This window comes from Globicephala melas, chromosome 19 (genome assembly GCF_963455315.2).
Source record: "Globicephala melas chromosome 19, mGloMel1.2, whole genome shotgun sequence".
NCBI classification, from domain to species: Eukaryota; Metazoa; Chordata; class Mammalia; order Artiodactyla; family Delphinidae; genus Globicephala; species Globicephala melas.
Window position 1 is genome coordinate 4,269,674 of NC_083332.1, and position 71,777 is coordinate 4,341,450.

Genomic DNA, 71,777 nt, shown 5'->3' on the forward strand with positions numbered 1-71,777 from the left:
TGGGATCTTCCCGGACCGGGGCACGAACCCGTTCCCTGCATGGGCAGGCAGACTCTCAACCACTGCGCCACCAGGGAAGCCACCTGTTTTTTGTTTGTTTGTTTGTTTGTTTTGCGGTACGCGGGCCTCTCACTGCTGTGGCCTCTCCCGCTGCGGAGCACAGGCTCCGGACGCGCAGGCTCAGCGGCCATGGCTCACGGGCCCAGCCGCTCCGCGGCATATGGGATCTTCCCAGACCGGGGCACGAAACCGCGTCCCCTGCATCGGCAGGCGGACTCTCAACCACTGAGCCACCAGGGAAGCCCTGGTTTTTAGAGATGTATCAGCTCCAGCCCTACACAGCTTAAACTCAACGTCACTGGCTTTGATCCAGGGCTCCAGGCTCTACTCCAACGATCCAGTAAGTCTTGGGTAACCCCCTCTGCTGTAGGAAACCGGGCACTGAGTTCAGATCTTCCTAAAGAGACCTCAGCAATCCAAGTGTGCAATTGGGTCAGCCTGGCTTCTGACCCATTTTCTGCATGAAGACAGGAGCTGGGAGCTGTGGGTGTGTGTGAAAAGAGGTGTGTGTGAAAAGAGGTGTGTGTGCGCGTGTGTGTGTGTGTGATTGGATCAGTGTCCTGATGATCTACGACTATTTTTTGGCTCGTGTCCAACAATATTAATAATTACCCTTATACAGTGAATGTGACACGTGGACCACTGATTTCAGTCTTCTGTTTGCCCTCTGTGTCTGTGGGTTCCTCATCTGCAGATACAGGGGTGACTGTAAGGGACTTGAGCGTCCGTGGAGTTTGGTATTCATGAGGGGTGACTGTACAGTGATTTACATTAAAACACTTTTGGGTTTGCTCCACCCAGCAACTCTGAGAAGCTGGCTCTATTATTTATCATTGGTAGCAATTTTAAAAATGGTGGTAAAATACACATCACATAAAATTTACCATTTTAACCATTTTTAAGTGTACAGTTCAGTAATGTTAGGTATATCTACATTACTGTGCAACCAACCTCCAGAGCTCTTTTCATCTTATAAAACTGAAACCGTGTCCTCACCAAGAACTCCTCATTTCTCCCTCACCTCAGCCCCTGGCAAGCCACCATTCTCCTTTACGTTGCTATGAATTTGACTACTCTCAGTACTTCCTAGAAGTGGAATCATAACAATATTTGTCTTTCTGTGACTGGGTTATGTCACTTAGCATATCGTCCTCAAGTTGCGTCCGTGTTGTAGCATGCGTCAGAGTTTCCTGTCTTTTCGTGGCTGAATAATATTCTGCTGTATGTATAGACCACATTGTGTTTATCCATTTCTTCGTGGATGGCCATTTGGGTTGCCTTCATCTTTCAGCTGTCGTGAACAATGCTGCTGTGAACATGGGTGTATAAATATCTCCTTGAGACCTTATTTTCAGTTCTTTTGGATGTACACCCAGAAGTGGAATTGCTGGTGAAACTGTGCACCTCATATTGGGACTTGAACCCGGCCAAAACCCTGACAGGGACTTGAACCCACGGTCTTTTAATTAGAATCACTGGTCTAATTAGAATCACAAATTAGAATCACTGGTCTCTGGACTCACTGAGGCTCAGATTCTTTGTGTCTCAGCGCAGAAGGAATTCCACGAGAGGCAAAGGAGAGTGTCTGACCTTACGAGGTCTGACTAGGACTGTCATAGCACTTATTCAACTCAGTAGAAGGGTGGTAACATTTTCCTTCCACCTAATGACCTGGGGCATATCTTGTGCTTTTATTTATGGCTTCATAGTTAAACAAGGCTGCTTCACTCCACAGTGTTCTGATAGCTTTCTTGAGCTGATGATCTCAATTTAAAAATCAGCATTCGTATCCACTCAACTCATACCAATTAAGCAGGTAGTGTGTGCCCAGCACTTTGCTGGAAGCTTTTGCTTCTGTAGGGGTGGAAAACTCGGCTTTCCATGTTCTTTGGCTGGTCTAATAATTAAATTGACATAAGGCAGATTAACAAGTTTAATTTGGTATGTATGGGAGCCCCGTATAAACTCTGAAGCTCAAAGACATTCAGGCAACTGAGACTTAAATGCTCCCCTGACCTAGGGAGAACTGGGTAGGGATCTGGGGCTTCAAAGGGAAGGAAGACATCCCACAGGAAGATGGGACGGGCAAAGGCTTGGTAAGCAAATGTTTGCCACTCCTTGCAGGTGAGTCTTTTTTTTTTTTTAACATCTTTATTGGAATATACAGGTGAGTCTTTCTGAGATAAAACGTTCTCTCTGGTAATAGGTCTCTTCTTGCCATAGGCCTCCTAATGTAAATTATTTTGAGCAATTAAGTGAGAGGCAAAGAGCTTTCCCTGAGTCTGCAGGGTCTTGATTGCTTTCAGCTCAACACAATCCACGTGACAGAGTGGCAAATTGGGGGGAGACAGATTCCACTCCCCCTCACTTCTCTTCAAGCAATCCTTCCAATGACTTGGAAACATATTAGAAGTCTTGTTTATGTTTAAGAAACCAAAGCTGGGAGATGGAGAACTTGCCCAATGTGTCCTTTTACCAACTGGTCTCCATAACTCTTTTGCTCTATGGAATTGGACTCCCAGGGCCAAGGGTGGATGGACATTAAAAAAAAAAAATTAATTAACTAGGCTGTCCCAGGTCTTAGTTGCGGCATGTAGGATGTTCGTTGCTGCTTGCAGGATCTTCGTTGCAGCTTTATGGGATCTAGTTCCCTGACCAGGGATCGAACACAGGGCCCCTGCATTGGGAGCATGGAGTCTTAACCACTGGACTACCAGACAAGTCCCTCTCAGCAGCTCTTTTTAGCCTTCCCAACTGCGTCTAAGATGCTGTGTCAGAAAGTCTGCCCATCTGTTCCAAAGCTGGTCTGCAGATGACTGCTGGAGCCCAGGGAGTGTTCTGAGAGTTCCACGGCTCCCTGTCTGAACACCCTCGACCTGGTGGCCTTGGGTGTGAGCAATACCGTGGGAGCTGGCGTGCACATCATGGTTGGTGAAGTGGCCAAGTACGTAGCTGGACCTGCAATGGTCATCTGCTTCTTGGTGGCCACCCTGTCTTCTGTGTTGTCTGGGCTCTGCTATGCTGAGTTTTGGACCTGGGTACCAGGTCCGTGTATTGCTACAGCTATGTCACAATGGGACAACGGTATGCTTTCATCATTGGCTGGAACCTCATACTCTCTAATGTCATTGGTGAGATGGTAGGGGTGGGGGCAACAAAGGACTTATGGGAAACTAGGAGGGGGGTCTTCAGTCATTCCTGAGAATTTGTTATCCACCTTGTGTGATGTCATATGTAACAGTGGCAGGAAAACCACACAACTTCATTCTACTGAGCTCTATCCTGCTTTCCTTAAATGGTGGACCAAGAACCTAGAAGGAAAGGGAGCTGTAGGGAAGGGGTAAGAGGGAGGTATGTCCCACAGGCTCATCCCCTCACCATTTTGAAGTTCTGGCTCAGCTGTTGCCTTCTTGGAATTTTCCCTTACACCTCAGTTTAAAATTTCAACACTCGGGCTTCCCTGGTGGCGCAGTGGTTGAGATGCAGGGGACGCGGGTGCGTGCCCCGGTCCGGGAAGATCCCACATGCCGCGGAGCGGCTGGGCCCGTGAGCCATGGCCGCTGAGCCTGCGCGTCTGGAGCCTGTGCTCCGCAGTAGGAGAGGCCACAACAGTGAGAGGCCCGCGTACCAACAACAACAACAACAAAAAAATTTCAACCCTCATCTCCCAGACCGCCCACTCCCACTTAACCTGTTTTCTTTTCTTGAATAACATTGATCTCCTAACATATTAAATAAAATTAACCCATTTTTTTGGACCGCCTGGGTCTACTCTCACCACTCAATGAAAAGGAACTCTTTGGGATTAGGTATTTTGTCTGTTTTTGCTTTTTTGTTTTTTGGTTTCTTTGGCCGAGCCGTGCGGCTTGTGGGATATAGGATCTTAGTTCCTCGACCAGAGGTCAGGCCCGTGCCCCCTGCAGTGGAAGGGTGAAATCCTAACCACTGGACCACCAGGGAAAGTCCCATGCAGCGACTTACTTTTAATATTAAAATGTATTCACTCAATTAAATTCATTCTCAGCTTTGCCAGACCTGGTCATGAACAGAACTCTTTTCCCAGAGTTCCTTTTTCAGAAACTTTCTATAACTTCCTTCTCTACATTCAGATTTTATCCTGTGCTTCTCCCACCCTCCTCACTTTAACCTAGCTTTGGGACAAAATTAATTTCCTTTAACAAAAGGCATGTCCACTCCTTATAACTTTTTAGAAACTTCCTTGCACACAAAGATGTTTTCCTTCTTAATTACATATATTAACCAGAATCTTAACCCTTAGAAAAGTTCATTTCTAGTAGAAACTAAGAAATGAGCAATTGTGAACTATTTGTTATGCTAGCATTTTTTAAGTTGAAGTATAGTTTATTTACAATATTACATCAGTTTCAGATGTACGGCCTAGTGATGCAGTATTTTTACAGATTATATTCGATTAAAAGTTATTACAAGATAATGGTTATAATTCCTTGTGCTCTAAGAGATCTCCTTGTTGCTTATCGAATTTATATATAGTGCTTAGTGTCTGTTAATCCCAAACCCTTAACTTGCCACTCACCCTTCCCTCTCTCCACTGGTAGCCACCTGTTTGTTTTCTGAATCTGTGAGTCTGTTTTCGTTTTGCTATATACATTCATTTGTGATTTTTTTTTTTAGATTCCACATATAAGTGATATCATCTAGTATATGTAAAAATACTGAGTCACTATGCTGTACACCTGAAACTAATGTAATATTGTAAACCAACCAACTATATTTATAACTAACTAAATAAACAAACAAATCCATTCAGGAAGAAAAGCACCTTTGTGGGTGTTGTGGGATCTCGCACCATATGCCCAAAGAACCCTGGAGAAGTCCCGTCTATCTGTGGATCTGGGAAACACCAGAAAGATGTCTATGTGGGCTACGGAACCTGCAGAGCCAGGGAACCTGCGCGGACCCCTCCTCTGGTGGTGAGAAGGTGGGGGGAACCTGGAGAGTACTGACTTGGGCAGATTCCCAAGCAGGAGAGAGAATGTACAAAAGTCCAGTCTTCTCCAGTGGAGATTCCAACTGCCAAAAAAACCAGTCTGGTCAAAGCAAATGCGGCAGTAAGATGAACTTTCCCCTCCCCCCTCCAGGGAAACATCTCGTGGGGCTGATCTGTCCAGAGGGCACCTCTCCCACCACAGAGGAGGAAAGTGGTGAGTGAGTGCGCAGCTACCCTAGTTACCCAGGACATCGCTGGAGACCCAGAGTACTGAGGCTGGACATCCCTGACAAGGGAGAGGAAGCTTACTGGGAAAGAGGCAGATAAGCATTTAAAAGGGTACTAAAGCAATTGCTTTCAACAGGGGGTCCTCTTACAAGCCTCTGGGAGTACTACATCTGGGAATCTCCCTACTGGGTCCACCAGCACCCTCAAAAGCCCTGATTGCTAAACCCACACCTCCCGCCACTCTTCGGGGGCTCCTTGTTTGAGCTTCCACCTGCAGCACCGAAGGGAGCTCTGGTAGACAGGGCTCATGTTCAGAAAACTGGCCACCTGCCATGGGCAAGGGTGCCCACAAATTTGAGCTATAGCGCCACCTTCTGGAAGACCAAAAAGAGGCTTCCAGGAGGCTTGTCTGCCGAGTTGTAAGACCAGAAAAGACGTAGAAGCTTAAGAATGCTCCACAAGAGGGAGCAAGAAGAATGGAACAGGTGTACTGATACAAAGAGAAAGCCGCAGATAACGCAGGACACCACCATGGAACACAGTACGCCAGCTGTGAAAGCACTGATGCAAAACTCCAAGGAAAGTAGAAAATAAAAATGTCATTACAAAAATAAAATAATACTTTTCCAACAGTTGAGCTCAAAACCAGGACATTTTGTGATTTAGCAGTTAAAGAATTCAAAACTGCTGTTTTGAAGAAACTCAGTGAGCTACAAGAAAACTCAGAAAGAAAATTAAATGAAATCTTAAAAAACCCAAAAAACAAAACACACCCTATCAAAGTGGGATTTTTACCAATGAGATAGAAACCATAAAAAAGAACCAAACAACTTCTGGAGGTGAAGAACTCAGTGGATGAAATGAAAAATGCAGCAGAAAACATCTGTAGGAGAGTAGAGAAAGCAGAAAATAGAATAAGTGAGTTAGAGGATAGGAATTTTGAATAGAGGTTAACAAAGAAGAAAGAATGAAAAAGAGCAAAGAAAGCCTATGTGATCTATGGAGTTCCATCAAAAGTACTAATAGTAGAATAATTGGGAACCAGAAGGAGAAGGGAGGGAGAAGGGAGCAAATATTTATTTAAAGAAATTTTAGCTTGGTGTGATGAATTGGGAGATTGGGATTGACATATATACACTAATATGTGTAAAATGGATAACTAATAAGAAGCTGCTGTAGAAAAAAATAAATATTAGCTGAGAACTTCTCAAACCTGAAGAGAGAATTGGATACGCAAATACATGAAGCTCATAGGTCACCCTATTATCTCAATGTAAAAGACCTTCTCAGAGAAACAGTACAATGAAACTGTCAAAAATCAAGGACAAAGAAAGAATTCTCAAGGCAGCTAGGGAAAGGAAAATTGTAACCTACAAAGGAACCCCCATTAGGATATCAGTGGATTTCTCAGAAGAAGCCCAGGAGACTGGAATGACATATTCAAAGTGTTGAAAGGAAAAGATTCCTGGCCAAGAATATTCCATCTGGCAATGTAACCCTTCAGATATGAAGGAGAGAGGCTGGGAAATTAGGGTGTCATGAGGGGTGATGGTCATGACACTCTCACCTTGAAACACAGGGTAATGGTTGAATGAAAAAGGAAAAAAGAAAAACAATGTAAGCATATCTCTTACATTTACCAAAGTCACTGTGAGATGAACTAAATATAATTGGGGCTTCCCTGGTGGTGCAGTGGTTGAGAGTCCGCCTGCCAAGGCAGGGGACATGGGTTCATGCCCCGGTCCGGGAAGATCCCACATGCCGCGGAGCAGCTGGGCCCGTGAGCCATGGCCGCTGAGCCTGCGCGTCCGGAGCCTGTGCTCCGCAACGGGAGAGGCCACAATAGTGAGAGGCCTGTGTACCGCAAAAAAAAAAAAAAAAAAAAAAAGGTAAATTATATTGGACATATGAGAGGGTGAGGAGAAGGAAGCAGAGGTGGAAGTGAGTTACATTCTCATGGATCATAGCAGGAAGATAATGCCTGACAGTTGGGGTCTTTTAAATTCTATATAATGTGATATTGGAGATAAACATCCTCAAGGATTAAATCTCTGTCCTTATATTATTTTAAACTCTTTGCATGGTTTCTCCTATTATGTTATGGTTGTTTTGAAAAGTTAGACTCCTTTAAGTATATGAAGTTTATTTCAGTATAAGGTGTGTGGAATGGATTCCATATAAAGTGTCTCCAAAAGTCCCGCTGTTGTTAAAGAGGGGGGTGCCCTTTACTTCTAAGTCCCTGGTGTCTATTTTAGTGCCTGGCACACAGTGGGCCCTTTGGCAGTGTTAGATGAATGAACTCTATACTCTACTTCTTTTACTTGGCCACACATTTTTTTAAATAAATTTTATTTATTTATTTATTTATTTACAGCTGTGTTGGGTCTTCATTGTTGTGTGTGGGTTTTCTCTAGTTGTGGTGAGTGGGGGCTACTCTTTGTTGTGGAGCACAGGCTCTAGGCACGTGGGCTTCAGTAGTTGTGGCACATGGGCTCCATAGTTGCGGCTCACAGGCTCTAGAGCGCAGGCTCAGTAGTTGTGGTGCATGGGCTTAGTTGCTCTGCAGCATGTGAGATCTTCCCAGTTCAGGGATCGAACCCATGTCCCCTGCATTGGCAGGCGGATTCTTAACCACTGCGCCACTAGGGAAGCCCTTGGCCACACATCTTATTCAGTAGCAGTGTCATAGTGTTGAAGCATTTAAACTTTGCCGCTGTTGGAGCAGAAAAACTTTCCCCCTCTATCCTCTTAGAGTCTTTGACTGGAGCTTACAAAAAAGACAGGCCAAAGGCAAATTACCAGGAGAAAGGATTATATGAAGGACCTAACAAAAGTATAACTTGCTAAATGATTAAAGTTACAGGCTTATATACTCAACTTAGTAGGGGGTGGGGGTAGGGAGAAAAGGCTTCTATGCGAAGAACAAATGGCTTTCTTTGGGAAAGACAAATAAATTAAGAGAAGAAACTGGCGATGAGAAAGTTTGCAATAATGTTTGTGCAGATGTGAGTGGTCTTTCCACGTTCTTCAGGCTATAACACTGTGGGACAAGAGAATTACAGTAATAGGTTTACTCACCTTTGCCTCTTTGGGAGTAGCCTCTCCCCAAGTGGGAGTTTCCGGCAGCCTTACTTACCGGAATTTTCTGCTGTGAGACAAGGGAAGCTCTGAGAAGTCGTTCTGCATCTGTTGCATCTCAATGTCTTCCCTTTGAAATCATCTTTCTACCAACTCTTGGGTTTTGAGCGGGTCCCCAACACAACCAACTAAAACGCTCCACAACAGCTTAAGCCAGTTCATTCCATCTTGTGTGGTTGGCCCTTCAAAAGTTAATGTAGGGGCTTCCCTGGTGGCTCAGTGGTTAAGAGTCCACCTGCCAATGCAGGGGACACGGGTTCGAGCCCTGGTCCGGGAAGTTCCCACATGCCACGAAGCAATGAAGTCCATGTGCCACAACTATTGAGCCTGCGCTCTAGAGCCCGCGAGCCACAGCTACTGAGCCCACGTGCCTACAGCCCATGCTCCGCAACCAGAGAAGCCGCTACGATGAGAAGCCCGTGCACCTCAATGAAGAGTAGCCCCTGCTCGCCTCAACTAGAGAAAGCCTGCGTGGAGCAGGCTTTCCAACGCAGCCAAAAATTAAAAAAAATAAAAGTTAATGTAACAGTCAACCATGACAGTTAAATCCCAGGTTGGTGCCCGGTGTTTTAGCATGTGTGTTATTTGATGCATGTCATAATCCTGTCAGGCCTCCACCAGCAGCCACCCAGCTGCGACACTCCCCTCTCACTCCCAGGTTTTTCCTTCCTTACCTCTTACATCCTATTTCCCTTCCCTGCCTGGGTTCTCGGCTCTCCCAGCAGAAGGGGCCCTTGAAGAAGAGGACTAAGTCGCACTCCCCTTTATCTTCTTCCATCCCTTTGTGCAACGCTGGATGCAAGCACCATGCTTATTAAATGTTTTTGCTGCTTGAGTTAACATCAGAGATTTTAAGCTCCCCTCCTCCTGGTTGGGGCCCAGGTGGGCTTGGGGGTTCCCCACATTTGAGTGTCTCAGGCCATGGGCGGACTGTGCAAAGTCGAGTAGTGTAAGAAGACTGGAGAGAGCAGGGTTGGAAAAAACAGTTGAATATTTTTAATAGAGGGTTATTTGTTTCAACCCAGTACATTCTCAGTAAATGTCTAATGTGTGAGGCCACTCTTTCTTGTTTGGAATCTATTCTGTAGTAGGCTGATAATACCACTTCATTGGTTTTCCTTTTTTCCAGTTTACTGAAGTACGATTCACAAAACTGCATATATTTGGACTGTACAAAGTGAAGATCTCTTTAAGATGTCCAAAATGATGATTTAATACACATAGACACTGTGAATGATTACCACAATCAAGTTAATTAACCGTCATCTCCCATAGCTTCTACTTGTGTGTGTCTGTGTGTTGAGAACACAAGCAGTTCTCTCATACTAGACAGCAAAAATACAATACAGCAGTGTTAACTATGGTCAACGTGACATATATTAGGTACCTAGAACTTGTTTGTCTTTTAACTGAAAGTTTGTACCCTTTACTGATATCTCCCCACTTTCTCCACCACCTACTCCTTACAACTACAGTTCTAATTTATGGTGTTATGAGTTTGATCTACTTAGATTCCACATATAAGTGAAATCATACATTGTTTTTCATTGTCTGATGTATTCCAATAAGCATAATGTCCTCAGGTCCATTCACGTTTTCACAAACAGCAAGGTTTCCTTCTTTTAATGGCTGACTAATATTCCATTGTCTATATATACACACTACATTTCTTTTTTTGTTGTTTTGATTATAATGTAAACTTTATTTAACAGTTATTGGAAAATAGAAAATGTTATTTAAAAAAATTCCATTCACAATTACATTCAAATTTACATGGTACCCAAGGAAAAAAATTTAGAAAATAGTATTTAATACTTTTATAGAAGAAAATGATAAAATCAAACAAGACAAAAACATTTTGTTAATGCATATAGAAGCTCAATATCAGGGACATGTACTATAAATTATTACCAAAATTGACCTACAAAGTTAATATAATTCCAATAGAAAAAATCTCAATAGATTTTTTCATGAAACTTGGTGAACTCATTTTAAAATTCCTGTGTATGAGAAGATGTTCAGGAATAGGCAAGGCAGCTATGAGAAGAGCTAAGAGAATTTGCTCTTCTAGATATCAAGAATTATTTTAAAGCTATAGTAATTAAAACAGTATGGAATTTTGTAGGGTAAAAAGAGATTAATCAGACAAACTCGAGAGCTTAGAAATAGACTCTGGCTTATATATGTATATTTGGTTTATGAGAAAAGTGGCCTCAACAACGGAAATTTATTGGAATAATTGGCTATCTGTATGGCAAGAAAGAGAATTAGATCATTGCCTCTATATAAAAAAAATTCCAAAAAAAAAAAAAATTCCAGGTAGATTAAAGGCTTAAATTTGTTAAAAAATAGTTTTAAAATACAAGAGGACAATTTTATGATCCTGTGAAGAAAAATATGTTTAGATACGTGGAAAAAAAGCACAAATTGTAAAGAAAATTGATTCATTTACATTAAAATTTAAAATGCCTGCATGACAAAAGGTAACAAAGCCAAATGACAAAGATTTTTTGCAACATACATAACAGACAAAGATTCTCTCCAAAATATATAAAGAACACTTTACCACCAGTAGGATAATGAGAGTAGCTAACATTTACTAAGCAGTTACTATATGCCAGGATCTGTTCTAAGTGGTTAGTATGTATTAACTCCCTTAACCATCAGAGTAATCCTATGAGATACTATTTTTATCTTTATCTTACAGATTAAGAAACTGAGCCACAGAGAGGTTACATCCAAGTACAAACAACGGTTAATGACACATTTGGAATCGAAACTAATGCAGTTCAGCGTGTCTGCTGCTAACCACTATGTAGAATTGTGCCTTTCCCCCCCGCAAAAGAAAAGTAATTCAGCTGACCACCAAGCAAAGATGTGAACAGGTTATTCATAGAAGAGTTGCTGGAATTGCCAGTAAAGATGAAAATATGCCCAACTTCATTAATCAGAGAAATGCAGTTTATTTATTTTATTCTTATAAGTTTATTTCTTTATGTATTTATTTATGGCTGTGTTGGGTCTTCCTTGCTGCGCGTGGGCTTTCTCTAGTTGTGGTGAGCGGGGGCTACTCTTCGTTGTCGTGCGTGGGCTTCTCATTGCAGTGGCTTCTCTTGTTGCGGAGCACAGGCTCTAGGCACACGGGCTTCAGTAGTTATGGCACACGGGCTCAGTAGTTGTGGCTCGCGGGCTCTAGAGCACAGGCTCAGTAGTTGTGGCACACAGGCTTAGTTGCTCCGCGGCATGTGGGATCTTCCTGGACCAGGGCTCAAACCCGTGTCCCCTGCATTGGCAGGCGGATTCTTAACCACTGTGCCACCAGGGAAGCCCAGAGATGCAATTTAAAATTTTAATAATGTTTCTCACCCATCAGGTTGGCAAAATTTGTAGAAGTCTGAGAATACTAAATGGTGACCAGATTTGACAAGATAGGAATTCATATATCCTGCAGAATAGAGTGTAAACTGGCACACAAACGTTGGAGAGCAAGGTGGCAATATTTAGTAAAACAGACCTATAGGTACCTGATGACCCAGCAGTTTCACTTCCAGGTAAACGCACATATAAAGAAAAATGTGTGTTATTATGTTTAATGCGTTTTTTTTAACATTTTTATTGGAGTATAATTGCTTCACACTGCTGTGTTAGTTTCTGCTGTACAACAAAGTGAATCAGCTATATGTATACCTATATCCCCATATCCCCTCCCTCTTGCTTCTCCCTCCAACCCTCCCTATCCCAGCCCTCTAGGTGGTCACAAAGCACTGAGCTGATCTCCTTGGGCTATGCGGCTGCTTCCCACTAGCTATCGATTTTAAAATGAAGGGAATTCTAACACATGCTACAACATGGATGAACCTCATGGACGTTCTGCTAAGTGAAATAAGCATGACAGGAAAGGACAAATACTGTTTGATTCCACTTAAATGAAGTACCTAGAGTCATCAGATTCAGAGACAGAAAGTAGAATGGTGATGGCCAGGAACCGGTGGAGGAGAAAGAGGAAATTGTAGTTTAATGGGTACAGAGTTTCAGTGTTTTTTTTTTATTTATTTATTATCAGAGTTTCAGTTTTGCAAGATGAAAAACTTTGGTTGCACAAAATGTGAATGTACTTAACACTACTGAACTGCACGCTAAGAAATGGTTAAAATGGTAAATAAATTTTCTGTTGTGTGTATTTTACCACACACAGACTCCAAATCTCAGAACGGTCCCCTGAGGGTAACCACTCACGCTCAACTGGCTGATAGTATCACTGCAGACTTGCCCCGCCCATCCCCGAGCGTCCCCACCCATCCCCACCCAGGGATTGGGTTGTCTTTTATTGTGGCAGCGTTCCCAGATTTGGTTTTTAGAGATGTATCAGCTCCAGCCCTACACAGCTTAAACTCAACCTCCCTGACTCTGATCCAGGGCTCCAGTTTCTGCTCCAAGAATTTGGTAAGTCTTGGGCAACCCCTCTTCTGTAGGAGACTGGGCGCTGAGTTCAGATCCTCCTACAGAGACCTCTGCAATCCAAGTGTGCAGCTGGGTCAGCCTGGCTCCAGCCTGAGGGTGGCAAGACTAATTTTCCAGATGAAAGCAGAAGGAGCTGGGAGCTGTGTGTGTGGTTGTGTAAGAAGAGGTGGGGGAGAGGGAGGTTGCTTCAGTGTCTGGAGGCTCTAAGACTTTTTTTTTTTTTTGCGGTACGCGAGCCTCTCTCTGTTGTGGCCTCTCCCGTTGCGGAGCACAGGCTCCGGACGCGCAGGCTCAGCGGCCATGGCTCACTGGCTCAGCCGCTCCGCGGCATGTGGGGTCTTCCCGGACCGGGGCACGAACCCGCGTCCCCTGCATCAGCAGGCGGACTCTCAACCACTGCGCCACCAGGGAAGCCCCAAGAGTCGTTTTTTTGATTGGTGTTCAAACAATATTAAAGCTTACCCTTATATAGGGTTTATGACATGTGGACCACTGATTTCAGTCGCGTGTATACTGTTGACCCTCCGGATCTGTGGATTCCTCCTCTGGGGGTACAAGTGGAGACGGTAAGAAACTTGAGCATTGCGGATGTTGCGCCGAGGAGGAGGACTGTATGGTGATTTACGTTAAATCGCTTTTGGGTTCGTTAACACCCAGCAACTCTGTGAAGCTGGCTCTACTATTTATCATTGGCTGAACTTTTGTTTCTTTTTTTTTTCTTTTTTTAAAAAAATTAATTAATTTTACTTTTGGCTGCGCTGAGTCTTCGTTGCTGTGCGCGGGCTTTCTCTAGTTGCGGCGAGCGGGGTCTACTCTTTGTTGTGGTGCGCGGGCTTCTTATTGCTGCGGCTTCTCTTGTTGCAGAGCACGGGCTCTGGGCGCGTGGGCTTCGGTAGTTGTGGCACTCGGGCTCAGCAGTTGTGGCTCGCGGGCTCCAGAGCACAGGCTCAGTAGTTGTGGCGCACGGGGCTTAGTTGCTCTGTGGCATGTGGGATCTTCCTGGACCAGGGCTCAAACCCGTGTCTCCTGCACTGGCAGGCGGATTCCTAACCACCGCGCCACCAGGGAAGTCCTTGGCTGAACTTTAAAAAAAATGGTGGTAAAATACACATAACATAAAATTTGCCACCTTAACCAGTTTTAAGTGTACAGTTCAGTGATGTTAAGTATATTTACATTGTTGCACAACCAATCTCCACAGGCCTTGTCATCTTGTAAAACTGAAACTGTGTCCTCATTTCACAATGACTCCCCATTTCCCCCTCACCCCAGACCCTAGAAAACCACAATTCTACTTTCTGTCTCTAATCAAATGAGTTTGACTACTCTAGGTACTTCACAGAAGTGGAATCATACATATTTTGTCTTTTTGTGACTGGCCTATGTCACTTAGCATAATGTCCTCAAGGTTCTATCATGTTGTAGCATGCATCGGAATTTCCTGTCGTTTTTTTTTTTTTTGGCTGTGCCACGCGGCATGCGGGATGTTAATTCCCAGACCAGGGATCGAAATGTGCTCCCTGCAGTGATATCGTGGAGTCCTAACAACTGGACCACCAGAGAATTCCCTTTCCTGTCTTTTTGAAGCTGAATGACATTCCACTGTATGTATAGACCACATTGTATTTATCCATTCCTTTGTGGGTGGACGTTTGGGTTGCTTCCGTCTTTCAGCTACTGTGAATAATGTTGCTATAAACATGGGTGTACAAATATCTCTCTGAGACCCTATTTGCAGTTCTTTTGGGTATATACCCATAGGGGGAATTGCTGGATCATATGGTAAATCCCTTGTTTAGTTTTCGGAGGAACCACCATACTTTATCTACAGCAGCTACTCCATTTTACTTTCCTACTAACAGTGCCCAAGGGTTCGTCAGCAGCATTTGAAAAAGAAGAAAACAGAGGTCCAGAGCAGTAAATGACTTGTTCAAAGGCACAGGGGTGTTGGTAGAGTCAAGATTCTAATCGTAGTTTCTTGGCTTTTTGAATGCTTGCTCTTAACCAAAATGCAAAACTTGGAGTATCAGGTATGGAAGCGCCCTGATGATCACTTTTGTTCACTGGGTCAGCCTAGCCCTATAGCCTTGTAGAGTGGAGACATTTCATGCCCCAAAGGAGCAGGACACAGAGTTCCATCATTTCTGATTCAGAATGAAGATTAGTCCTCCCTCCCTCCAGGCAGTTGGGAGCCACTCCGGTTTGATGTTTTCCCTGGGCTGGGCTACAGTCTGTCCCTCCCTGCAAATTCCATCTCATTCTGCCCCAACTCAGAGTTCCAGTTCAATTTCACTCTGCAAGCAATGAAAGAGAAAGCTTCAGGTTTCAGGATCCTTGGTGTAGAAATGCATGGAGTGTGAGCTTGTTGTGGAATCCAAGTTCCTGTGCCTGATGCACAGTGAGGCCAAACAAATGGAAACATTGGTGTTTGGAGCAGGGAAAGGTTTATTAATTGCGAGGGTGCCACCCTCTTGAGAAGGTGGGAGAAATAGGTTGATCTCAAATCCACCTTGCTGGCTGGCCGGGTTGCAGGGTTTCTAAAGAAAAGAAGAGGAAAGGGGAGGCGATCTTTGTGATTTTAGTTTCTGGATAAGATCTCAGTTGCAGACTTCCTGACGGCATTTTTGTGACTCAGTGGGTCATTGGTGATTGTGATTGATCTATGTGTTCCTGCAAAGCAAACTAGTACGTCAAGGTCCTGTGATCCCTTAACTTCTTTCTAGAAGAGAGCAAAAACAATGGTTGAGGCATTTTGTTATTTACTTAGAGCCTACGTGACAAGTTAAGAATTTCAGGCAGGTTGGTCCCTGCTGTTTTTTCCTTTAAGGCCACTGGTACTGGTTTCCCTTTGTTTCTGCATACCCTCACTTCCCTGACTAGTAAGTGCTGGAGTCTGCTCTTCGGAACTTGGGAAGACCTGGGAGACAGAATCCTTTCTTTACAAACCAATGAGGGGACACGAAGAAACTTTTGTATGAGGAGGGTCCTGCAGGGTCCTGCCTGAGTTCAATCCCCCTTTTCTTTGGTACTCCTCAATCCTGAGGGGAACAGGGTTGAGACAAGAAAGGGAATAAAGTTTTGGATGGAGAGGTGAATCATAAACTCAGCAGGGGAACTCGGTTTTACAGGGACTTGGTTTCATCGCGCTGGTCACCGAGCCCCTTAAACTGTCACTTCTCTCACATCAAGGAAGGGAGGGGATAAAGATGATAATAATAAATTTCCTTGTTTTATAGAAGAAAGGAGGACAAAGTGGTATATAGTTCATGCAAAATCAAACAAGCTACACATCACAGAGCTAGATTTGAACCAGCAGAGCTGGTTGATTTCTTTTCGTTTTTTAAATTTATTTTATTTATTTATTTTTCTTTTTTTAAAATTAATTTATTAAAAAAATTTTTGGCTGCGTTGGGTCTAAGTTACTGTGTGCAGCCTTTCTCTAGTTGCAGTGAGCGGGGGCTGCTCTTCGTTGTGGTGCGCGGGCTTCTCATTGCTGTGGCTTCTCTTGCTGCAGAGCACAGGCTCTAGGCGCGTGGGCTTCAGTAGTTGAGGCTCACCGGCTCTGGAGTGCAGGCTAAGTAGTTGTAGCCCATGGGCTTAGTTCCTCCGCGGCATGTGGGATCTTCCCGGATCAGGGCTCAAACCCATGTCCCCTGCATTGGCAGGTGGATTCTTAACCACTGCGCCAACAGGGAAGTCCAGTCTGCTGAGTCTTAATTGCCTTCAACTCAAAACAGTCCACATCCCCAAATGGCACATTTTGGGGATACATAATCTGTTCCCCCTGACTTCTCTTCGAGCAACTCTTCCAGTAACTTTGAAATACATTAAAAGTCTTCTTTATGTTTGAAGAAACCAAAGCTCAGAGACAGAGAACTTGCCCAATGTGTACTTGACCATCTGCTCCCCATAACTCCATTGTTCTGTGGAATTGAACTCCCAGGGCCAGGGCTGGATGGACATTCTTGATGGCTTTGTGTCTTGCTTTCTCAGCAGATTGTAGCCTCCTCAACTATGTCTAAGATGCTGTGTCAGGATGTTTACCAATTTGGTCAGAAGCTGATCCGCAGGCGGCCTCTGGAGCCCAGGGAAGAGTCTGAGAGCCGCATGGCTCGTTGTCTGAACACCTTAGACCTGGTGGCCCTGGGCGTGGGCAGCACCTTGGGAGCTGGTGTGTACATCCTGGCTGGTGAAGTGGCCAAGGACAAAGCTGGGCCAGCGATTGTCATCTGCTTCCTGGTGGCCGCCCTGTCTTCTGTGTTGTCTGGGCTCTGCTATGCAGAGTTTGGGGCCCGGGTACCATGCTCCGGTTCTGCATATCTCTACAGCTATGTCACAGTGGGACAACTGTGTGCCTTCATTACCGGCTGGAACCTCATACTGTCCTATGTCATCGGTGAGATGATGGGAGTGGGAGGAAGGTGTGGGGCTTAATTAAGATCAGGAAATTAGGAGGTGGGATTTAGGTCTTGACTCATTCGTGAGAAATTTGTTATCCACCTTGTGGGGTGAAGTGGGTAATGGTGTCAGGAAACCCCCACAACTTCATTCTACTCTGCTCTATCCTATTTTCCTTAAATTACGGGGCCTAGAACAAAGAAGGAAAGCAAAGTGTAGGGAGTGGGTGAGAGGGAGGCATGTCCCACAGGCTCATCCCCTCACCATGTGGAAGTCTCTCCTCAGTTGTTGCCTTCATGGGAGTTTCCTTTGCTACTTGATTTAAAATTTCAAACCTCATCTCCCAGACTTTTCACTCCCACTTAACCTGTTTTCTTTTTCTTTTTTGCATAACATTGATCTCCTAACATTAAACAGTTGACCTATTTAGTGGATCATCTGGGTCTACTGTCCCCAGCCCATGAAAAGAAACTCTTAGAGATTAGGTATTTTGTGTGCGTCCCCCCACCTCTCCCAAATCCATCCCATGACGCGTGGTAGGGGTTCAGTTAATGTGTGTTAATAAATATTCCTTCTGCTGCTGCTGCAGGCACTGCCAGCGTGGCCCGGGCCTGGAGCTCCGCTTTTGACAGCCTGACTGGGAACCACATCTCTCACGTGTTACAGGGAGCTTTCTCTCTGCACGTGCCCTACTCCCTGGCCAAGTACCCAGACTTTTTTGCGCTGGGCTTGGTACTGCTGCTTACGGGTGAGACAGGGTTCAGTGATAGGATGGGAAGAGTGGGGTGTGGGGGGAGAGCTGGGGTGGGAAAGGCTTGGGATGGAAGAATGGTGGGGGGATTATGACTGGGAAGAGGGGTCTGTGGTATGAGAGACAGGAAGGCAAGACGTAGACCATTGTTTCCCACTGTTGGCACCACTGACAATTGGGGCTGGATCATTCTTTGGTGTGTGGGGCTGTCCTGTGGAGTTTTTTTTTTTGGCCGCACCGCGTGGCATTGCGGGATCTTAGTTCCCCAACCAGGAGTCAGACTTGTGCCCCCTGCAGTGGAAGCGTAGAGTCCTAACCACTGGACCTCCAGGGAAGTCCGAGGTTTTTTTTGGTGGTGGTTTTTTTTTTTTTAAAATCATTGTCGGATGTTGAGTAACATCCCTGGCCTTTATGTACTAAATACCAGGGTCGCCCACCCTCCAAATTGTGTCAATCACAGTGTCTCCAGACATTGCTAAAAGTCCCCTGGGGGCCAAAATCACCCCAGGGGGGAATCATTTATTTAGAGCAGTGAGTTTCTTCCTTTGTACTGAGCTCAAAGATTTTTTTTTTTTTAATTGACAGGAAATTCGTATAGCATAAAATTAACCATTTTGTTATTTCCCCAGCTTTACTGACATATAATTGATACACATTGTATAAGTTTAAGGTGTACAGTGTGATGATTTGATAGACCTGTCTACTGTGCGATGACTGTCACAATAAGAAATTAACCATCTGAAAGTGTACGATTACGTGGCACTTAGTACGTTCACAATGTTGTGTCACCATCACCTCCCTCTAGTTCCAAACATTTCCATCACCCCAAAAGGAAATCCCATCCCCGCTGAGCACCCGCTGCCCAATACCCCAGCCCCTGGCAACCACGAGTCTGCCTTCTGTGTCTATGAATTTGGTTATCTTGCACGTTTCCTATTCCACCTTTCCCACAGGAGTGCTGGCTCTGGGAGCTCGCGAGTCGGCCCTGGTTAACAAAGTGTTCACAGGCTTGAACCTTTCGGTTCTCAGCTTCATGGTCATCTCTGGCTTCGTCAAGGGAGATCTGCACAACTGGCAACTCACAGAACAGGACTACAAATTGAACACATCTGGATCCAATGACACCTCTAGGTTAGGAGGGTGTCCTGGACCATAGTAACGCTGGTGGGGGCACGTGTGCAGAGCTGGGAATACGGTGGGGACTAAAGAGATCTGGGCTGAAGGATCCAGGCGATGGGGTCCTCCTGGAGCCCAGAACTTGCGGTATTAACCAAAAAGTCCAGTACAGATGGCTGAACACAGCTCCCCCACATTCTTTCTTGCTCCTTCTCTCACCATAGATTGGGCCCTCTGGGTTCTGGAGGGTTTGTGCCTTTTGGCTTCGACGGGATTTTCCAAGGAGCAGCTACCTGTTTCTATGCATTTGTTGGTTTTGATGCCATTGCCACTACAGGTAACGTGATCATTGTGTGTCCCATCAGGGGTTTGGGCACAGATAAGGCTGCCCTTGGGCATAGGGGTTTCTTTTGGAGGTTCAAGAGGAAAGTGAATTTTTAAAAAAATAATTAATTAATTAATTAATGGCTGCGTTGGGTCTTCGTTGCTGAGTGCAGGCTTTCTCTAGCTGCGGTGAGCCGGGGCTACTCCTCTTTGCGGTGCGCGGGCTTCTCATTGCGGTGGCTTCTCTTACTGGGAGTACAGGCTCTAGGCGTGTGGGCTCAGTAGTTGTGGCTCGCGGGCTTAGTTGCTCCGTGGCATGTGGGATCTTCCCGGACCAGGGCTTGAACCCGTGTTCCCTGCACTGGCAGGTGGATTCTTAACCACTGCGTCACCAGGGAAGTCCGGAAAGGGGATTTTGTATTTCATCACAGTGTGTTTTCCTGGCCCAATGCTTCCTCCCATCCTGCAGGGGAAGAAGCCCGAAATCCTCAGCGATCCATCCCCTCGGGCATTGTGATCTCACTCTGCATCTGCTTTTTGGCATATGCTGGTGTCTCGGCGGCACTCACCCTCATGGTGCCCTACTACCAGATTCATCCTGACAGCCCCTTGCCACACGCTTTCCTCCATGTCGGCTGGGCCCCTGCCAGATATGTCGTGGCTGTTGGCACCCTCTGTGCTCTTACATCCAGGTCAGTGTCAGAGCTTTCTCCCCATCTACTGTCAGATGCTCAGGTATGCCAGCCCTTGGGATTGAGAGACAAGAGGGAAAGACACCTTACCCCACGTGGACTAGGGAGCAGACACCCCAGTCTGTCCTGCTTATCCACGTCCTCACACATGTTCCCATTTTCTCTTCTAGCCTCCTGGGTGCCATGTTCCCTATGCCTCGTGTCATCTACTCAATGGCAGATGACGGGCTCCTGTTCCGGGGACTTGCCCAGATCCATGCCCGTACACGCACCCCCATCATGGCCACCTTGGCTTCTGGAACTCTTGCAGGTAAATAAACAGTGCCCATTCCTTCTTTGATCAGTTTTCTTAACTTGGATATTTCTACTGGATTTTCACTCCCTCTCCACCTTGTTTGTGCCCTCGTTCTAGGGGTCATGGCATTACTTTTCGAGCTCAGCGATCTCGTGGACCTCATGTCAATCGGAACCCTGCTGGCTTATTCCCTGGTGTCTTTTTCTGTTCTTGTCCTCAGGTGAGACTACGCTACACCTTGGCTGGGGGTCTTTGACTCGTGGGGATTGAAGGGGAGATCATCGTCGTTTGCCTTCATGCTGCCTTCTAAACGTCCCGCTAGGCTTAAGTTGGGCGAGAGGTGGATTAGACCGCTTGACGCTGGATGAGTAGGGGCTGCTGTTCATATTGACTTAATACCTCTAATTCAGGTACCAACCAGACCAGAATTTAAGCGAGATTGAGAAAACAGAGAAAGAAACTGAGATGAAGCCTGTAGTTGAAGAAAGCCCTTTGGAATCTGTACCTGAAGCAGGAACCTCAAAGATTCTCAAGAGTCTGTGTGACCCTCTCCACACCATCCCCACCCTGAAATCTGGCCAGATTATCTATGGAAGTGCTTCACTCCTTGGTGAGCAGGGGGATTGCTCTTTGGTGGTCTTCTGAAATGGACAGGATAGGACGGGAGTGTGTATATTGGCAGTTGAGGCATCTTGGAGATAGGATGGCCCTTCGTGAGGTGGGCAGTTCTGGGAAGGGGCGTGACCCAAGGTCTTGAGCTATTTGACTTCCGGAGTTGAACCTGTTCTCCTCCACCCTGACCCTTGCAGTTCTCCTGCTGACGACCCTGAGCCTGATACTGGCCCAGTGGCCCAGCCACGTGTTCTCTGGAGACCCCGTGTATACGACAGCAGCTGTGCTGCTGTTACTGCTCACCACCGGGCTCACTGTCATCATTTGGAGGCAGCCCCAGAGCCCCACTCCCCTTCACTTCAAGGTAGGTGACCTTACGTGCCCACCTGTCCACCTGAGTGAGTGAAGTCTGTCTGCATGCTTCGAGACCTAAACATCCTTTGCCGGAAGGAGGGGAGTTATTAAAACTCAGGGACCCCTCCCTGATGCACACTCAGTGCTTTCCATGCCCACCTGCAGTAGGCACTGAACACACAGCCTGAGTAGGACTGAAGTCTTCTCGGCCGTGTGGGGTAGAGGCCTGCCTTTCAGACGCCTGTGGTGTGTCCAGGGAATGACTGACTTTGCCCGCAGGTCCCTGCGTTGCCTCTTCTCCCGCTCATGAGCATCTTTGTGAACGTTTACTTGATGATGCAGATGACCTCTGGGACTTGGGCCCAGTTTGCTGTCTGGATGGTGATTGGTAAGTGGCTTTCTGGGATTAAAAGGCCTCTTGAGTGGCTGAACCCAATCCTCTTTCTACTACCTCTCCCCGCAGACTGTGTCAGACACCATAGTAGCAGGCCTGTTGGGCATTTGTAAGCGGGGAGAGCACCTACTTTTCCTTCTCATTGTCTTATTTCTCTACTAGGATTTGTCATCTACTTTGGATATGGCATCCGACACAGCTTGGAGAAGAATAATCAACAGCCACCAGCCTCCAACTCCCAGACTTTTGACAAAAACATCCCTGGGGCTGAATCACCTTAACCACAGCAATAGACGCTGTGTGGAATCCCACCGTGCACTGGAGGTATCTTCTGGTTCAAGGGGCACTTTGAGGCTCTATGGAGTGTGAAGGTGGGATGAATTTACAGCCCTATATTTAATGCCAGTGGACAAAATGACTTCTATGTTGTATAATTTTTAAGTAACCGTTTCAAAGCATTATATATACATATACATATATACACACACACACACACACACTCAGAAAAGTGCATGCTTCATACCTGTGCAGCAAGATGAATTTTCACAAAGAAAGTACACGGTACCCAGAAACCAGAGAAAAAATAAAATATTAACCTGCACCTAAGAAGTATCTTCTTGTGCCTTTTTCCAGCAAAAACACATAGATTTGCCACACGGGAAGAAAACATAGGTAACTATATATTGTGTCAAGAGTTGCACTGTATTTATTTACTTTTTTTGTGGTATGATTCTCCATTTTATTAATCTTCTTTAATGATATTCAATAACTTTTTTTTTTTTTTTTTTTTTGCGGTACGTGGGCCTTTCGCTGTTGTGGCCTCTCCCGTTGCGGAGCACAGGCGCTGGACGCGCAGGCCCAGCGACCATGGCTCATGGGCCCAGCCGCTCCGCGGCATGTGGGATCTTCCCGGACCGGGGCACGAACCCGTGTACCCTGCATCGGCAGGCGGACTCCCAACCACTGCGCCACCAGGGAAGCCCCAATAACTCTTTGTTATTATTTCCAAAGAGCTGAGTGGAAATTATTCCTAAATATTTTAAAATTTTGATGCCGTTGTATTATTATTTCTTTGGTTGCACCACACAGCTTGCGGGATCTCAGTTCCCAGAACAGGGATGGAACCTGGGTCACAGGTTCCCGAAATCCTAACCATTAGGCCACCAGGGAACTCCCAATGCTGTTATAATTTTTTCTCTCCTTTTTGTTACTGGTGAAATGAAAAACAATTTTGTGTGTTTATTTAAAACTTTCTTTAAAAAACTAAATATATACAATTTTTAATTTACAGTCATACCTCAGTAAAGCTGGAATACAAATAGGGAAATTGGATGACTTTATCACATTCATCATTTATTTTTAAGATAACATCATACAGTGATTCTTAAACTTATTGGATTTTTGATACCTCCATATTTCCACTGGGATATTTTAATACACATCTGCTGTCTTCACACATTACTCGTTTTTTAAAAAATGAGCTATAGTTGATTTACAATATTAGTTTCAGGTGTACCACACAGTGATGTAATATTTTATAGATTATATTCCATTTAAAGTAATTATATATAATGGCTTTATTTTTCTGTGCTGTACAATATATCCTGTAGCTTATTTTATACATAGTAGTTTGTATCTCTTAATCCCTCACCCCTATTTGCCCTAACCCTTCTCTCTCCCCACTGGTAACCACTAGTTTGTTCTCTTTATCTGTGAATCTGTTTCTCTTTCGCACACATTCGTTTATTTTTTAGATTCCACACGTGATATTACGCAGTATTTGTTTTTCTCTGACTTATTTCACGAAGTATAATAACCTCCAGGTCCATCCTGTTGCAAATGGAGAACTTTTTTTTTTTTTATGGCTGAGTAGTATTCTATTGTATTTATACACCACACCTTTTTTATCCATTCATCTGTTGACAGACACTTGGGTTGCTTCTGTATCTTTTCTTTTGTAAATAGACATGCTGCGAACATTAATGCTGTGAACATTGGGGTGAATGTATCTTTTTGAGTTAGTGTTTTTTGCTTTTTTCAGATATATAACCAGGAGTGGAATTGCTGGGTCATATGGTAGTTCTCTTTTTACTTTTTGGGAAACCTCCATACTGTTTTCCATAGCAGCTGCACCAACTTCAGTAGACATTCGCTTCCCATCTTCGGTGCCTCATCTCTTCTGTTTACCTGCAGGCTTGAAGCACAACTGTACTCTCTTTGTCTTCCATGTCCACAGAGGTCCTGCCTGTGGGCCAGTCTGGTTAATTCCAGCTAAGACTTCTGTCAAAGTATTTAAATACTCTTAATTTTTTCCATTATTTGAAATTTCACAGTTGGCTAGGTCACTCATTACATAATAATTTAAAAAAATTTTAAAAAATATTTATTTGGCTGCATCGGGTTTTAGTTGTGGCATGTGGGATCTTTTGTTGTGGTGGGTGGGCTCTTTGTTGCAGCGCGTGGGCTCTCTAGTTGTGGTGCAAGGGCTCTAGAGTGCACAGGCTCAGTAGTTGCAGCACGCAGGCTAAGTCGCCTTGTGGCATGTGGGATCTTAGTTCCCCGACCAGGGACCAAACCCGAGGCCCCTGATTGGAAGGTGGATTCTTGACCACTAGACCACCAGGGAATTCCCTACCCAATAATTTAAAGAATATGAATTCTGTCTAGCAAAAGATGGCCTGTTCCTCCCGGATAACCACGTATAACCTAGATGTGGAAGTTTTCAATGGATTTGTGCATGAGTTTTGCTTCATACGGATACTGGAATAATCCCCACACCCTGCCAAAAGAAAAACGAAAAACAAAATAACACAGCCAGTCAACAATGTAATTTTCGCTAAGGAGCTCCTGAGAATAAGAGGAGGTTCTTTGGGAAAGGTGATATGTGTCTATGGAAAACTTTCTTTTAAGTGATTAAAAAAAAAAATTTTTTTTTTTTTTTTTGGGCCGTGCTGCAGGGCTTGTGGGATCATGGTTTCCCGACTAGGGATTGAACCTGGGCCCTTGGTAGTGAAAGTGCAGAGTCCTAACCACTGGACTGCCAGGGAATTCCAATTTTTTTTTTTTTTTTTTTTTTAGGTAAGAAGTGGATTTATTTAGAGAGAAACACACTTCCCAGACAGACTGTGGGTCATCTTGGAAGGTGAGAGAGGCGTCAGGGGTACGGGGTTGTCGGTTTTTATAGGGGTGGGTAATTTCATAGGCTGAGTGGGAGGAGTATTCCAGCTATTTTGGGGAAGGGGTGGGGATTTCCAGGAATTGGGCCACTGCCCACTTTTTGATCCTTGTCAGTGTTGGAGCTGTCACGGTGCCTGTGGTTACATCATTTAGCTTGCTGATGTGTTACAGTGAGGGTATACTGTATACTGAGGCTCAAGGTCTAGTGGAAGTTGATTTGTCTACTATCTTGGAGCGATTTGGTTCTAGTCAGTTTATGTCATGTCCTCGGGCTATGTCATTCTTTCAAAGGTTATGCCCTGCCCCTTCCCCTCCTATTTCATTCCCCTCTCAGATTTTACTCCCTATTCTTATGGGAAGCAGAGGGTTGATGGTCATCTGTAACTGCTTCAAGGCTGAGTAGGGACAATGACCCTTCCTGTCAGGGAGTAAAAATCTCTGGATGCCTGATCTAGGGGCCCAGGGGCAGGACAGCTCCTTGTTTTAAGTCAGTATGGGCTGGAATCCTCACATAGGCATACATCTTGATGTGGAACTGCTGTAACTGCTTCCATAGCCTTTCTATGATCTCCTTGATGATGAAGCACTTTTTCTAACAGCATTAGAGCACAAAAATATCTATCTATAAATGACGAGAGATTTTAGATGCTATCCCTTCCCAGGCAGTCTCCCAACCAGGTGTTAGAGTGCCCAAAAAGTTGTCTCAAAGAAACGGCACAGAATGTGTCCCCAGTGGTGTTGACGATGAGAGGGAGCTGGTCTAGCTTATCACTGTCCCTTCGTGGCTTGCCAGCTGAAACCGTGGAACTCAGATTTGGGACTTGAACCCACGCACTGGGAATTGAACCCAGCCAAAACCCAGACTGGGACTTGAACCCAAGGTCTTTATATATTTATTTTTTTTGCGGTACGCGGGCCTCTCACTGTTGTGGCCTCTCCCGTTGCGGAGCACAGGCTCCGGACGCGCAGTCTCAGCGGCTATGGCTCACGGGCCCAGCCGCTCCGCGGCATGTGGGATCTTCCCGGACCAGGGCACGAACCCGCGTCCCCTGCATCGGCAGGCGGACTCTCAACCACTGCGCCACCAGGGGAGCCCCCAAGGTCTGTAAATTGAGATCACACACCTGGTCTCAGGACTTAATGAAGTTCAGGTTCTTGATGTCTCATCACAGAAAGAATTCAGTGAGAGACAAAGTGATAGGTAAGAAGTGGATTTATTTAGAGAGAAACACACTCCACAGACAGAGTGTGGGCCGTCTCAGAAGGCGAGAGAGGCCCTGAAAAATTTTAATTAATGCTGTAAAATAGTATATTCTTTTAAGTGGGAATGTTGAGTCAAAGACATGCACGTTTAAAATGTTGCCAAATTTCAGAAGAAACAAATACGACATCCACACAGGTAATTAAAGTATTCCTGGTATCACATTAAACAAGGAAAAAGAAACAGACAGTGTTACTTTATTCAGTTCAGGATATCCAAAATGTTATCATTTAAACGTATCATGTAAAACTCACTAATGAGATATCTGACCTTTTTTACTTCTGAACAGTCTTCAAATCTCAGTGTGTATTTTACACTTACTTTACCACCTGGCCACGCTTCAAGTGCTCAAGATTGTATGTGGCTGTTGGTTACCAAACTGGATAATGCTGACCTAGAATCTTTTCCCAAGCTTACCTATTGGTTCAGTGCAGCAGTCAGGTAAACTCTGGTCCGTAGCTCAAATCTTTTGACTGTGGCCCTGATTCTGTTTGGTTTAGAGGCTGAGTGGTTTTTATTCTTAAAAGGTTGTAAAAAAAAAAATAAGAATAAAAATAAAGAGGAACATGTGGTCCAGAGCATATGTGGCCTGCAAAACCTAAAATGTTTATTATTTGGCCCTCAACAGAAAAACTCTGGCGAACCCTGGTCTGGGGTAACCGAATGCACACGTTTATTCTATTTATTTGCAATGTCAATGCGTTCAAGTTGCTTTGCTTTTGTGATGTGTCACTTTAGCCACACATACCTAGAAGAGACTGGAAGCATCTCTAGTGACCTTTGACTTCTCTTTGCATAGCTTTTTCCCCCCTTGGTCAATCTAGCTAAAGCTTTGCTCATTTTGTTCATCTTCTCAAAGAACCAACTTCTGGTTCTGCTGATTCTTCGTATCATTAAAAAAAATTCTCTATTTCACTTTTCTGTACTCTAATCCCTGTTATTTTCTGCCTTCTGTTGCTTTTGGTTTTGTTTGTTCTTTTTTTTAGCTTCTTACCATGTAGAGTTAGTTTATTGATTTGAGGTCTTTCTTCTTTTTCAATGTAGGCATTTCCTGCCATAAACTGTCTTCTGAGCGTGCCTTTCACTGCATCCTGTAAGTTGTGGTTTGTTTTGATTTTCACTCCTATGTATTCTCTAATTTCCCTTATGATTTCTTCTTTCACCCATCTGTTGCTTAAGAGTGTGTGGTTTAATTTCCATATAGTATTCTTGTTTTCCTTCTGTTGATTTCTAGTTTCATTACATTGTGGTCAGGTTTCAATCTGTGCTTTTAATCTTTTCAATTTGTTGAGATTATTTTGTGGCCTAACATAGGGTCTATCCTGGAGGATGTTCTATATGTGTTCTGTTGTTGGTGGAATGGTCTGTATATGTCTGGCATCCCTCTCCCCAAATATGTTCCACGCTCCCTCATTCCCTCCCTGCCGAGAATCCAAATCCTTAACCTAACCCTAACACTAAGGTATACGTAACCCAAGGACAGAGTAACTTGAACTGAAATGTAACCCCAACCCTGAGATAAAGCAAACATAAGGCCTACGTCAACCTGATTCTGAACCCTCTGTCGGCCTTCATAAGGCACTCCTCTGGGCTCTAACCACACTGGCATCCCCCGTGCCACAGTTCTCCCACTGGCTGTAGCACCCACCCTAGATCTCCCAGGCCACATTCATGGATAGCATTCAAGTTCTCCAGCTCTCAGAGGCTCCCCTCCTGGACTCTCTCCTTTTCTGCAGTCTCCCAGGACCTGTCTGAGATCAAGCCCCTCCCTCCTAATGCACCAGGCCCTCCCATGGCCATCAGCCCCACCCCTAGCTTTTCAAACTCACTCCCATGGGCTCTAGTCCTTTCCCACCCATACTCTTAGATTCCCCACCATGGGCTCAAGTCCTTTCTCCAAGACAACCCACTTTCTTCACTCTAGGACTGACCCTCTTAAGACAGCTCAGGTCCCTCCAGAGTCTGCTCCCTGAGCTCTCTCAAGGACTTGATCCTGGGCCCTGGCCCCTTCCCCAGGGCAAATCCACCTGCCTCCCTTGAGTATCACCTTCCCATCCCTGTTGCGGAACTCCAGGATTTGGAGAGGTCCAGTGCTGATTCTGTTCCTTCTTTTTTATAAATTTATTTATTATTTATTTATGTTTGGCTGCATTGGGTCTTCGTTGCTGTGCGCAGGCTTTCTCTAGTTGCGACAAGCGGGGGCTACTCTTCATTGTGATGCGTGGGCTTCTCATTGCGGTGGCTTCTCGTTGCAGAACATGGGCTCTAGGCACATGGACTTCAGTAGTTGTGGCACGCGGGCTTCAGTAGTTGTCACTCACAGGCTTAGTTGCTCCGCTGCATGTGGGATCTTCCCGGACCAGGGCTCGAACCCATGTCCCCCGCATTGGCAGGAGGATTCTTAACCACTGTGCCACCAGGGAAGCCGCTGTTCCTTCTTGAACAGGCCATGTTTGAACAAAGACACTGGCTTATAGGCAATTTTAACGTCAGCCATGCTGGTGCGTGTCTAGTGACATCACGTGATTATCTTACTTTGCATATCCTTGAGTGATGACATTTAACACATCTGCACTTACTTATTTGCCATTTGGTGATCTTAAGTGCTTATGTAAGTCTCCCTCCACCTTTTAATTGATTTGTTGTTTTATTGTTGACTTGAAGGATTCTTTTTATCCTTTGTGAATCCTTTGTCAGGTTTATGTAAATATCTTCTCCCAGTCTTCTTGCTTTTTCACCACCTTCATCGTGTCGTTTGATGATAAGAACTTTGTACTTTTGATGAAGTCCAACTTAATAACTTTTTATTTTTTGTTTAATGTCTTCTGTACACTAAGAAATGCTGCCTACCCCAATGCTGTGACAATAATCTCCTAAATTTTCTATTTATTTTTTTTGGCCGCGCCGCACGGCTTGTGGGATCTCAGTTCCCCAACCAGCGGTCAAACCTGTGCCCCCTGCAGTGGAAGCACGGAGTCTTAACCACTGGACCACCAGGGAATTCCCCATATTTTCTTCTAGAAGTTTGATAGTCTTTTCTCAGCTCACTGCACCCGCAGGGTGTCTTCTTGTAAAAATTCACTAATAGCAATGTTAATGGTAATGAGAACAACAAAAACAGCTAATATTTATTGAGCTTACACAACATTTCAGATACACGTTCAAGGAGCTTACATGTACCAAACTCATTTTATCACCACAACAGCAGTATTCGGTAGGTGTGATTATCGCCATTTCACAGATAATGCACAGAGAGTAATAGCTAGTTTTCTCAGTGCCTCACAGGGAGTAAAGAGGTGGGATGGTGATGGAAACAGGTAGCGGTATGTACCACGAGAAAAGCTCTCCCACATATGCTCCATTAGCAGAGTTTTACCTTAGAACAAATCTGAAATACGACAGAGATGAAATGGTATTGGAAGGTTTCTATGCATTCAGGAAACTAACCTATCCAGTAGAAAATAGTCTACAACTGAGTATATTGTGATCGATAAGAAAGTGATTTCTCCAATACTCCAAATTCACCTCTCATATGACTTCTGATATTCTATAAGCAGAAGAGGGACCAGTGAAGGCTTTCTTGCGTTAAGTCTTATCATGGATTTTCCTCTTGTCGTGGAAGAAATGAATGTTGAATAGAGGCCTCTGTGTGCTCTTTGTACCCAAAAGGTTTCTCAACAGCATGAATTCTCTGATGTTCTGGAGGATGGTCTACACGTTTACATGCCTTTCCACATTCCTTACACTCAGAGGGTTTCTCACCAGTATGAATTTTCTGATGCTGTGTAAGTTGATGGCCGTGACTGAAGGCCTTCCCACATTCTTTACACTCGTAGGGTTTCTCCCCTGTATGAATTCGCTCATGTTTGACAAGGCTTGACCCATAAATAAAGGCCTTTCCACATTCCTTACATTTGTAAGGCGTTTCACCAGTGTGGATTCTCTCATGCTGAGTAAGGTGATAGCCACAGTTAAAGGCCTTCCCACATTCTGTACATTTATATGGCTTCTCACCCGTATGAATTCTCTCGTGTTTCACGAGACTCGAACCCCAGCGGAAGGCCTTCCCACATTCCTTACACTCATGAGGTTTCTCACCAGTGTGAATTTTCTGATGCTGAGTGAGATAATTGACGCGAGTAAAGGCCTTCCCACATTCTTGGCACTCATAGGGCTTCTCCCCGGTGTGAATTCTCTTATGTTGAACGAGGCTGGAACCACAAATGAAGGCTTTCCCACAGTCCTTACATTCGTAGGGTTTTTCACCACTGTGGATTCTCTTATGCTGAATTAGTTTATACACGCGGCTAAAGGTCTTCCCACAGTCTTTGCATTCATAGTCTTTCTCACCGGTGTGAAATCTCTGATGCTGAGTGAGCTCATCACCGCGTCTGAAGGCCTTCCCACAGTCTTTACATTCATAGGGCTTCTCACCCGTATGAATTCTCTTATGAATAACGAGGCTTGAACCCCACCGAAACGCCTTCCCGCAGTCCTTACATTCATAAGGTTTCTCACCAGTGTGAATTTTTTGATGTTGAGTAAGTTGATTACCCCAACGGAAGGCCTTTTTACATTCTTTACATTCGTAGGGTTTCTCACCAGTGTGAATTTTCTGATGTTGAGTAAGTTGATAGCCTCGGCTAAAGGCCTTCCCACATTCCTTACATTCATAGGAATTTTCCCTGTTATGAAGTCTCTGATGTGGTCGGACAGAGGTATTTTCTCTGCAAGTGGGCGTTTTCCCACAGTTGATTTGATTGATATATCCCTCTTGTGGGGCCTGTGGTCCTTCAAACTCACCTTCACATATCCAGTCAAGGCCAAGGGATTTACTTTTTCTATTTGAGTTCTGTTTGGAAAAATTTATCTCATAAGTGCCCTTCTGTGTAGGTAGACTCTTGGTCTCATATGGTGATTCCAAATCTGAAAAAAACAAAATGAACAAAAACCCCCCAAAACCCCAACATATTTTGTTTCTTTTTAAGAAAACAAAAACAAACCTAATCATAAACTAAAACCTTCTCTAACAGAAATAAAACTCCTCCAGTGGGAAAAATATGAATCACCTAGGGCTCTTATTAAGATCTAGATTCCACGTCTAGCATCACAATACTTAATGAGGAAACACTGGAGACATCCCTGCTAAAATCAAAAAAGGCACTTACTATCAGCGCTACTGTTTCCTACCAGCTGAAACAATTAAGCAAAAAAAAAAATTAAGAGGGACAAATCTCAAAAATGAAGATGAAAAAGTACAATTTATAGATGTGATGACAAACCTGGAAAACCAAGAAAATCAAATCTAGAACTATTGTAGGAAAATAAAAAGATACAGTTGGATAGTTGTGTATACACACAAAAACACAAGTAATATCATTAAAAGTAATTCTGGATACAAAGATCCAACATTCAAAAGATGTGTGTAGAATTAAATTTAATAATAAAAATTATGAAACAGGAGGAAATGTTTAGAAAAATCTGAGCATTAATAAGGATGCTAGGGGCTTCCCTGGTGGCGCAGTGGTTGAGAGTCCGCCTGCCGATGCAGGGGACACGGGTTCGTGCCCCAGTCCGGGAAGATCCCACATGCCGCGGAGCGGCTGGGCCTGTGAGCCATGGCTGCTGAGTCTGCGCGTCCGGAGCCTGCGCTCCGCAACAGGAGAGGCCACAGCAGTGAGAGGCCCGCGTACCGCCAAAAAAAAAGGATGCTAACTCAAGGGACTGTAAAACATGTTTAAATTCATGAGTTCGTTCAGATACTAAAACATGTTAAATGGCCAACTTTGGAGCATGCTAGGAAACCAGCCCTTTGTTATTAAAAACTGATAGTTTTTTTTCTTTAAAGAACAAAGTTTTCATCTTTCTTATCCAATATGAGCAGTTCCACTACACAACCAATTAGCAGGTGGGTCAGTTTCTCTTCAAAGAATTATTTATAGTGAATAAATGAAGAGGCAATGATAGAATACCACCATTTTGAACCCCCAATGAAATACTGAATCTAGGTACTGAGTGTCAGTGACTGCTAACACAGCATCAAAAGAGACATAAGCAGATATTGCTTCGTGATGGAAGAACAGAGAACCCAGGAAGCAGTATCACCAAAAAACAGATACAAAGGAAAAAAGCACATGAAGCTAGGATAACAACCAACTTTCAGAAACTGAATGGCACAGGGTCCTGTTTTCTACGCCCTTGCTACTCAGTAGGGGTGAAACATGAGAAGGAAAACAAATTGAGACGGGAATGGGGTGAAGATAAAGTTCAAGGGGGTGAAGATAAAGTTCAAGGTGGTGACTTCTTCCTCAGAGGCCTTGGGCCTGAGACCTTTGTAGGGAGCTCTGCAAACACCTCAGGGGTGCAGCTGCCCCCATGCCCAGCTGGGCCGCTTGTGGTAATGATGGCTTTCCCGAGCCGGGCTGGCTGTCGCTCTCCTCTGCACCACTTTAGTGTCTTTTCTCCTCAACTATCGAAGCTCTCTCCCTTGCTTCCATAAGACAATTGTGTCTGGTTTAGAAATGAGATGTCTTGCTTTCAAAAACAGAAATGCCACATGATGTGAACTTAGGAGAAAACTGTTGGCTTAAGGTTTTTTGATTGCACTTTAGTCAACTTTGTGTAACAACCTAAAACTGACTTCAGGAAAAGAGAAAGGCCTGGAGGACAAACAGGAAACCAGATGGGTAGGGAAAAGGGCTATTTTATTCTATTCTATTTTACATTTACTTCATTTTTTAAAACAGTTAAAAAAATTTATTTATTTTTATGTTTATTTTTTGGTCTTGTGTCGAGGCTTGCAGGATCTTAGGTCCCCGACCAGGAATTGAACCCAGGCCCACAGCAGTGACAGTGCCGAGTCCTAACCACTGGACCGCCAGGGAATTCCCGAAAAGGTCTTTATTTAAACTTCTGGAGGCAAGCAGAACCGGGCAGTTGAGAGTACGGATTCTGGGGCCAGAATTCTTAGGTTCCAGGTTTGCTTCTGCTTCCTTGATTAAGTCACTTTGTGCCCTAGTATACTCATCTACGAATTAGACGTAATAATTTCCTAGCTCATGAACTTGTGAGAACGGAATGAAACGTATTTGTACATATACATACACACTAGGCTCAGAATGTTTTCTGGTGCAGAGCAAGCACAGTATTTATTAGCCATTAATATTATGGCTGTTATTTTGCTAATAGAAAAACAAGAAATTTCCTTACATATTTATCATCCAATATTTAACTCAGAATTCATAGATTATAACTTTCGACCTCACTTCGGGTACAATGTGTAGGGAATGCAGTATGCTCAGTGTGGTTTTACAGATTCTGTTCATTCATCCCACCTCTACCTCAAACATAGAGTCTGGTTTGCCAGAGAAAATCAAGTCACTGTGTAGAGCCATTTCGCCTAAAGGTGGGTCCCCAAAGTACCATCGACAGCAATTTGGGTGTAAACATAGGCTCACAGCATGAAGCCTGGTTTCTTTGAAGATGGTCATGAAATAAAATAAATACGTTTATTCTAATAAATTAAATAACTCTAATCAGTCCTTTGGCCAGTAAGGAAGAGAGGTAATTACAGGAGGGGCCAGACAGAGATGGGAAGATCACTGATGGATGAGGAGGTGAAGGTGCATGCGTAACGCCCATTTCCAACTGCACAAAGCTCAAAACATCCCTTGGGTGCAGGAAGAAAGAAATTCAACTAGTATCTTAAAAGGTGGTCCTGAAAGGAGAGAGCTGACTGTGCAGGGAGCAGAGTCCAGATTATCTGAGGCAGGCAACTTACCCAGCGAGACCAAGTTACTGTAGTTCTCCAACATCACGTCCCAGTACAGGTCTCTCTGCGTAGAGTCCAGACATGCCCACTCCTCCTGAGAGAAGTCTATGGCTACATCGGAGAATGTCACCAAACCCTGGAAACGCAAACCCACACGTCTCTGATGAAACGAAAGCACAGTTTCCAGATGGAGGAGGGGGGAGGAAGGGCTCCGCTCTGTGCAGGGGTGGATACAGCGAGTAGATTAAAAGCCTGTGATATGGGGAGGGGTCAGTGAGGACACGACGGTGGCTGAAGCCCCTCCTGCTGCAGGGGAAACCACCTACACCCTGGGGAATTCTTTTTTTAAAAAATTTTTTATATATTTTATTATATTATTATTATTATTTTTTGCAGTACACCTGCCTCTCACTGTTGTGGCCTCTCCCGTTGCGGAGTACAGGCTCCGGACGCACAGGCTCAGCGGCCATGGCTCACGGGCCCAGCTGCTCCACAGCACGTGGGATCTTCTTGGACCGGGGCACGAACCCGTGTCCCCTGCATCGGCAGGCGGACTCTCAACCACTGCGCCACCAGGGAAGCCCTTTATTTATTTTATTCTTGGCTGTGTTGGGTCTTTGTTGCTGTGCGCAGGCTCTCCTCTGGTTGCGGCGAGCGGGGGCTACTCTTCGTTGCGGTGCGCGGGCTTCTCATTGCAGTGGCTTCTCGTTGCAGAGCACGGGCTCAGTAGTTGTGGCGCACGGGCTTCGTTGCTCCACAGCATGTGGGATCTTCCCGGACCAGGGCTCGAACCCGTGTCCCCTGCCTTGGCAGGCGGATTCTTAACCACTGCGCCACCAGGGAAGCCCCTGGGGAATTCTTAATCATGCCAACCTGTCAGGAAATGGACAAGCCAATTCCAGTTTTCCTCTGTTGCAATAAGCACACAGCTTGCTAACGGGCCTGTCTCACGAATTTTCAGCAAGCATGGATTCTTACAGCATCCTTTTCTCCTTAAGGAGAAAGAAAAAAAATGTCTGGGGTTTACTTCCCAAATGTAATATAAGACCTTTTATCTTAGAAAATCGGGTTTGCATGTTTGAATGTTTTCAAGTCTCAGGTTCATCATTTTGCCAGGTTATCTTTTAAGCAGTCCACCTTTGTAATGACAAAAGCATTTTTTTATTCCATCATAGAGAAGGATTAGATTTAATTATGATAGTTACACACTTAGGTTGAGCAAAATGTCTAAAGTTTCCCCAATTCCAGGAGTATATGATCATTACTCTTGTATGAAATGACCTTCTTACCTGTTACCATCCGCTAGCCTTGCCTTTTCTTTGTTCCTGATTTAGAGGAAACTGGTATCAAATGATTCAGGAGCATACAGACAGGTCTGTGCAAAACAAAATTTATCTCCCGGGTCCCCTGGCAGGAACATGATCTCTGAGTCCACAGCTCTACGCAATTCTAAAAGCTTCGTAAAGTGTGAGCTTTCACTACACACTAAGACTGAGACCAAAGAATATGAATGTTCCCTCTTATCTGCCTGGGAAAAAGATCAGTGGAGATGAGTGAGGAATTCTAGTTTTCTCGTGTGGTCAAATGGGACCAATGTCTCCAACTCATCAAATCGTAGACTGGACTCAACTATTTCTCCAAAGGTAGTTTCTGCTTCCACTGTTCCAATTACTCTTGACAAAAAAGTGAGTACATAAGAGATACTGAGTAACTAGCTCAAGGGTTAAGTGAGCATTAGTCACAGAGGCGGGCAACAGGCTATATGGCGTTATTATTCACTGGAACAGGGAGAGCTGGGAAGTAGGTACTTGGATGGGACTCACTTGGGCAGGAGCCTTCATGATATTTCAAAGAAGTATCCACAGGAACTAAATATCACAATTCAAGAAGGAAAGAGAAAAACATACTTACGTGGGCCATGGTTTTAGAATTCAAGACCTGATCGGTCCTCTTGGGGTCTCCTTTACTGAAGACACAAAATCCAGAGAAGCCAGATCTAGACAAGGAAAAAGAGGCATTAAAATAAGTGCACCTTGGTCCCCAAATGACTTAATACAACCTTTTCACTCCTCCATCTTTTCTTCCAAAGAATGCTCATCTTCTTCCCCCACAAGGCCCCCCACATAAACACAGCACATCTGAAGATTAAAAGGATTCTGGAAAAAAACAAAACAAGTTTTCCCTGAAACCCCAGGAAAGCCAGCTGCACGGACAGGACAGAGGAACTTTTATTTTTTGTCTTGAAGTCAGATCCAGAAATTTCAGTGGGAGGATTCCTGGCCGGCTCCCTGATGGGGGAATATGGATTAAGAATTTGGCTTTGGGGCTTCCCTGGTGGCGCAGTGGTTGAGAGTCCGCCTGCTGATGCAGGGGACGCGGGTTCGTGCCCCGGTCCGGGAAGATCCCACATGCCACAGAGTGGCTGGGCCCGTGAGCCATGGCCGCTGAGCCTGCGCGTCCGGAGCCTGTGCTCTGCAACGGGAGAGGCCACAACAGTGAGAGGCCCGTGTACCGCAAAAAAAAAAAAAAAGAAATATACCTTAAGATAGTCCCAAATTTTTTAAAAAAATTAACAAAGAAAAGGACTACAGTTATGAGGGGGCAGGTATGTTGCAGCCATTAAGTGAACTTTGAATAGACAGGTCTGTGGTAGGCAAAAGAACAGTCTCCCAAAGATGTCCACGTCCTAATCCTGGAACCTGTGAATATGTTACATTACACAGCAAAAGGGAGTTAGGTTGCAAAGCGACTTAAAGTCCTGAATCATCTGACCTTAAAATAGGGAGATTATCCTGAATTATGCCAGGTGGGCCCCGTGTAATCACGAGGGTCTTCAAAAGTGAGTAAGGGGGATGAAAGAGGAGAGAAAGATGTGAGGACAGAAGCAGAGTCAGAGTGACAAGGGTCTAGTACTTGGGGTTTTGAAATATGCAGTCGTCACTCAGGGGGACACAGTCTTTGAAAAAAAGGAATAACTTTACAGTGGAGGAAACTGACAAACACTACCTAAGCCAGATGATCAAGTTCAACCTCACCAATCACAAATCTTGTTGATAGTATGTCTTCTTGCTATGATGTGATGAAAGTGGTAATTTACTGCTGTGATCTTCCACCCCCAAACCCATAAACCCAGTCTAATCATGAGGAAAACATCGCATTCCAATAGAGGGTCATCCTACAAAATACCTGACCAGTACCACTTAAAAATGTCACAGTCGTCAGAAACAATGGAAGTCAGAAATGGGCACAGCCAAGAGGACCTTAACGAAACATGACAACGAAATGTAATGTGGTATCCTGGACGGGATCCTGGAACAGATGAAAACCATTATGTAAAAAGTAAGGAAATCTGAATAAAGCAAAGACATCAGTTAATGATAATGGTTCAGAACTGAGTTGTTAATAATAGAAGAAACTGGGTGCAGGGTACCTGGGAATTCTCTGTATTATCTTTGCAATTTTTCTTTAAATCTAAGACCATTCTAAAAAATAAAATCTATGAAAGAAGAACAATATGCAACCACACGTAGCCCACAAAGCATGAAATATTTAATATGTGACCCTTTAGAGAAAAAGTTTGCCAAACCCTGCTCTGGATCCAAAACTTGTAATCAGCATCAAACCATACTGCTTCTCACAGTTCATACAAAGATATAACCGAAACATATGGACACTGTCAGACCTCAAATAAGACCTGGCTAATACAACAAATTTCTATTTATTGATTACTGGAAAAAAAAAATCCTTGCCTTTGATGACAAAGACCTTTGCTCAAACCCCACCCTTAAAAGCCTCGCAGGGGGCTTCCCTGGTGGTGCAGTGGTTAGGAGTCTGCCTGCCGATGCAGGGGACGTGGGTTCGTGCCCCGGTCCGGGAGGATCCCGCGTGCCGCGGAGTGGCCGCTGGGCCTGCGCATCCGGAGCCTGTGCTCCGCAACGGGAGAGGCCACAACAGTGAGAGGCCCGCGTACTGCAAAAAAAAAAAAAAAGCGCCTCACAAAACTGGTAACTTTGTCATTAACTGACTAAAACAATCAAACCTTCTGTTTTCTTACTGTGCTCTGAAAGTCAGCCCTGTGGAAAAGACCAAGATATCTAGCCTTTGATTCCACCTAAAAATTTAATATCCTCCTTAGCAAATCACACACTAAAAGTGCTAACAGTAACCTCCCAGTAGTATTCCTCGATCCTAGCGGAGCCTTGGAAGACCACACAGGAGGATGTGAACAATTTGCTTATTGAATATGTGAGTACTCATTGAGACGGTTGGTCAGTGGGGAATGCACATTCACGACTCTTGTCACACCTCTTGGGAAGAAATTACTGGGTCAAGTCACTATTAAAAAGGACATTTCGGGGCAAGGAAAGCAAATATTCTTAAGGGCTATAGACACAAATCATTTACTGAACAAGAAGGTAACTCATCTGAACCTTGATTTCAAGATCTGTGATGATGATGATTCTTTCTCCTTGGGATGCTTTTTCTGGAGGACAGCTGGCCTGGAGGAAAGAGAGGTCAGAATGAGACATTAGGACTTTTCTGGAGCACAGACTACATCCGAAAATGCCCTCTGAGGCCACACCTGCTCCCATGTCTTATCTAAAACCAATCAGAAATAAGAGGGCACCCACATCTGAGTATTTCAGAGATTCGTGGAAACTAGACTCTAGGAATTGGGGTACCCCCACCTCCTAGGTCAGGGACCTCTCCTTTCCAAAAAAGAATCTTATTCCGGAGGCCCTTCCATTCCGTCATTCAGGTAGCCTGAATTTTAGATGGAGAGCACCTCTAGCTCCAAAGCTGCCATCTCATAACCATGTCTGTGCCATTCTTGTCATTTTCACTACAGCATTCAGGCTCTGATTTTCCTTTGGGGCCACTGTGCCCAAACAAGTACCCACATGGTTGGAACGTGAAGGGAGAGGAAGCAGCAGAGACATCAGAGCTACACACTCAATCCGGGGCCACACACCCAAGAACAGTCCTGCACCTGTCACAGCTGAACAATCACATACACCTAGGCTCTGTCACACTGGCTGACGCCCACGCCAGAGACATGGTACACGGCTGCGCCAACCCCACAGAAATGCAACGGCACATCTCATAGCCTCGGGGACACATCTGGGCCCCGCCACCCCCGCAGAGCCCACACGCATGTAACTCACACAGAGCACAGTGGAGGAGTCACAGCCCGGCCGCGTCACCGCTACAGATGCTCACACGCACAGGACGCACACAAACCGCGAGGAGCCGCGTCTCGTCCCCCCGCTACACACACTCACTCGCAAGTGCGTCACAAACACAGGGACCGGGCCTGTCTCCCTCACCGACGCCCACCCGCACATCTCAGTCTGCAGACATAGCCGAGCCCCTGATCACACACACAGACATACACACAGGCACACGCTCGCACTTCCTCCGCAGCGCTCCCGAAGCCAGAGGCCGAGGCTCCGTTTCGGGCCTCTTCTCCTTCTCCCTCATCGCCATCGCTCGCCGTATTCCGCTCTGTTTTCCTCATGGGATGCTAATTACTCACCGCTTGGGGCCCAACAACCGACGGCGTCGGGAGGGAGCGCCAGCGTTGAGGTTACCTCCGGACAGGGTCACCGGCAAACCAAAGCTTCAATAAAGATCGTTCTGGCAGAAAGCGCATCTCCCATCATGCAACTCCCCGAGCTGCTAATGGGGCTGTGCCCCAGAGCCCTCTGGGAAACGTAGTCCATAAACCCGGGAATCCGCGGAGCTGAAAACGCACGGCCTCTCTTTCCCAGCATGCAACTCCACAACGGCACTAATAGAGCTGTGCCGCAGAGACTTCTGGGAAATGTAGTTCGCACCTTGGGTAATACACAGGCCTTCGGAAGGCTTCTCGCCCTGCCTATAGAGGAGCTGTGACTTGGGAGGGAGCATATTTCAGAGTCGCAGAATTTGTAAATGCTGGGAGACCTACCAGCCGTTCAGATTTCTTTTCTTTTTAAAATTATTATTATTATTTTAACGGGAGAAAAGCATGCAAATTTTATTAAATTTTTACATGCACATGAGAGCTTTCAGAAGAGAATGAAGCCCTGAAGAAGTAACCAGAGCAGGAAGCTTTTATACCTTTTAGACAAAGAAAGGATAAATTTGTGAAGTACTGACAGTGCAATGGGCTAGTGATAGTCCAATTAGGGCCTGGTAATCCTTATCTTCATTTAATGAGGTTTGTTTGCAGATTCCTCTGGTGCCATCTGTGGACTGGTAAGAGTCTATCTCCATTAAAAGAAGAATTTAGTTCCTGCCTTTGGACAGAGAAGGGGGATCTTTCTGTATGTTTACCGCTTCTTAATTGCCTTCAGCTCAAAATAATTTTTATGTCAAAGAGGCATATTTTAGGCTGACATACCTGGTTTCCATCAATTATGATACAGGCATTGCTTGCAATAAGGAAGGCCATGAAATCTTTCAGTAAGTGTTCTCTTTTTGTATATCATGGTGTTTTATACTGTTTATGTATTAGTTTAATTTAGGTCTATTTGCTGTGAGTCAGTAATACTCATATTTACTTTCTAAGGTGCCTACGAATTTTGTGCTAAGATCTCATCCCATCTTACTAACACCTCTACTATGAAAGAGCTCAGTTTCTATGCTGGGGATTTGCCTGCCTCCCATAAATTGTTTTTGTTGTTGTTTTTCAAACAGGTTTTATTGCTCTTCTAATGGGACCAAGTGAAACACAGAGGCATTTAACATAAACCAATACTCTCAATTGTTTATGCATTTTTGTGTAGGGATGGCATTTCCCTAGATTATTCTAATCTTTTCTTTATTTTTTATTCTAGTTGATTTACATATTATATTAATTTCAGATGTACAACATAGTGATATAATATTTTTATAGATTATACTCCATTTAAAGTTATTAAAATATTGGCTATATTCCCTGTGCTGTACAATATATCTTTGTATCTTATTTGTTTTAAACATGGTAGTGTGTACCTCTTAATCCACAACCCTTATCTTGCCCCTCCCCCAGTACTCCTCCCACTGATAACTGCTAGTTTGTTCTTTCTATATGTGTCTATTTCCATTTTGTTATATTTATTCATTTGTTTTCTTATTTAGATTCCACATGTAAGTGACAGCGTACAGTGTTTGTCTTTCTCTGTTTGACTTATTTCACTAAGCATAATCCCTCCAGGTCTATCCATGTTGTTGCAAATAGCTAAAATTTCATCTTTTTTATGGCTGAGTAATATTCCATTGAATATGTAAACCACATCTTGTTTATCCATTTATCCATGGATAGACACATAGAGTTGCTTCCATATCTTGGCTGTTGTAAATCATGCTGCTATGAATATTGGGGTGCATGTATCTTTTTTAATTAGTGTTTTATTTTCTTTAGATATATACCCAGGAGTGGAATTGCTGGATCATAGGGTAGTTCTATTTTTAGTTTTCTGGGGAACCTCCATACTGTTTTCCATAATGGCTACATACACCAGTTTACATTCACATCAGCAGTGTACTAGAGTTCCCTGTTCTCCATACCTTGGCAACATTTGTTATTTGTGGTCTTTTTGACCATAGCCATTCTGACAGGTGTAAGGTGATATCTCACTGTAGTTTTGATTTGCATTTCCCTGATGATTGGCAATGTTGAGCGTCTTTTCATGTGCCTTTTGGCCATCTGTAGGTCTTCTTTGGAAAAATGTCTATTCAGGTCTTCTGCCCATTTTTTTAATTGAGTTCTTGTTGTTTTTGATATTGAGTTGTATGAGCTGTTAATATATTTTGGATATTAACCCCTTTTCAGACATATCATTTGCAAATATTTTGTCCCATTCAGTAGGTTGTCTTTTCATTCTGTTGATGTTTTCCTTTGCTATGCAAAGCTTGTAAGTTTAATTAGGTCTCGTTTGTTTGTATGGTAGGGAAGTCCCTACCATACTGTTTTGATTACTGCAGCTTTGTAGTATAGTCTGAAGTCAGGTAGTGTGATACCTCCAGCTTTGTTCGATTTTCTCAGAATTGCTTTGGCTGTTCAGGGTCTTTTGTGGTTCCACATAAATTTTAGTATTATTTGTTCTAGTTCTGTGAAAAATATAATGGGTATTTTGATAGAAATTACCTTAAGGACTTCTCTGGTGGCGCAGTGGTTAAGAATCTGCCTGCCAATGCAGGAGACACGGGTTCAAGCCCTGGTCCGGGAAGATCCCACATGCCGCGGAGCAACTAAGCCCATGTGCCACAACTACTGAGCCTGCGCTCTAGAGCCCACGAGCCACAACTACTGAGCCCATGTGCCACAACTCCTGAAGCCTGCAGGCCTAGAGCCTGTGCTCCAGAAGAAGAGAAGCCACCACAATGAGAAGCATGCCCACCACAACAAAAAGTAGCCCCTGCTCTCTGCAACTAGAGAAAGCTGGCAGGCAGCAATGAAGACCCAGCACAGCCAAAAATAAATAAAATAAGTAAATAAATTTATTTAAATAAAAAAGAAATTGCCTTAAATTTGTAGATTGCTTTAGGTTGTATGGCTATTTTAACACTATTCTTCCAATCCATGAATACTGGATATCTTTCCATTTCTTTGTATCATTTTCAATTTCCTTCACTAGTGTTTTATAGTTTTTAGAATATAGGTCTTTCACTTCCTTGGATAAGTTTATTCCTAGATATTTTATTCTTTTTGTTGTGATTTTAAATGGGATTTTCTTTTTACTTTAGCTTTCTGATAGTTCATTATTAGTGTATAGAAAAGCAATAGATTTCTGTATATTAATCTTGTATCCTGCAACTTGCTGAATTCATTTATTAGTTCTAATAGTTGTGGGTAGAGACTTTAGGGTTTTCTATATAAAGTATCATGTCATCTGCAAATAGTGACAGTTGAACCATCCTCATGACCCTGAAAGAAATTCAACTGGGTTATGGTGTATGACCCTTTCAATATATTGTTGGATTCCAGTTTGCTAATATTTTGTTGAGGATTTTTGCATCTATATTCATTACAGATATTGACCTATATTTTCTGTGGCTTAACATGTGATCTGTTCTGGAGAATGTTTCATATATACTTGAAAATAATGTATATTCTGCTGTTTTTGGATGTAATGTCCTGTAATGTATCTACTAAGTCCAACTGGTATATTGTGTCATTTAAGGCCATTGTTGCCTTATTGATTTTCTTTTCTTTTTTCTAAATTTAAATGATACATTTATTGACCTGTGCCTTTTCTACCACACTGGATTAAATAAACTTGTCAAGAAGTATGGTTTTTGTCACCTTCTGGGACATTTAGTAATTTGCTCTTCTTTCTTTTATGTACCTCTGTTAGTACATATGGCCAACTGGTCACCTGTAACAGGTAGGTCTCATGTTATTAGATACACAGGTAAGGAAAGTTACATTCATTATGTCCTTGGTTCAAAGCAACAGGGGCTCCCTAGCACATAAATCTTTGCAGAATCAAGTGTCTACTATTTTATATATACATATTAAAAAAGAAGCAAAGGCACTAGACTACTTGGATTAAACATTCTGTCCAGAGGGATAATACCAGGCTTTGCTTTTCCTCATCTGTAGTAAGTTTCAGGTCCTTGACAGAAACAATGTCTGCTTACATTCTCTGTTCAAGAATTTTTTACCACACTGAATTGGAAGATGTAAGCAGTGTCTCTCGCTGGGGCACAGGGCAGAATAATTGCCTAACTAATATTATAAGGATAATGACTCCCTCTGATCAAATATTGGGCAGGATTACTTGCAACTCATTTTAAGAGATTGGGGTATCTTGAACTAAGGAATCCTCAGCTGTGATCCAAACCTCTCCCATGCACAGCATCCACCTGGATCTCTTTGCATCACCCTGTGGAATTCGGGGTGGACAAGGTGAACATAGATAATCATGAAACTCTAGCTGCCTGTTATGTCATGAAAGATAAAGTATTTTGTATCATATTAAGGCATTTAAATTTTATTTATTTTTGCCCAAACCCATGAAATTATCAGGCTAACATGTTGTCTTTGCAAATATGGTAAAATCAAAGACACCTCAAATTTCTTTCCAGATTCTCCAAATTTCTTTTCTTTGGTGATAATGGGATACCCAAAGAGACATGACTTTCTTTTTTTCCATTTTCTCCAAGATGAAAAAAAAATGCAAATTAGAGGGGATAATGTTTCTTCTCTTTTTCTCTTCACTCTAATAAACCCTAATTATCACCTGCAGCAACAGGTAATATTTCCCCTTTAAATGAACCAGTGGAAGACTCCCCTTCCAATAGCCACCAGGGCACTTCCTGTTTGCTCACACCTTGTTCAGTTCAACGTGAAGAATATTTATGGACACACAGACTGTGGGGGATAGAAGACACAATTATGCCCTCTGGAGGTTTATGGTGGAGGTGGGGAGCTAGAGACGTGACTTCCTTAAACACAGTGAATAAAGCCTCTTCATAGAGCTGGTTGAGGACTAGGAGAATAGTCCCAGTAAAGAGTAGCAAATTCTCTAGTCCAAATAGTGTGTGAGGCGGAAATATGTCCTTCTATTGTTCTATATGTTAATACAGCTGATTATAAAATGTAAGGATGAAACAAGCAGCCTAAATGTCCTCAATTTTTGTTTGTTTTCTTACTGGTGGAAGGAGTAAAGATCAATGAGTTACCAACATTGATGTAGAGTTTTGGGTGATTCAAAAATATTGCAAGTTTATTGGCTGAGCTGCAATTAGCCAATAGAGTGCTTGAAACTAAACAGAAATGCATCTTGCTGGTATTTGTATGTAGTTACTGTCTTCTTGGTGTACTCTGATACCTCACTATACTTATATACCGACTTCAGATGTATTCATCAAAAAGCTACATCTATTCATTGGAATTATGAGGTAGGGGGAAACTGAAATATTTTAGCTTGTTTTATACAGTTATACATGTCACCATCCTATTTTATGCTATGTCATGAATGGAGGGGATACTAGGAACAGGGGTGTCTGGAAGCACCAAGGACTGTGTGGTTAAGCATGGTTGCACTCATGGGCAGATAGAGTGAAGCCTCTTATCCTGGTCACTCTCTAGATGGTGGTAGCTACAAAGAGAAATAGGCAACAGAGATCTCAGGGTGAAGAGCCCAAGGAAAATGAAATCTCCCTGTTCCCTTAGGCAGCCCTTCCTGGTAGCCTCCCATAACTAGCCCTTTGAATCCTTTTACACACTTGGTCATTGTAATATTGCTAGAGCATCTGACATTTTCAGATGTTAAAATCCCTGGTGACCACTTAGGAAAAAAAAAGAAAACCCAAAATATATTCAACTTATTGTTTTCAGAAAGGGTTCACACCAGGGGAGGAAGCTACCATAACAAAGCAGACAGACTTTTTAGATGACTTCAACATCCTGTTATTTTTTGCTGCTTCAGAATTTATAGCAGGCATTGGTGTGTACCATGATGCATTTCAGTGGGCGTGATAGAATAGGATGTAGCCAGAGTACCTCCGTCCTTCCACATCCCAACTTTTCACCATATACGTGATCTGTTCGTTGGCAATTCAGATGGCTTGATCTCAACGTCTCTATGAAAAAGTGTTAGGTCTGCCAGTGAGAGTAGCTCATGAAACTTAGCAAAATTGGGAGTCCCGCTTACCAATCAAGGTTTATTGGGACTATTTAAGCAAACTTACAATGTTCAAACCTTCTCAGAGAATCAGGCTGACAGACCTTGTGCTTCTAGAAGTTCCCGCCCCAAATCCTCACACTACTCAGAGGTCTCAGGTGTGTTGTGTGATATCTCTAGGTCAGTGCTCCTGAAAATGGGTCTTGGGGGAGGGACATCATTACCAACAGGAAACTTGTTAAACGTGTCATTTCATGGGCACCACCTCAAACTTGCAGATTCACAACTTCTTAGAATGGGGTCGGGTCCTGATCCCAAAGAGATTTGTATTCATTTTCAAGGTTCAGAAAAAAAATGTTTAGCTAAGTGGTTCCCATCTGGTTTCCCATTAGGATCAGATGACCAGTATTAAGAAATAACATCACCTGTGCCCTCCCCACAGCGTCCATCTATTAGTTCTGTGGGATCATCAGTGTTATTTTAATTAAGTGCTCCAGGTGATTCTAAGGTGAGGCCAGGGTTAAGTACGTGGGCTTCTGGGTATATTTGTGAGAGTTCAGAGCAAGCTTTAGTCCAAGGAGAGGCAGTAAGTTTTGCTCTGCGTCAGCTTTCAAGGGGCTAGTCGGTGAAGCCCACATACCCCATGTTAGCAGAATTTTGGGACATTTATATGAAGAGAGAAGAAGTGTAGACAACAAAGAAAAACTCATAGATTGGTCTCCATGTAGTAGCTGATTGTTCCTGAATCTCTCCTGAGATGAAGGACAGGAGAGGTTGGCGTTTTCAGCATTTCAAGGTCCTTCTGCCTGTGGCTGTGCTGGGAGCAGGTGAAGGAGCTGTGCTGACGCCGTTGAAGGCATATTCTCAAGATGTTGGTGTGATTCCTCAACATAATATTGACGAGAAGAGGACCCAGTGCAGGAGGAAGAAGAGGAGGAATGGCAGCTTCTCAGGTAAGTGTCCTGTCCTGGGTCAGAGGCTGGGTTTGCTTTTCCTCCTGAAATGTCATGGATCGAGAACCTGCAAACCTTTAATTATCTACTTTTGGTGTTCTTGCCTAGCGAGGTTGTTTTCAACTACTTTTTTTTTTTTTTTTTTTTTTTTTTTTGCGGTACGCGGGCCTCTCACTGTTGTGGCCCCTCCCGTTGCGGAGCACAGGCTCCAGACGCGCAGGCTCAGCGGCCATGGTTCATGGGCCCAGCCGCTCCGCGGCAAGTGGAATCTTCCCGGACCGGGGCACTAACCCGTGTCCACCGCATCGGCAGGCGGACTCTCAACCACTGCGCCACCAGGGAAGCCCCTCAACTACTTATTTTTAACCATTTATTCGTATGATAGTCAAGATCATGTCTTTAGACTACTTCTCCCTTATGTCCCAGAACCTTCTCTCTATTGTTTGCATCCAAGCTCCCTGTAGAGCATGAAGAAGTCTCAATATGATTTAATGAATTTCAAGTATTGAAAATATTTCCTTTGTGAGAGATGAACATGGGAAGGCATTAGTACCCAAGATTCCCATTGGGATGGGGTTGGGTGTTGGTATCTTACTGAATTTGGGGAAAGTGGAGTGGTTGCCTTGCATCTTGATGCAACATCATCTCTTTAGAACAGGATTAAGAAAATGCACGTATAAACAGGATGATCTTAGTGGTCCAAAATTCCTTAGAAAGTTCTGAAAAAAATTATAGACTGTTCTCTACATTGGTAACAAAGACTTACTATTTAAATGCACTATTATGAATACAGAACAAGGGAGGTATTTATGGATTGAAATTTGCATAAAACTGACATTTTTTTCAAGATAGTTTCAGATTTCCTTATTTTTGCCAAAAATACCCAAGCAGTGACAATGTGTCCTCCTGAGTGTTTCAGTCACCTGAAACCAATTTATCCTGATCACTGATTCAGGTGTTTTCTGCCACATTCCTGCACTATGAAGTTCCTATTTTCCCCCTTTTTTCTTTAATAAAGGTCTTGGAAAGATTTAGTGAGGAATGTCCCAGTTAATGTGGCAACTCCATTTCTTCTTAGTTTCTCTTTGCTTCTAGTTTGCTTTGAAATATGAGCACTCAACTGTGTTTAGTAGAGATATTGAGTTTTGTAAGCGGAGGTTTTCGTCAGTCAAGACTAGGTTTAGATAGTTTCCATTATCCTCCATGCTCATGTTACAGACATACTCTTCTTTATCATTTCTTTGTGTTCTCCAAAAAGTTTCCGAGGACAGTATTACTAATATATGTTCAACGGTGTCAATATTCATAAATATAGCTCAGCACAAATTATAAAGATCTGTAAAGCAATAAAAGATTCAGAACCAATAGCTCTAATTTATTTTATATCATTGTACACGTTTGCATCATAGTGTATTTTAAAAATACAAAGGATATCTTCCACAAATAGATTTATAAGATTTACTCAGTAAAAAATAATACTAATTTCATTGCTATGAATATTTTCTTCTATAAAACTTTTAATATGTACAAAGTCGCCATTTTTATGTATATCTGTGTACATTGTGTTAACATCTGATCCATTTTTTCTTATTTCTATTCTTCCTAATTACAGACACTGATATAAACATTCATTAGGATTGTCTCTGCGTACTTGTGTTCTTTGTAGATAACTTCTAGATCAGGTAAACTGGAGTAAAACCCAGGCTCTGACATTTACTGAATGGTTGACAAATATGCCCAAGAAAAGAGGAACAGTAATGTCGTGTTTCTTAAACTATTTGTGTGGTGCATTCAATGCTATGTAAAAAAAAAACAAACTAGAAAGTATATAGTAAATATTCAAAAAGGATTGTTGTTGGTGTGCTTACTATCCTATTAGACCTGTAAAATCCATAAAACACTTTCAGTTCAAGATTAACTATAAATTCTTACCTTGCCGTTCTACCTTTTTTTTTTTTTTTTTATGGTACGCGGGCCTCTCACTGCTGTGGCCTCTCCCGCTGCGGAGCACAGGCTCCGGACGCGCAGGCTCAGCGGCCATGGCTCACGGGCCCAGCCGCTCTGCGGCATGTGGGATCTTCCCAGACAGGGGCACGAACCCGTGTCCCCTGCATCAGCAGGCGGACTCTCAACCACTGCGCCACCAGGGAAGCCCCGTTCTACCTTTATGTTATCAAAATGTGTGGTACATGGACCAGAGACACTGGTATCACTAGTGAAAAATGAACTTGTTAAAAATGTGGAACTCAGGCCCCACCCCAGAATTCCTGGATCAGATTCTGCATTTTAACAGTATCTCCAGTTTGCTTGTTTACACATTAAAATTGGAAAGTTTTACTTCTGACTCATCATGTATATTTACTGAGAAATATACACAATTTATCCTGTATAATAAAAGTACAACACTCAGAAATGCAATGCCTGTGTTGATGCCATCATTTTATAATTTCTCTTCCAGATAATTGTAGTCCCTATAGTGGTTTTGTGGATCGTATGTCATCTTTTCTTGGAGTTAGAAATACAATAGAGAATATTACTGTGTAAAAATTATTTTATTGGATAATTCAAGACACTCTCCTAAATCAAACCACTTCTTTTAATACTCTCTTGGGCCAAATTATGAACTCTTCCTGTTGTGACTCAACAAATGCACGTTTTATTTTAGGGCCTGTTGACATTCAGAGATGTGACCATAGAATTTTCTCAGGATGAGTGAGAATGCCTGTACTCCCTCCAGCGGAATTGTACAGGGATGTGATGTTAGAGAACTATAGGAACCTGGTCTCCTTGGGTGAGGATAACTTCCTTCCAAAATTCTTTATTCACCCACAGGGTTTTGGTTCCTTCATTTGTAGAATGTCTCCTGGAATCTTCTGCTTCCCACAGTAGAGTTTCAGATCCCTGCTTTCAAGGAAAAAATGGGAGTTTGTGGGTATAGACAGAAAGGTTTCATGATGATTCATCATGATTCTAACCTTCCTCTTTCTTGAGGTAATCAGCATCTTTCGCTCTAGATTAATGGTAATTCTATAAATTTTCAGTGGTATAAAATAGTGCTGCCCGGGACTTCCCTGGCAGTCCAGTGGTTAAGACTCCACACTTCCACTGCAGGGGGCACGGGTTCAATCCCTGCTCGGGGAACTAAGATCCCACATGCATCACAGTGCAGCAAATAAATAGATAGATAAATATTGCTGTCTGCGTTTTTAAAAAAATTTATTATTTTATATTTATTTATGGCTGCGTTGGGTCTTCGTTGCTGCACAGGGGCTTTCTCTAGTTGCGGTGAGTGGGGGCTACTCTTCATTGTGGTGTGTGGGCTTCTCATTGCAGTGGCTTCTCTTGTTGCGGACCACAGGCTCTAGGCATGCAGGCTCCAGTAATTGTGGCATACAGGCTCAGTAGTTGTGGCTCACAGGCTCCAGAGCACAGACTCAGTAGTTGTGGCACACGGGCTTAGTTGCTTCGCGGCATGTGGGATCTTCCTGGACCAGGGCTCAAACCCGTGTGTCCTGCATTGGCAGGTGGATTCTTAACCACTGCACCACCAGGGAAGTCCTGTCTGCATCTTAAAAATCGATTTTCATTCCTTATTTTTGATTTATTTGTACTTGGACAGAATCTCAGAATATGATTTTTAACTGTTGCTTGGTATAGTAAAGGTGCTTTCAAAAAACAGTATTTGGGGAATCAATCTCTAGAATATGTTAACATTTTACAATGCCTTCTCTTCTCACCTGGCACAATACTGGACTGGAATATAGAGGATCTCTAGCAAAACTTATGTCTTTTTCTTTTAATTGAGGTACAGTTGATTTGAAATGTTGTGTTTGTTTCAGGTGTACACCAAAGTGATTCAATTTTACATACATATATATTTTTTTCAGATTGTTTTCCCTTATAGGTTATTACAAATATTGAGTATAGTTCCCAGCCCTATGCAGTAGGTCCTTGTTGGTTATCTATTTTATCTTTTTTTTAAAAGAATTTATTTGATTTATTTTATTATTATTATTTATTATTAAATAATAAAATAAAATATTTATTTTGATTTATTTTATTATTTATTATTAAAATTTATTATTTTGTATTTATTTATGGCTGCATTGGGTCTTCGTTTCTGCACACAGGCTTTTCTCTAGTTGCAGCGAGCGAGGGCTACTCTTCATTGCAGTGCACGGGCTTCTCTTTGCAGTGGCTTCTCTTGTTGTAGAGCATGGGCTCTAGGCACGTGGGCTTCAGTAGCTGTGGCATGCGCGCTCTGTAGTTGTGGCTCACAGGCTGCAGAGCGCACGTTCAGTAGTTGTGGTGCACAGGCTTAGTTGCTCCGTGGCATGTGAGATCTTCCTGGAGCAGGGCTCGAACCCAAGTCCCTTGCATTGGCAGGTGGATTCTTAACCACTGCACCACTGGAGAAGCCCCGTTATCTATTTTATATATAAGTAGTGTGTATATGTTAAGCTCAAACTCCTAATTATGTTTATTCTTCTAATGAACATATGGCCCTAATGGCGCCCTTTTTGGAGTAAAAGGAGAATCGCTGGGCTAGGTGTGACTGAGTGAAGTAGATGATGCAGGTGAGAGGTCCAAAGATCACAGAAGAAGCCAGACTTAAAAATATGGTTTGGAAAGATCTGCTTCACTAGAATTATTTTTGAGAAGCCTAGGCTTATTTCTTTTTTTTCATTTTTCTTTTCTTCTTGTTTATTTTATTTACTTATTTTTTTAGAGATTTCAATTATGCAATGTTTCCAGTTTTTCTTTTTCTTTTATTTTTTAATTTTTGGCTGTGTTGGGTCTTCGTTTCCATGCAAGGGCTTTCTCTAGTTGTGGCGAGCAGGGGCCACTCTTCATCGCGGTGCGCGGGCCTCTCACTGTAGCGGCCTCTCTTGTTGTGGAGCACAAGCTCCAGACGCGCAGGCTCAGTAGGTGTGGCTCACGGGCCTAGTTGCTCCGAGGCATGTGGGATCTTCCCAGACCAGGGCTCGAACCCGTGTCCCCTGCCTTGGCAGGCACATTCTCAACCACTGCGCCACCAGGGAAGCCCTCCAGTTTTTCAATGAGGGATACAGGAGTAAAAGCCAGGGCCTCTTCCCGCAGAGTTTATAATCTGGGGAGAGAACAAGAGAGATACCACATAAAAGAGACAAATAATTCTAGGAGATAAATGTCCATCAATGCGTTTTTCAAAATACAAGTTCTTTCACAAACGTGTAACTAAATACTGACTCCATGGTGCTTCAGTTATATCTGAAAGGGCTTTGAGAAAATAAGAAATCCTGTTACTGGGTAAAACTAGTGGTCCATCTCGCCTTTCCAGTGGCACCAAAGGAAGTTGTAGGGAGAGCAGAGGTTAACTGCCAAGACAGCTTGTGTGTGTGTGTGTGTGTGTGTGTGTGTGTGTGTGTGTGTGTGTGTGTGTGTGTGTGTGTGTGTGTGTGTGTGTGTGTGTGTGTGTGTGTGTGTGTGTGTGTGTGTGTGTGTGTGTGTGTGGTACGCGGGCCTTTCACTGTTGTGGCCTCTCCCGTTGCGGAGCACAGGCTCCGGACGCGCAGGCTCAGCGGCCATGGCTCCCGGGGCCCAGCCGCTCCGCGGCATGTGGGATCTTCCTGGACTGGGGCACGAACCCGCGCCCCCTGCATCGGCAGGCGGACTCTCAACCACTGCGCCACCAGGGAAGCCCCAAGACAGCTTTTAATGTGTAAATTTATCCAAAGTTTGAAAATATCACGGAGAATCTTAGGAATCCCAGTAGTCAGTGAATGGGCTATCTGTATGTCCATTACATCTACAGACTCCACACACACCCACTCAGGTGATTCTCAGAATGCTGGTATATGAGAAGTTAACTCTCATGTCTGGCTTCGTCGTTCTTTGCCTTTCCCTCTCATATCTTCAATCACCTGTGTCACAGGACACATATAAGTAGTTGGGAAGTGTTAAACTCTGACAGTAAAGCAAAATCAGAGTTAAAGGCAAATGTTTAATGAATCATGTTCAAACACAAGCTAGTCAGTGAAGAACTTTAGGTTTAAAGGCCCAGATATTCTGCATTCCCAAGAAATCACAATCAGCTTCTCATTCTGGTTATTTTCACATTGCATTTTGCGGCCACAAAATTAGTTGTACATTTTTGCGCATTGATCTACCACTAAAAGATTCAAATTAAGAGACTGAAAGAAAACATTTTGTATCTGTGTATTTTAAAAAAATCTGTCGATGGCCAATGAGCGAGGCATCAGTTTCCTATGGGGGGAACGTTATCATGGAGTACTGTAAGGCCAAGTCAGTCCACTTCATTTCTTTTTTAAAAAAATTTAATTTATTTATTTTTGTCTGCGTTGGGTCTTCATTGCTGCACGCAGGCTTTCTCTAGTTGCGGCGAGCAGAGGCTACTCTTCATTGTGGTGCGTGGGCTTCTCATTGCGGTGGCTTCTCTTGTTGCGGAGCATGGGCTCGTGGCACGTGGGCTTCAGTAGTTGGGGCTCGTGGCACAAGGGCTTCAGTATTTGTGGCATGCGGGCTCAGTAGTTGTGGCACACAGGCTTAGTTGCTACGTGGCATGCGGGATCTTCCTGGACCAGGGATCGAACCCGTGTCCCCTGCATTGGCAGGCAGATTTTTAACTGCTGTGCCACCAGGGAAGTCCCAGTCACTTCATTTCTTGTTCTTTAACAGATTCTGTGGTGCCGCCATTGTCCTGTTCAGGTTCAGGAAGCTCATTCAGTGGTATTGCAACATCCTCATAAGGCAGCTTGTCTTCTCGCCTAGCATCGTCAATCAAATCCAAGATCCTTCCATCTCTCTGTACCTCATTGTCCGTTCTCCTGCAGCTTTGATCTTGCCAGATATTGTCCATCACAGGGTCTTCCCAGACAGGCGGTGTGTACGTTCCCCGGGGCAGGGCAGTTTTATCCATCTCTGTTTTGGAGCTCTGTAAACGTGTAGTTACAGTAGCAAAGCTGGAACGCCTTTTTCCGCCCCTAGGTTTATTTCTGTTTCTGTAAAAGAGGGACATGTCCTGCCCCATTCTTTTTTTTTTTTTAACATCTTTATTGGAGTATAATTGCTTTACAATGGTGTGTTAGTTTCTGCTGTATAACAAAGTGAATCAGTTATACAATCTTCCATGTATTCTTCAGCTCCAGTGATTTTTTCCCTCACATTCACAATGAGAGCCAAAATCTTCCTCGTGGCCTGTGAGGACTTGCATGATCTGGCTCTTCCCAATTTTCTTTTACTTTGAACGAACATTAGACATTTTAAGTGTATTTGCCCCAATTCTTTAATTTAGTATACCTATTAACTTATAGAATTCTTAAATATATTAATGCCATAGGGGCACTTGTAACATTGCCCACCATAGTTTAAAGTCTCAATTGTTATAATATCATAGTTATTAAGAAATTAAATAAGTTTCTCTTATTTAGTATGAAGCTTATGGGTACTGTATCCTAGTTTTTCACTTTCTGATTAGTTCTATGTCAAAATCATATATGATTTTACATTCAAAAGATCTAATATAACAAGCTCAAATAAAAACATGTTTGGAAAGAAGTGAGTTAGATAATTAGTAGGTATCCATATTTATGAAAATGGTTGGTTCACTTCAAGCAAAAAGGAGTCAGATTTTTCATTTACTTTTCTCAATGTGTGAGAACCATGGTATAATTTAATCACAACAGTTTATTTTATGTATCAGTGATTCTTTGCATATTTTACAACTTTCATGTTCTTTTATTTATAAATAAGGTTTTATTTTTTTCTAAAGAATGGTTTACAGACTTGATATTGTGTATGAATAGCAACAATATATTAATAATAGGATAAATTTCTCTACTGTCATTTAAATAATAATTCATTCAAATTTTTCATTAGAGACTTTTAATAAATGATTGTAATGCATTTTCCATGAAATTCTCCTGCCTTGCAACACATACCAGTGACTCAAAATGGTTGCTTTAATGGGTGCCCATTCACAGTTGACAATATACTTATTTAGAAGGATTGTTTTTTAATAGTACATGTATATTATATCCAGAACTGGGCGGATAAAATTTGTCTTATTCTTGTTTAGCAATTTCATAACAATTTTCTTTTTTTTCTATGATAGGTTCCCTGAAGCTAGTTAATTGCATTTTTGTTTTTACCTATATTTCATGAATGTAAATGATAATTTTTAATTCAGTATTCTTAAGATAGTGTGGTGTTGAATTCAAATTTGAATCTCCTATGTGTCTCCTGCCAATAAAATTATGTCTGTGTCTTTTAGTTATTACCTCTATTGCATTCATGACTTAATTTATTTCTCTTCTTGGTTAACGAGCAATATTTGTTTTATTCTGCCTTGGTGAGCAGTTATAGATATAGTCTTAATTTAACATCTATTTATTGATGAATTTATATTATTATCACTTTTTATTTTAATTTTTAAATTGAAGTATAGTTAATTTACAATGTTGTGTTAGTTTCAGGTGTACAGCAAAGTAATTCAGAGACAGATATATATGTTTTTTTCCGATTATTTTCCCATATAGGTAATTATAAAATATTGAGTATAGTTCCCTGTGCTATACAATAAGTCCTTGTTGTTTTTCTATTTTTATATATAATAGTGTGTATATGTTACTCCCAAATTCCTAATTTATCCTTCCCCCTGCCTTTCCCCTTTGGTAACCATAAGTTTGTTTTCTATGTCTGTGAGTCTGTTTCTGTTTTGTAAATAAAATTTCATTCCTTTTCATTCCATTCCATTTTTTTGCCACGCCATGCATCATGCAGGATCTTCCCCCACCAGGGATCGAACCCGTGCCCCCTGCATTGGGAGTGAGGAGTCTTAACCACTGGACTGCCAGGGAAATCTGTTTGTATCATTTTTTTAGATTACACATATAAGTGATATCATATGATATTTGTCTTTCTCTGTCTGACTTACTTCACATAGTGTGTTAATTTCTAGGTCCAACAGTGTTGCTGTAAATGGCATTATTTCATTCTCTTTCATGGCTGAGTAGTATTCCATTATATATATATATATATATATATATATATATATATTCACTTCTTTATCCATTCATCTGTTGATGGACATTTAGGCTGCTTGCATATCTTGGCTATTGTAAATAGTGGCTGCCATGAGCATTGGGGTGCATGTATCTTTTCGAATTATGATTTTCTCTGGATATATGCCCAGGAATGGGATTGCTGGATCATATGGTAGTTCCATATTTGGTTTTTCAAGGAGTCTCCATACTATTTTCCACAGTGGCTGCACCAATTTACATTTCCACCAAACAGTGTAGGAGGGTTCTGTTTTTTCCACACCGTCTCCAATGTTTATTATTTGTAGATTTTTTGATGATGACCATTCTGATTTTTTTTTTTTTTTTCGGTACGCGGGCCTCTCACTGTTGTGGCCTCTCCCGTTGCGGAGCACAGGCTCCAGATGCGCAGGCTCAGCGGCCATGGCTCACGGACCCAGCCGCTCCGTGGCATGTGGGATCTTCCCGGACTGGGGCACGAATCCGTGTCCCCTGCATTGGCAGGGGGGCTCTCAACCACTGCGCCACCAGGGAAGCCCAACCATTCTGATTGGTGTGAGGTGATACCTCATTATAGTTTTGATTTGCATTTCTCTAATAATTAGCAATGTTGAGCATCTTTTCATGTGCTTTTTGGCCATCTGTATGTCTTCTTTGGAGAAATGTCTATTTAGATCTTTTGTCCATTTTTTGATTGGATTGTTTGTTTTGATAGTGAGTTGTATGAACTATTTGTATATTTCAGAGATTAATTTCTTGTCAGTTTCTTCATTTGCAAATATTTTCTCCCATTCCACAGATTGTCTTTTTGTTTATGGTTTTCTTTGCTGTGCAAAAGCTTTTAAGTTTCATTAGGTCCCATTTGTTTATTTTTGCTTTTATTTTCATTAGTCCAGGAGATGGATCCAGAAAGATATTGCTGCAATTTATGTCAAAGAGTGTCCTCCCTATATTTTCCTCTAGGAGTTTTATAATATTAAGTCTTACATTTAGTTCTTTAATCCATTTTGAGTTTATTTTTGTGTATGGTGTTAGAATGTTCTAATTTCATTTTTTTACATATAGCTGTCCAGTTTTCCCAGCACCACTTTTTTTTAAACATTTTTATTGGAGTATAATTGCTTTACAATGGTGTGTTAGGTTCTGCTTTATAACAAAGTGAATCAGTATACATATATCCTCATATCTTTTCCCTCTTACATCTCCCTCCCTCCCACCCTCCCTGTCCCACCCCTCTAGGTGGTCACAAGGCACTGAGCTGATCTCCCTGTGCTATGTGGCTGCTTCCCACTAGCTATCTATTTTACATTTGGTAGTGTATATATGTCCATGCCACTCTCTCACTTTGTCCCAGTTTACCATTCCCCCTCCCCATATCCTCAAGTCCATTCTCTAGTAGTTCTGCGTCTTTATTTCTGTCTTGCCCCTACGTTCTTCATGACCTTTTTTTTTTTTTTTTTTTAGATTCCATATATATGTGTTAGCATACAGTATTTGTTTTTCTCTTTCTGGCTTACTTCACTATGTATGACAGCACCACTTTTTGAAGACTGTCTTTTTTTCCATTGTATATTCTTCCCTCCTTTTTTGTAGATTAATTGGCCATAGGTGGGTGGGTTTATTTTTGGTCTATCTGTACTGTTCCATTGATCTATGTTCCTTTTTTGGGGACAGGGGGTGGCTGGTACCATACTGTTTTGATGACTGTAGCTTTGTAGTATAGTCTGAAGTCAAGGAGCCTGAATCCTCCAGCTCGGTTTTTCTTTCTCAAGATTGCTTTGTTTATTCAGGGTCTTTCGTGTTTCCATAAAAATTTTACCATTTTTGGTTCTAGTTTTGTGAAAAATGCCATTGGCAATTTGATAGGGATTGTACTGAATCTGTAGATTGCCTTGGGCAGTATAGTCATTTTGACAATATCGATTCTTCCAGTCCAAGAACATGGTATATCTTTTCATCTCTTTGTGTCATCTTTGTTTTCTTTCATCAGCGTCTTATAGGTTTTGGAGTACAGGTCTTTTGCCTCCTTAGGTAGGTTTATTCCTAGGTATTTTATTCTTTTTGATGTGATGGTAAATGGGATTGTTTCTTTAATATCTCTTTCTGATCTTTTGTTGTTAGTGTATAGGAATGCAAGATATTTCTGCATATTAATTTTGTATCCTGCCACTTCACCGTATTCATTGATGAGCTCTAGTAGTTTTCTAGTAGCTTCTTTAGAATTTTCTATGTATAATATCATGTAATCTACAAACAGTGACAGTTTTACTCTTTTTTTCCAACTTGGATTCTTTTTATTTCTTTTCTTTCTCTGATTGCTGTGGCCAGGACTTCCAAAACTATGTTGAATAAGAGTGGCAAGAGTGGACATCCTTGTCTTGTTCCTTATCTTAGCAGTAATGCTTTCAGTTTTCATCATTGAGTATGATGTTAGGTGTGCGTTTGTCATATATGACCTTTATTATATTGAGGTAGGTTCCTTCTATGCCCACTTTCTGGAGAGTTTTTTTAAAAATCATAAATAGGTATTGCATTTTTGTCAAAAGTTTTTTCTGCATCTACTGAGATGATTGTATGGCTTGTATTCTTCAATTTGTTAATGTGGTGTATCACGCTGATTGATTTGCAGATATTGAAGAATCCTTGCATCCCTGGGATAAATCTCACTTGATCATGGTGTATGATCTTTTTAATGTATTGTTGGAATCAGTTTGCTAGTATTTTGTTGAGGATTTTGCATCTATTTTCATCAGTGATATTGGCCTGTAATTTTCTTTCTTTTTTTTTTTGTGGTATTTTTGTCTGGTTTTGTTACTAGGGTGATGGTGGCCTCATAAAATGAGTTTGGCAGTGTTTCCTCCTCTGCAATGTTTTGGAATAGTTTCAGAAGGATAGGTGTTAACTCTTTTCTAAATATTTAGTAGAATTCACCTGTGAAGCCATTAGGTCCTGGACTCTTTTTAGAGATCAATGTGGTTTTTATTTTTATTTAAAATTTTTATTTATTTATTTAACATCTTTTTTGGAGTATAATTGCTTTACAATGGTGTGTTAGTTTCTGCTTTATAACAAAGTGAATCAGCTATACATATACATATATCCCCATATCTCCTCCCTCTTGTGTCTCCCTCCCACCCTCCCGATCCCACCTGTCTAGGCAGTCACAGAGCACCAAGCTGATCTCCCTGTGCTATGCGGCTGCTTCCCACTAGTTATCTATTTTATGTTTGGTACTGTATATATGTCCATGCCACTTTCTCACTTTGTCCCAGCTTACCCTTCCCCCTCCGTGTGTCCTCATGTCCATTCTCTACATCTGCATCTTTATTCCTGTACTGACTCTAAGTTCTTCAGAACCTTTTTTTTTTTTTTTTTTTTTTCTGGCTTATCTCACTCTGTATGACAGACTCTAGGTCAATCCACCTCACTACAAATAACTCAATTTCGTTTCTTTTTATGGCTGAGTAATATTCCATTGCATATATGTGCCACATCTTCTTTATCTATTCATCTGTCGATGGACACTTAGGTTGCTTCCATGTCCTGGCTATTGTAAATAGAGCTGCAATGAACATTGTGCTACATGACCATGATCAAGTGGGGTTTATCCCAGGAATGCAAGGATTCTTCAATATACACAAATCAATCAATCTGATAAACCCTATTAAAACATTGAAGGAGAAAAACCATGTGATCATCTCAATAGATGCAGAAAAAGCTTTCGGCAAAATTCAACACCCATTTTTGATAAAAACCCTCCAGAAAGTAGGCATAGAGGGAACTTACCTCAACATAATAAAGGCCATATATGACAAACCCACAGCCAACATCATTCTGAATGGTGAAAAACTGAAACCATTTCCTCTAAGATCAGGAACAAGACAAGGTTGTCCACTGTCACCACTATTATTCAACATAGTTTTGGAAGTTTTAGCCACAGCAATCAGAGAAGAATAATAAATAAAAGGAATCCAAATCAGAAAAGAAGTAAAACTATCACTGTTTGCAGATGACCTGATACTATACATAGAGAATCCTAAAGATGCTACCAGAAACTACTAGAGCTAATCAATGAATTTGGTGAAGTAGCAGGATACAAAATTAATGCACAGAAATCTCTTGCATTCCTATACACTAATGATGAAAAATTGGGTCCTGGACTGTAGTTTGTTGGGAATTTTTAAATCAGAGTTTCAATTTCGGTACTTGTAATTCGTCTGTTCATATTTTCTTTTTCCTCCTGGTTCAGTATTGGGAGATTGTACCTTTCTAAGAATTTGTCCATTTTTCTAGGTTGTCCAATTTAGTGGCATATAGTTGCCTCTAGTAGTCTCTTATGGTCGTTTGTATTCCTGTGGTGTCATTGTAACTTCTTTTTCATTTCTAATTTTGTTTGGGCATCTCCCTTTTTTTCTTAATGAGTCTCATTAAAGGTTTATCAATTTTGCTTATCTTTTCAAAGAATGAGCTTTTAGTTTCATTGATCTTTCATTGATCTTTTCTATTGTGTTCTTTTCTATTGTTTTCTTCATGTATATTTCATTTATTTCTGCTTTGATCTTTATGATTTCTTTCCTTCTACTAAATTTGGGTTTTGTTTGTTCTTCTTCCTTTAGTTGCTTTATGTATAAGGTTAGGTTGTTTATTTGAGATTTTTCTTGTTTCCTGAGGTAAGATTATATTGCTATAAACTTCCTTCTTAGAATTGCTTTTGCTGCATCACATAGGTTTTAGATCATCGTGTTTTTGTTGTCATTTGTCTCTAGGTATTTTTAGAATTCCTCTTTGATTTCTTCAGTGATCCATTGGTTGCTTAGTAGCATATTGTTTAGCCTCCACGTGTTTGTATTTTCTTTTTTTGCAGTTTCTTTTCTTGTAGTTGATTTCTAATCTTATAGTGCTGTGGTCAGAAAAGATGCTTGATGTGATTTAAATTTTCTTAAATTTACTGAGGTTTGCTCTGTGGCCCAAGATGTGATCTATCCTAGAGAATGTTCCATATGCACTTGAGAAGAATATGTATTCTGCTGCTTTTGAATGGAATGTTCTATAAATATCAATTAAATCCTTCTGGTCTAATGTGTCATTTAAGGCCTGTGTTTCCTTGCTGATTTTCTGTCTGGAGAATCTGTCCATTGATGTAAGTGGGGTGTTAAAGTCCCCCATTATTATTGTGTTACTTTCAATTTCTCCTTTAATATCTGTTAACATTTGCCTTATATATTGATGTGCTGTTCTGTTGGATGCATACATATTTACAATTGTTATATCTTCTTGGATTGATCCTTTGATCATTACAGTGTACTTCTTTTTCTCTTGTAACACTGTTTATTTTATTTTTTTTAAATTTAGTTTATTTTTTAAATTTATTTATTTATTTTTGCGGTACGCAGGCCTCTCACTGTTGTGGCCTCTCCTGTTGTGGAGCACAGGCTCCGGATGCGCATGCTCAGCGGCCACGGCTCACGGGCCCACCCCCTCTGCTGCATGTGGGATCTTCCTGGACCAGGGCACGAACCCGTGTCCCCTGCATCGGCAGGTGGACTCTCAACCACTGCGCCACCAGGGAAGCCCTGTTTCCCCCAGTTTTGTCGAAGGCCTGCAATCAAATCCCAGTAGGCTTCAAAGTCTGATTCTCTAGGAATTCCTCTTCCCATTGCCAGACCCCCAGGTTGGGAAGCCTGATGTGGGGCTCAGAACCTTCACTCCAGTGTGTGGACTTCTGTGGTATAAGTGTTCTGCAGTCTGTGAGTCACTCACCCAGCAGTTATGGGATTTGATTTTACTGTGATTGTGCCCCTCTTACTGTCTCGTTGTGGCTTATCCTTTGTCTTTGGATGTGTGGTATCTTTTTGGTGAGTTCCAGTGTCTTCCTGTCAATGATTGTCTAGCAGCTAGTTGTGATTCTGGTATTCTCGCAAGAGGGAGAGAACCATCTCTGCCATCTTGGTTCCAATCTTCCCTAGCCACTTTGTAAATGTACTTTTTATTTCAGAGAGAGTTGATATTCCAGGATGTGGCCATAAAATTTTCTCAGGATGAGTGGGAATTTCTGAATGTCACTGAGTGGAAATTGTACAGGGATGTGATGTTAGCGAACTATAGGAATGTGGTCTCCTCGGGTGAAGATAACTTCCAGAATTCCTTACTTGCAGAGTTTGGGTTCCTTCATTTGTAGAATATCTCCTGGAATCTTCTGCTTCCTACAGTAGAGTTTCAGATCACTACTTTCAAGGGAAAAATGGGAGTTTGTGGGTATAGAAAGAAAGCCTTCATGATGATTCAACATGATTCTAACCTTCCTCTTTTTTGAGGTAATCTCCATCCTTCACTCTAGATTATTGGTAATTCTATAAGTTCAGTGATATAAAATCATGCTTCCCTCCTCTTAAAATCAGACTTCCACCCCTTATTTTTTTATTTTTTATTTTTTTGCGGTATGCGGGCCTCTCACTGTTTTGGCCTCTCCCATTGTGGAGCACAGGCTCTGGATGCGCAGGCTCAGTGGCCATGGCTCGCAGGCCTAGCCGCTCCACGGCATGTGGGATCTTCCCAGACCGGGGCACGAACCCGTGTCCCCTGCATCGGCAGGCGGACTCTCAACCACTGTGCCACCAGGGAAGCCCCCACCCCTTATTTTTGACTCAGTAGTAATTAGATGTGGATCTCAGGAACTCATTTTTACCTGTTGCCTAGGGATACTAAATGTGCTTTGAAAAATAGTATTTTTTGAAATCATTTTCTAGAACATTTTAACATTCTACAGTGTCTTCTCTTCTCACAAGGGCACAATACTGTATCGGAAATTGTAGAATATCCAGCAAAACTTATGTTGCTTTTTCCAATGAACAGGTCTTATTTTCTCTAAGCCAGACCTAGTCACATTTTTGGAGCAAAAGAAGGATCCTGGGGATGTGAAGGGAAAGGAGACAACAGCCATACACCCAGGTTATTGTGAATAGATGAAGCAGATAACACAGGTGAGACCTCCAAAAATCATGGAGGAAGTCAAATCTTATAATAAAGTTTGGGGAGATCTTTTTCACTAGAAATTATTTTTGATAAGCCTAGTTTATTTCTGTTGTCTTAGAGGCATACCTCCTACCTTAATCTTGTGGTCTTAAATCCTCCATGTATTCTTTTCAGCTCCAGTGATTATCCCTCTGATTCACTGAGAGCCAAAATCCTCCTCTTGGTCTGTGAGGTACTACATGACCTGCCTGTTCTTCTACTGCTAAACGGAATCTATGAAAAACTGTGCACATTTCTGAGTAACTCTATGCTAAGCCATTTATTTTTTTAAGCTCTACTTCAAGTCAGAAGAGTATGAGAGGAGTCCTGGAGATACTGGGGTTTGGTACCAAAATTCCAGGAATACTGGGGACAGATGTTTTATGTTTTCTGCTTTATAGTACCCAATCTTATAGACACTTCAAACATCACCCTACAAATTTCATTCTTGGTAATTCCTTCAGACTGTCAAGCACCTTCCTAAAATGTAACCATGTAATCCTCAATTTAACTTCAAAATTTCCCTTTCCTTGTACAAACTAACATTAGATATTCTGGTGTATTTTGCACCAATTCATCAATGCTAAAATAATTTATCTAGTTAAGTCATAGAATTTTAAGTTTAATAACCTAGGGGAGCTTAGAACCCTGCACAATTTATTTTAAAGTCTCAAATCTAATTTAATTTTTTAATAACTATCATTTCATAAGTTTGTCATATTTAAGATGAAGCTTGCAGGGACTGTTTCCTATATGTTTTCACTTTCTGATTAGTTCTATGTCAGAATCATCTATGATTTTAGATTCAAAAGATCTAATAGGGGCTTCCCTGGTAGTGCAGTGGTTGAGAGTCCACCTGCCGATGCAGGGGACATGGGTTCGTGCCCTGGTCCGGGAGGATCCCACATGCCATGGAGCGGTTGGGCCCGTGAGCCATGGCTGCTGAGCCTGCGCGTCCGGAGCCTGTGCTCCGCAACGGGAGAGGCCACAACAGTGAGAGGCCCACATACCGCAAAACAAACAAACAAAAAAAACAAAAAAAACCCCCCCAAAGATCTAATAAAACATGCTCAAATGAACAGATGTTTGGTAAGAATTGAATTAATTAGTAGGCATCACATATCTGTAAATTGTTTGGTTTATAAATATAAGATTATTTCAGTTAAAAAGTAATCATTAGGTTTTTCATCCAGTTTTCACGTTTATCTGAATCATAATAATTTACACACAAATATTGTATTTTATTTTTTATAAATTTATTTATTTTTTACTGCGTTGGGTCTTTGTTACTGCATATTAGTTTGCTTCCTTTTTTATGATAGGTTCCAAAAAATTACTTGTTTGCATTTTTGTTTTTATTTATATCATGGATATAAATGACAATTTGCAACCCAGTACGTAAGAAAGTTCGTTGTTTAATTCAAATTTGAATCTCCAATGTGTCTACAGCCAACAGAATTATGTGCTTGTCTGTTTAATTATTTCCCCTACTGTGTTCATGACTTACCTACTTTATTTCTCTTCTTAGTTAATAAACAATGTTTGTTTTATACTGTCTTCGTCAGTAGATATAGAAATTGTCTTAATTTCATATCTAATTATTAATGAATTTTTTGTGTGAGACAGACATTTTTAAGTTGAAAGTAATCTTTGAAAAAGTTTATAATTCTATTTTAGGTATTATTTTCATTTTTAATTCTGAGAAAAAAACACAGGTAGTTAACCATTTTAAACATTTTTAACTGTATACTCCAGTGTTTTAAGTATATTCACGTTGTTTTGCCATTGACATCTGAAATTTTCATCTTGAAAACTGACTCCATAATTCATTTATTTATTTATTTAAAATTTATTTTTGGCTGTGTTGGGTCTTCGTTGCTGCACACGGGCCTTCTCTAGTTGTGGTGAGCAGGGGCTACTCTTCGTTGTGGTGTGCAAGCTTCTCATTGCAGTGGCTTCTCTTGTTGCAGAGCATGGGCTCTAGGCATGCGGGCTTCAGTAGTTGTGGCACGTTGGCTCAGGAGTTGTGGCTCGAGGGCTCTAGAGCACAGGCTCGGTAGTTGTGGTGCACGGGCTTAGTTCCTCCACGGCATGTGGGATCTTCCCAGATCAGGGCTCAAACCTGTGTCCTCTGCATTGGCAGGCAGATGCTTAACCACTGAGCCACCAGGGAAGTCCCGTGACTCCATAATTCTTAAACAACTACGTTATTTCCTTCTACTACAAGCCCGTGTCAAGTACCATTCCAGTTTTTTTTTCTATGAAGTTGAGTACATTATATTACTCACATAAATGAAATCATATCATGTCTTTTTCTTTGTGACTCTCGTATCTCACAACATGGTATCTTCAAGGTCTATTCATGTTGTACCATGTGACAAGATCCATGCCTTTTTCAAAGCTAAATAATAATCTCTTGTATGTATATGACATTTTTTTAATCACTTCATGTATCCATGAACGTTAGGTTACTTCCATCTATTAATGGTTTTGTGAATAATGTTGCAATGTACCTGAATGTGCACATAGCTCTTGCAGATCCTCTTTTTTTTTTTTTTTTTTTTTTTTGCGGTACATGGGCCTCTCACTGTTGTGGCTTCTCCCATTGCAGAGCACAGGCTCCAGATGCGCAGGCTCAGCGGCCATGGCTCACGGGCCCAGCCGCTCCACGGCATGTGGGATCTTCCCAGACCAGGGCACGAACCCGTGTCCCCTGCATCGGCAGGCGGACTCTCAACAACTGCACCACCAGGGAAGCCCGCAGATCCTCCTTTGAAGTCTTTTGTGTATATAGCCAGATGCAGGGTGATTGGATCATAATTTCATTCTATTTTTAATTTTTGAGAAACCTCCATAGTGGTTACACCATTTTATATTTCCTTTAACAGTGTGTAATAATTCTGATTTCTCCACATCTTTGCCAAATTTCATGTAATTATATATATAAAGTTATTAGATATACAAAATTTGATAGTGGTTATCCTAATGGGTGCTAGGTGATATCTCATTGTGGTTTTGTTTTTTATTTCTCTAATGATTACTGACTTTGAGAATCATTTACATTTTTGTTGTCCATTTGTATGTCTTACTTGGATTGATGTGTATTAAATCCTTTGCCCATACATTATGTTATTTGTTTTATGATGTTGTTGTGTTGTACGAGTTCTTTATATATTCTGGGCCTTAACTCCTTATCAGATATATGCCTTGCAGTAATTTTTTCTTATTCCAAAGGTTGACTTTTTACCCCGCTCATTGTTTCTTGCAATGTGCACAAGTTTTTACACTTGACATAATCCCATTTGCTTTTGTTGACTGAGCTTTTGGTTTCATATTCAAGAAATTATTGCCGAATCAAATGTCATAAAACTTTCCCCCTATGTTTTCTTCCAGGAGATTTTGATTTATAGGTTTATATATAAATCTTCAGTCCCTTTAAGTTAATATTTGTTTGTGGTGTTAAGTAAGGATCCAACTTCATCCTTTCACATGTGAACAGCCAACTTTCCCAGCATCGTTTGTTTTAGAGATTATCCTTGTCCCATTGTGTGGTATAGAACTGTTGGTGAAGATTCTTTGACCATAAACGTGAGAGCTTATGTCTGTGTTCTGTATGCTGATCCACTGTTGTCTTTCTGTATGTTTCTACTATTCTTTTCTGATAACTACAGCTTTGTAATATGTTTTAAAATATAGAAGTGTCTTGCCTGTAACTTTCCACTTTCTTAACCAAATTATTTTGGATATTCACTGTTTTGTGATATTTCACATATATTTTAGAAGCAACTTTTCTATTTTGCCAAAGTTTTCATTGGTATTATGAAAGTGCTTGCTTCAAATCTGTGGATCACCTTGGGTAGTATTGACAATTAATGATATTAAGCATTTGAGTCTGGGAACATGGAATGTGTGTTTATGTATATCTTCTCTAGGTTCTACCAATGATATTTTATAATATCCATCAGAAAACAATTTTACCTCCATCTGTAAATTAACTTCTAAGAATTTTTTTGTCTTTGATCCTAGTATAAATGTAAGTTTATCCTTAATATCTTTCTTTAATTATTTTCTGTTAGTGTATAACACAACTAATTTTTATGTTGGATTTTGAATTTTGCTAAATATATAAGTTCTGTATTTTAATGTGGATGTTTTAGGGTTTTTTACATAAGATTTTGTCATCTGTGAAGAGAGATCTTTACTCCTTCCTTTCTGGCTTAGATGTGGATGCCTTTTTGTATTCTTTGCTTGAGTGTTTTGACTAGTAAATTCAATACCATGTTGAATCAAAGTTCTTAAGTTTTCTTGAATATAGAAAAAAAGCCTTCAGTCTTCCACTGTTGAGTGTAATGAAATCCTGGGCTTAGCATTTATGATCTTTATTACAGTCCGGTGGATTCCATCAATTCCAATTTTGAGGGGTTTTTTATCATGAAATATTATTAAATATTATCAGTTTATCTGCATCATTATGTAATTATGTGGTATGGATTTCATTCTGTGGATGTGACCTTTTTAATTTACATTTTTTAACAGGTTTTAACTGTACTAATACTTCCTAATTTTTTTGTGGTGCATAATTCTTCTAGTGTGCATTTATATATATATATATATATATATTTTAGGAGTCCCAAGTGCTTTATTTTATTTATTTATTTATTTATTTTAACATCTTTATTGGAGTATAATTGCTTCAGTGTTGTGTTAGTTTCTGCTGTATAACAAAGTGAACTAGCAATATGTACACATATATCCACATATCCCTTCCCTCTTGCATCTCCCTCCCACCCTCCCTATCCCACCCCTCTAGGTGGTAACAAAGCAACGAGCTGATCTCCCTGTGCTATAAAGCTGCTTCCCACTAGCTATCTATTTTACATTTGGTAGTGTATATAAGTCAATGCTACTCTCTCACTTTGTCTCAGCTTACCCTTCCCCCTCCCCGTGTCCTCAAGTCCATTCTCTACATCTGCGTCTTTATGCCTGTTCTGCCCCTAGGTTCATCAGAACTTTTTTTGTTTTTTTTTTAGATTCCATATATATGTGTTAAAATATGGTATTTGTTTTTCTCTTTCTGACTCACTTCACTCTATATGACAGACTCTAGGTCCATCCACCTCACTAAAAATAACTCAATTTCGTTTCTTTTTATGGTTGAGTAATATTCCATTGTATATATATGCCACATCTTCTTTATCCATTCATCTGTTGATGGACACTTAGGTTGTTTCCATGTCCTGGCTATTGTAAATTGTGCTGCAGTGAACATTTTGGTACATGTCTCTCTTTGAATTATGGTTTTCTCAGGGTATACGCCCAGTAGTGGGATTGATGGGTCATATGGTAGTTCTATTTGTAGTTTTTTAAGGAACCTCCATCCTGTTCTCCATAGTGGCTGTATCAATTTACATTCCCACCAACAGTGCAAGAGGGTTCCCTTTTCTCCACACCCTCTCCAGCATTTATTTTTTCTAGATTTTTCGTTGATGGCCATTCTATCAGTGTGAGGTGATATCTCATTGTAGTTCAGATATGCATTTCTCTAATGATTATTGATATTGAGCATCCTTTCATGTGTTTGTTGGCAATCTGTATATCTTCTTTGGAGAAATGTCTATTTAGGTCTTCTGCCCATTTCTGGATTGGGTTGTTTGTTTTTTTGGTATTGAGCTGCATGAGCTGCTTGTATAGTTTGGAGATTAATCCTTTGTCTGTTGCTTTGTTTGCAAATATATTCTCCCATTCTGAAGGTTGTCTTTTCATTTTCTTGATGGTTTCCTTTGCTGTGCAGAAGCTTTTAAGTTTAATTAGGTCCCATTTGTTTATTTTTGTTTTTATTTTTTTACTCTAGGAAGTGTATCAAAAAAGATCTTGCTGTGGGCTTCCCTGGTGGTGCAGTGGTTGAGAGTCCGCCTGCCAATGCGGTGGACACGGTTTCGTGTCCTGGTCTGGGAGGATCCCACATGCCATGGAGTGGCTGGCCCGGTGAGCCATGGGTGCTGAGCCTGCGCATCCAGAGCCTGGGCTCTGCAATGGGAGAGGCCACAACAGTGAGAGGGCCGCGTACTGCCAAAAAAAAAAAAAAAAAAAAAGAGTTTTATAATATCTCGCCTAACATTTAGGTCTTTAATCCATTTTGAGTACTTTTGTGTATGGTGTTAGAGAATGGTCTAATTTTATTCTTTTACATGTAGTTGTCCAGTTTTCCCAGCACCATTTATCTTTTATTTTTATTTATTTATTTTTTACATCTTTATTGGAGTATAATTGCGTTACAATGGTGTGTTAGTTTCTGCTTTATAACAAAGTGAATCAGTTATACATACGTATATGTTCCCATATCTCTTCCCTCTTGCGTCTCCCTCCCTCCCCCCCTCCTTATCCTACCTCTCCAGGCACTCACAAAGCATCGAGCTGATCTCCCTGTGCTATGCGACCGCTTCCCACTAGTTATCTACCTTATGTTTGGTGGTGTATATATGTCCGTGCCTCTCTCTCGCTTTGTCACAGCTTACCCTTCCCCCTCCCCATATCCTCAAGTCCATTCTCTAGTAGGTCTGTGTCTTTATTCCTGTCTTACTCCTAGGTTCTTCATGACATTCTTTTCTTAAATTCCATATATATATATGTTAGCATATGGTATTTGTCTTTCTCTTTCTGACTTACTTCACTCTGTATGACAGACTCTAGGTCTATCCACTTCATTACAAATAGCTCAATTTCGTTTCTTTTTATGGCTGAGTAATATTCCATTGTATATATGTGCCACATCTTTATCCATTCATCCGATGATGGACACTTAGGTTGTTTCCATCTCCATGTTATTGTAAATAGAGCTGCAGTGAACGTTTTGGTACATGACTGTTTTTGAATTATGGTTTTCTCAGGGTATATGCCCAGTAGTGGGATTGCTGGGTCATATGGTAGTTCTATTTGTAGTTTTTTTTTTTTTTAAATTTATTTATTTATTTATTTATTTTTGGCTGTGTTGGGTCTTCGTTTCTGTGCGAGGGCTTTCTCCAGTTGTGGCAAGCGGGGGCCACTCTTAATCGCGGTGCACGGGCCTCTCACTATCGTGGCCTCTCTTGTTGAGGAGCACAGGCTCCAGACGCGCAGGCTCAGTAGTTGTGGCTCACGGGCCTAGTTGCTCCGCGGCATGTGGGATCTTCCCAGACCAGGGCTCGAACCCGTGTCCCCTGCATTGGCAGGCAGATTCTCAACCACTGCGCCACCAGGGAAGCCCCTATTTGTAGTTTTTTAAGGAAACTCCATACTGTTCTCCATAGTGGCTGTATCAATTTACATTCCTACCAACAGTGCAAGAGGGTTCCCTTTTCTCCACACCCTCCCCAGCATTTATTGTTTCTAGTTTTTTTGATGATGGCCATTCTGACTGGTGTGAGATGATATCTCATTGTATTTTTGATTTGCATTTCTCTAATGATTAATGATGTTGAGCATTCTTTCATGCGTTTGTTGGCAGTCTGTATATCTTCTTTGGAGGAATGTCTATTTAGGTCTTCTGCCCATTTTTGGATTGGGTTGTTTGTTTTTTGTTATTGAGCTGCATGAGCTACTTGTAAATCTAGGAGATTAATTCTTTGTCAGTTGCTTCGTTTGCAAATATTTTCTCCCATTCTGAGGGTTGTCTTTTCATCTTGTTCATGGTTTCCTTTGCTGTGCAAAAGCTTTGAAGTTTCATTAGGTCCCATTTGTTTATTTTTGTTTTTATTTCCATTTCTCTAGGAGGTGGGTCAAAAAGGATCTTGCTGTGATTTATGTCATAGAGTGTTCTGCCTATGTTTTCCTCTAAGAGTTTGATAGTTTCTGGCCTTACATTTAGGTCTTTAATCCATTTTGAGCTTATTTTTTGTATGGTGTGAGGGAGTGATCTAATCTCATACTTTTACATGTACCTGTCCAGTTTTCCCTCTTATTGAAGAGGCTGTCCTTTCTCCACTGTACATTCCTGCCTCCTTTATCAAAGATAAGGTGACCATATGTGCGTGGGTTTATCTCTGGGCTTTCTATCCTGTTCCATTGATCTATATTTCTGTTTTTGTGCCAGTACCATACTGTCTTGATTACTGTAACTTTGTAGTATAGTCTGAAGTCAGGGAGCCTGATTCCTCCAGCTCCGTTTTTTGTTCTCAAGATTGCTTTGGCTCTTTGGGGTCTTTTGTGTTTCCATAAAAATTGTGATATTTTTTGTTCTAGTTCTGTGAAAAATGCCAGTGGTAGTTTGATAGGGATTGCATTGAATCTGTAGATTGCTCTGGGTAGTAGAGTCATTTTCACAATGTTGATTCTTCCAATGCAAGAACATGGTATATCTCTCCATCTCTTTGTACCATCTTTAATTTCTTTCATCAGTGTCTTATAATTTTCTGCATACAGGTCTTTTGTCTCCTTAGGTGGGTTTATTCCTAGATATTTTATTCTTTTTGTTGCAGTGGTAAATGGGAGTGTTTTCTTGATTTCACTTTCAGATTTTTCATCATTTGTGTATAGGAATGCCAGAGATTTCTGTGCATTAATTTTGTATCCTGCTGCTTTACCAAATTAATTGATTAGCTCTAGTAGTTTTCTGGTGGCATTTTTAGGATTTTCTATTTATAGTATCATGTGATCTCCAAACAGTGACAGTTTTAGTAGTTCTTTTCCAATTTGGATTCTTTTCATTTCTTTTTTTATCTCTGATCACCATGGCTAGGACTTCCAAAACTATGTTGAATCATAGTGCTCGGCACCTTGTCTTGTTCCTGATCTTAGCGGAAATGTTTTCAGCTTTTCACCATTGAGAATAATGTATGCTGTGTGTTTGTCATATATGGACTTTATTATATTGAGGTAGGTTCCCTCTGTGCCCACTTTCTGGAGAGTTTTTTTTTTTTATTATCATGAATTTGTTTTGAATTTTGTCAGAAGCTTCTTCTGCATCTATTGAGATGATCATTTGATTTTTATTGTTCAAATTGTTAATATGGTGTATCACATTGATTTGCATATATTCAAGAATCATTGCATCACTGGAATAAATCCCACTTGATCACGTTGTATAATCCTTTTATTTATTTATTTATTTATTTTGAGTATGTGGGCCTTTCACTGTTGTGGCCTCTCCCTTTGCGGAGCACAGGCTCTGGATGCGTAATCTCAGTGGCCATGGCTCAT

At 41.9% G+C, this 71,777-nt stretch overlaps 2 protein-coding genes across 3 annotated transcripts; one reads left to right on the forward strand and one right to left on the reverse strand.

Moving 5' to 3' along the window:
• Window positions 1-13,338: 13,338 nt before the first annotated feature.
• LOC115847749 (cationic amino acid transporter 3-like) lies at window positions 13,339-22,073 on the forward strand. Its single transcript, XM_030847875.2, has 12 exons — window positions 13,339-13,422; window positions 16,853-17,252; window positions 17,844-18,002; window positions 18,959-19,136; window positions 19,346-19,458; window positions 19,915-20,137; window positions 20,308-20,447; window positions 20,550-20,652; window positions 20,843-21,042; window positions 21,242-21,408; window positions 21,678-21,786; window positions 21,955-22,073. The coding sequence occupies exons 1-12, from the start codon at window positions 13,339-13,341 to the stop codon at window positions 22,071-22,073; spliced, it is 1,995 nt and encodes a 664-aa protein (XP_030703735.2).
• A 7,254-nt stretch (window positions 22,074-29,327) lies between these two features.
• Window positions 29,328-39,677, reverse strand: ZNF331 (zinc finger protein 331). 2 transcript variants are annotated; one of them, XM_060289209.1, is made up of 6 exons: window positions 39,538-39,677; window positions 38,432-38,500; window positions 37,751-37,970; window positions 35,913-35,997; window positions 34,011-34,137; window positions 29,328-31,156 (listed from the first exon to the last, which is right to left on the reverse strand). In XM_060289209.1, the coding sequence occupies exons 4-6, from the start codon at window positions 35,919-35,921 to the stop codon at window positions 29,826-29,828; spliced, it is 1,467 nt and encodes a 488-aa protein (XP_060145192.1). In that variant the 5' UTR covers window positions 35,922-35,997; window positions 37,751-37,970; window positions 38,432-38,500; window positions 39,538-39,677; the 3' UTR covers window positions 29,328-29,825. The 2 variants fall into 2 exon arrangements, with proteins under 2 accessions (XP_060145192.1, XP_069900342.1); XM_070044241.1 differs by lacking the exon at window positions 37,751-37,970 and having other exon boundaries at window positions 39,593-39,654.
• Window positions 39,678-71,777: the final 32,100 nt, after the last annotated feature.

Excerpts from the sequence above, each read along its gene's own strand:
- LOC115847749 (XM_030847875.2), top strand. The coding sequence starts at position 13,339 with ATGTGGACCACTGATTTCAGTCGCGTGTATACTGTTGACCCTCCGGAT. Across the intron at positions 20,138-20,307 it reads CTCTGTGCTCTTACATCCAG|CCTCCTGGGTGCCATGTTCC; the intron begins GTCAGTGTCAGA and ends TTTCTCTTCTAG. Across the intron at positions 21,787-21,954 it reads TGCTGTCTGGATGGTGATTG|GATTTGTCATCTACTTTGGA; the intron begins GTAAGTGGCTTT and ends TTTCTCTACTAG.
- ZNF331 (XM_070044241.1), bottom strand. The coding sequence starts at position 39,654 with ATGCGCTTTCTGCCAGAACGATCTTTATTGAAGCTTTGGTTTGCCGGT. Across the intron at positions 35,998-38,431 it reads TCACAGATCTTGAAATCAAG|ATCTGGCTTCTCTGGATTTT; the intron begins GTTCAGATGAGT and ends TTCCTTGTCTAG. Across the intron at positions 34,138-35,912 it reads ATTCTAAAACCATGGCCCAC|GGTTTGGTGACATTCTCCGA; the intron begins GTAAGTATGTTT and ends TTGCGTTTCCAG.